We start from the raw sequence: 60,120 nt of genomic DNA, 5'->3' as shown, positions 1-60,120 counted from the left end.
GGAAAATATAGTCAATCAAGAAATTGAGAATAGAATTAAATGGTTGAATCAAAGAAATTTTGAATGGGGTAATAGAACAGGTAAACTCCTCTCGTGGCAACTGAAGAAAAGACAAAATGAAAAAATTATAACATGTGTTAAAAACGAAGGGAGAAATTGGACAAAAAAGGAGGATATAAATAGATGCCTGACAAAACTCTATAAAAGTTTATATGAGAGAGGGCCAGAAGATATAGGGGAGATAAACAAATACTTAGGAAATTACAAAGGGAAAGTTATAAATGAAGTCGAGAGAGAATTCCTAAATAAGAAAATTACAAAACAAGAAATTCAAACAGCAATTGCCAAAATGAAACCAGGAAAATCCCCCGGCACAGATGGGCTGGGAAGCCAACACTATAAAATCTTTCAGTTAGAACTAATTGACATATATTGGAGATTGGTGAATGAAGCATTAACGGAAGGCAATATCCCGCAATCCTGGCAGGAAGCCTATATAACCTTAATACCAAAAGAGAAAAAAGAAGAAATACATGTGGCAAATTTTAGACCTATATCATTATTAAATGTCGATTATAAGATCTACGCAAGTATATTGGCAGAAAGATTGAAAAAGATACTAAATAGAATAATTGACCAGAATCAGCAAGGGTTCCTGCCAGGGAGAAAAATTACAAATAACATACGGATATTCTTAGATTTGATAGAATTCCTGGATTGGAACCCAGGAAAGAAAGCAGCGTTCATCTTTCTCGACGCCGAAAAAGCTTTTGATCGCCTGTCATGGGAGTTCATGAAAGGCGCTATGGAAAAGATAGGCATTGAGGGCAATTTCCTACAAGGCATAAAAGCTATATATAAGAGTCAGTCAGCAAAGTTAATTGTGAATGGGAATATACTAGAAGAGTTTGACATTGGTAAGGGGACAAGGCAAGGTTGTCCACTCTCGCCTCTACTATTTATACTATCGATCGAATATTTGTTAAGCGAGATCAAAGAGGATGAGGGAGTAAAGGGCATTAAAGTAAAACAGCACACAATAAAAATAAAGGCCTACGCGGATGATGTTATAATTATGTTGGAGGACCCAAAAGAGTCAATAATTAAATTAAAGCAGAATTTGGAGAAGTATGGAAGAGTATCAGGATTCAAAGTTAATGCAAAAAAAACCAAAATTATGATTAAAAATTTAAGAGGAAAAGAAATTAAAGATTTGGAAGAATTGGCAGAATGGCAAATTGTAAATAAATTAAAGTATTTAGGTATAGAAGTAACACCAAATAATATTAATCTATTTGAAAACAATTATATAAAATTATGGAAAGAAATAAAGGAGGATCTAGGTAGATGGAATAAATTATTCTTGTCCCTATCTGGAAGGATTGCGGCGATTAAAATGGTGATCCTCCCTAAAATTATTTTCCTCTTCCAGATGCTGCCCATAATAGGAAAAACGGAAGTATTTGATGATTGGAAAAGAATATTAAGTAAATTTATCTGGGCAAATAAAAAACCCAGGATACAATTCAAATTATTGACGGAAGTCAGAGAAAGAGGAGGGTGGGGAGTCCCTGATTTAAAACTTTATTACGCTGCAGCCGGATGGTGCTGGATAAAAGAGTGGCTGACTTTAGAGAATCGAGAACTGTTAGAACTAGAAGGATTCAGACATACAAGAGGGTGGCATGCCTACCTCTTGTTGGATAAGAAAGGAAATCAAAGAGAATTTAAAGACCATGTTATTAAGAAATCCCTATACCAGATCTGGCTCAAATTTAAACAGCTTTTGGAACCATATAGCCCTTGGTGGGCATCACCCACCGAAATGACAGCGATGAGCAGATACCCAATAAAGGAAAGATGGCCAACATATCGAGATCTATTGATACAAGACAAGGACCAACTTAAATTAAAACCATACGAAGAAATTAAAATACATTGCGCTAGTTGGCTACATTATTGCCAGATACAGAGCATTTTCAAGATACATAGGGAAATTGGATTCTCCAAAGAAAAGTCTAAATTACAAGAAATTATTTTAGATAATGGGAAAAAAATATTGGGAAAAGTCTATAGATTCTTATTGGATTGGGAACTAAAAGATGAACTTACGAAAAGTACTATGATAAAATGGGCATCAGATATAGGCAGGCCAATTATGGTGAATCAATGGGATAAATTATGGAAATTTGACGCTAAATTTACAGCTTGTATATCAATCAAAGAGAATATCTTGAAAATGTTCTATAGATGGCATATGACCCCAGATAAGATCGCGAAATATTATAAGACAGGGGAGGGGAAATGTTGGAAATGCCAGGACAAAATTGGGAGCTATTACCATTGCTGGTGGACGTGCCCCAAAGTGGCCGAATTTTGGAACCAATTATATGAAAAGCTAAAAAAACTTTTAAAATGCACATTCAAAAAGACCCCTGAAACCTTTCTTCTGAGTATGACCCCGTTGGATGTACCAAAAGATAGAGCGAATATCCTGATGTATGGATGTGCAGCGGCAAGGGTATTGCTCGCATCAAAATGGAAAGGGGCTAGCCTACCTACGATACAAGAATGGCAGGAGAAGTTAGTCGAATATTTAAAATTGGCAAAATTAACGGCAATAATTAGACAAGTTCCGAGACAAAAGATAATGAAAGAATGGATATATGTTCAAGAATATTTGGAGAGAGAAAATATGGAGACAAATTTAGTGAAGTGCTTAGATTAGAATTTAAAAGGAGAGAGAAAATTAAATTAAATATAAAGTGAAAATGGGTTTTGGACCAGATCAGGAGGATCAGCAGGAAGAAAAGAAGAAACAAAGAAACGCGTGCTGTAAATAACGGGAAGCGATTTTTTTTTTTTTGTTTTGTTTTATTTGTATTTTTCTTTTTTTCTTTTTTTCTTTTTTCCCTTTTCTTCCTTCTTTTTCTTTATTTGTGATAGTATTGTTTGTGTGTGTATATAGTTTGAATATTCTTATTATTTAGTGTATATATATAATTTGAATATTCTTATTATATTTGTTTTGTTTTTTTTGTTTTGTATCTTTCTTTGTCATGTATGTGTCTTTTAAAAATTTGAATAAAGATTATTTTAAAAAAAAAAAAAAAGATAAGACAATGGGGTGTTAGGGTGTTGAGTCTGTATATCCAGAAGCTCTCTCTTTTAGTGTCCAAGGATGGGGTAGGTTTTTTGTTGGATACATTTCTCTCTGTGTGTAAGTGACTACAGTCTAAAAAATTGTTCAGCAAAGTCCTTCACTAAATGCTCCTGAGCAAACAGCATTCATGAGGCAAGGACATGTGGCCTGTTGTGGATCTGAAACTGGTTAAAGAGAGGGAAGACATAATGTTCACAGTTGATGGAAATAAGTAACCCAGAAGCTGCATTTAATTTCTAAATTACCTGAAGCAAGGGATGAATGATGAGGTAACTAAACACCATATTCACTACCAGAAGGCAGGGGCAGGGAAGATGTATTTGCATCGCACCAAAAAGATGTCCACAATGGGGCTAGGCAGACCTCGCCATATCATTGTGTGTGGGTATATATTTATTGTTGAGTCCCACTAGCAAAATATTTTCAAAGGGCACACTAGCCATTTAATAATTACAGTCATACCTCGGTTTAAGTACGCCTCGGTTTGAGTATTTAAGTTCGCTTCAGGTTAAGTACGGACTTCCGGAACCAATTACACTCATACGTCGGGTTAAGTACGCTTCAGGTTGAGTACTCTACGGACCCGTCTGAAATGGATTAATTCACTTTCCATTAATTTCAATGAGAAAGTTTGCTTCAGGTTAAGTACAAACTTCCGGAACCAATTGTGTTTGTAAACCGAGGTACCACTGTAAATTGGGTTTAATTTATAAACTCCTTTGTGCCTCACCTTTCGCTTCTAGTTATTTTGTTTCTATTTTGAGCTGCCTTTTAGGGCATAGTCCTCACAAGTTACATATACTGTAGAAACAAACACAAAAACAGATTCAAAGCAATTATAAAGGAACAGCTTAAATAAAGATGGCAGAAGCATTCCAAAAAATCAGAGTGCTCCCTGCCTGGGCATATTGCAGCCAAGTTTACAGTGAATAGTAGTATATACTCTGCCTAAAGCAGGCATGGCCAAACTTGGCCCTCCAGATGTTTTGGGACTACAACTCCCATCATCCCTAGCTAACAGGACCAGTGGTCAGGGATGATGGGAATTGTAGTCCCAAAACATCTGGAGGGCCAATTTTGGCCTGTACTAGGGAGACATGGCACTCAGCTCAACTGAAACACCAGAAACGTCTCACTCTTCCCAGCCTTCAACTATATTAGTCCATTTTAGCAGGTTGTTTCAGGAACTGTTGCCAACTCAGATTTAGTGCATCCAAGTTTGCCTCCCCCCCTCCTCCCTCCCAGTCCCCCTTTCCTTTTGTATCTTCGTCTTTTTAGAACTGTAAACCGAAGGTCAGAGACTATCTTTGTAAACTGCAAATCTATCTTATTTTCCCCCAGCTGAAGAACAGGCTTAAAAAAACAACAAACCCAACCCTTGGAACAAATGCAATCTAAAGGCTCCCAGATGTTGTTGGACTCTGGCTCCCATCACCCGCTCAAGGGATTAATTAGGCCACTGTAGTGCAAGGATTCCCAGAAATTCCTCACCCTCATGGGCTTCGCTTTATCCTCAACGAGTATTTTTTTCAGATTATTATTATTATTATTATTGCTGTTTTCACTTTCCATATTTTATTTGGTACTTGGTTTTTTTCCCCTTCTTGAGTATTGTACGGCGCTGCGGGGAAATCCCTGCTTCAGAGCTGGAGGCGCGGTTTAGGCACACCCAGAAACGAAGGAAACGGGGGCGGGGGAGGAAAGCACCGGCTGAGGAGAAAAATCCCTTCTCCCACTGAGCATGTGCAGAGAGCGCTTCTCTCACCCTGACCAACCGCCTCCGTGCGGAAGTGGCGGTGGGCGTGGCTTCCCGCAGCCCAGCCCATTCCTGCGGTTGCCGCCATTTTCGAAAACGAACCGTTGCCCGCGGCCAAAGGGGGCGGGGCATGAGGAGCAGAGAGAGAAATTCTGGAGGCCTCTCAGGGAAGCGGCGAGTCCGCCGACGCCTCCCGCCCAGCTCCCCTCAGTCAGGAGGGGCGGGCGAGGCGGGGGGGGGGGCCGCGTAGCGGCGCTGCTCCCGTAAAGCAGCGCGAGGTCCTCGTCACCCTCAGGTGCGCCGACGACGGCCAGCAGCCAGAAGCGGCGTCCTCCCAGGGCGCGTGCGCGTGCCTCTCGTCAGGTAACTAACGGCCGCGCTGAGAGATAGAGCGCGCGCTGCAGCCGAGGCGCCTGGTGGATTCCCGTTTCCATTGCTCTTGCTTCTCCATTACATTCCTTTCCTTTCCTTCTCTTCCTTTCTAGCCCGGGGATACATGAAAGGGGAAAAGCAGGCGGCGGTATTATGTTAACGCGGCCCTCTCGGTTTCTCAGCGGGGATTTATTGCTTGCCGCAGCCGCCGCCTTCATTCGCTTTGGGGTTTCTTCACCGCAACTGCCGCCGCAGCCTCCGCTTTTATACTGTGGAGGTTGAGGAGGGGAAATCCCCCCTCAGTTTAGCGCGAGGATTGTCCTCTCCCCTCCCCCAACACCCTCGCTTCTCCCTTCCCCAAAATAATATGGGGGGGGGCGCTCTTCTCTTTGACCTCCGCCCCAATGGTCACACAAGCAAATCGAGAAAAAGGCGGGGAGGGAGAAATATCTTGTGGTTTCATTCTCTCCCCCCCCCTCCTTCCTTTCCACTCCCCTTTTATATGAAAAAAAAATTGTTGCATGCTGCTATTCCAAAACAAAACCTAAAATATCGCATTGCAGAGGGTTGGACTGGATGACCCTTGGAACCCCTTCTACTCAATTATCCATTTTTTGGGGGGGGGAATCAGGTTTACAACGACCATTTACACACCCACATACAATTTATTGGTTGCTTTTTTAACCAAAGTAGCTTACAATAAACAGGTCCATTGAAACAAGGAAAGAACAAGGATAAATCCGTTTTCAAAAGGCAGGTTTAAATCATTCCACCCATTGGAGGCCGCAGATGATTAAAATCCAAAGGACTTGTGAAACATAAACATGCACATACAGCAAAGGACAAGTTTAAAATTTGAAAAGAACAATTCCAGAAAGGTATTTTCTTAACTGCTTGCCCAAGCCATTGTAGTGGTGTACGGTAGTTAAGCGTGTTGGGCGGCTGGCAGACCAGAGTTCAAATCCCCCACTCAGCCATGAAGCTCATTGGGTTACCTTGGGCAAATCACTGTCTCTTGGGCTTACCTGACAGGGCTGTTGTGAGAATAAAATGGAAGGCGGAAACTGTATGCCACCTAGAGCTCCTCTGGATGAAAGATGGAACATAAATCAAATACACATAAAAATGCATTAGCTTCCAGCTAGGGCAGGGGTTGGGTAGCCTGTGATCCTCCACATCTTGCTAAAATACCTCTATCCCTAAGGTAGTTTAGCAAGTTAGTAGGCTTATTAGGGTTGATGGGAGTTAGTTTCCAACAACAGTCTGAAGGACCACAGGTTCCCCCTCTAGGATTAAAATAAAAAAAGAAAGTAGCCCCTGCTGTTCCATAAGAAGGCTCCAGAAGCCGCAGCCAGGTAATACTTTTAATAGGGCAAACCAAGGTGTCGACAAAACAAGTCACAATACCTACCTTTATGGTTTTGTTGTTGTCGTCTTACTACATTTATATAGCCTGCCTTTCATTCAAGGTAGCATACCAAGACTGGGGAGACCTGGTGTTCAAGTCCCCACCCAGCTGTGAACTTCAATGTGTTTCTTTGAGCCAGTTCCTCCCTCTCAGCTTAACCGTACCTGTGCAGATAAAATGGGAGGAGAGGACCATGTAAACTACCCTGCACCACTTGGAGAACAGAGTATGAATAACAATTTTTTTGAAGTGAATTCCCCCCCCTCCTTCTTTTCCCTTCATTCTGCCCACTTTTGCTTTCATATCCAGTCTGAAGAAAACTTGTGGAGCATTGGAAAGTTTGTTCCTTGTTTTGGGAGGTTCTGATAAAGGTATTGCCTGCCTGAATTTAGGATTAAAACTTCTTTAATGTTTGTTTTCAGTCTGTCTAGTGGTCACCAGTACTTTCAGACTTTGACATATTTTCTTTTTTAAATTATACATAGATGTACAGTATTCTATTTCCTGTGCCGTATTCTATTTCTTCCTGTTTTTAGATGGTTGTTGGAAATATTTTTATTCTGTCAGACATTTTCATGCTAACTCTTTGAGTTTCATTGTGATTTTTTCTTCTTTTATGTGGCTTGCAATCTGTGATTGGAATCACAGATTGGAAGCCCCTCTGGGCTGGGACTTGTACTCATGTGTCATGTGACTATCAATCAGTGAATAACTAATAGTTTTCCTACTCACACTTACATACTGTGAGCTGCTGGGTATGGTGGAATATGAGCTCACATAAATTAGTAGCTACTCGGTTCAAGGTGCCCTGCATGTCTAATAGAAAGGCTGCACAGCTCAGTGGTAGAGCACATGTTTTGCATGCAAAAGGTTACAGGAAGGACTGTAGTTCAGTGGAATAATATCTGCTTTGCATGCAGAAGGTCCCAAGTTCAATCCCATGCATTTCCATGTAGGACTGGAAAAAGACTCCTACCTGAAATCCTGGAGAATGGGTACTAACTTGTCTGAATGCTTAGCTAGATGAACCAATGATCCAACCTGGTGTAAGACACCTTCCTATGACTGCCACTACAACTTTTAAGACCAGGGAGTGCTCTTAAGTGCACTATATAGACACCAAATCAAAGTTTGTAAGGATACACATTAAGGGTATTCTTGGCTACCCCTCAATGTCCAAGGGCCCAAATTTCTTAAATAACGCCTCCTCCCATTCAAACCTGCCTGAGTTTTAAGATCTATAGGGAAAGCTCTGCTGGTGGCTCCCAGGCCTAATGAGATTGGGGGGGGGGGGCTTTCTTTTCAGTGGCCTCTTGCCTTTGAAATGACTTCCCCTCTGAGGTATGTCTCACTAAAACACTGTCATTTCATCAGCAGCTGATGACACCTCTTTGCCTAGCCTTTTGGGATTCAGGTGTATTAGCCATTTGAGTTTCTGTTGCTGCTGCTGGTTTTATTTGTAACTGAATTCTGTGTTTTGTTTTACATTGTTTTATTTTAATTTTTGTTTTTAACAGCATATATTTCTGACATGGGATGTTTGGTAAATGTTGGATTATAAATATTTTAATACAGTAATATAAATAAATAACCTTCAGTGAGTTTCTATGGAAAATAATGCTTTAGTGTATTCTGAAAAGTGTATTTACCTGTATTCTGAAAAACCTTATGAGGATTTAATTTGGTTTTTAGTAGCCAGTGATGGAGTCAATCATATTATTACCCGCCTTAAGACTTTGGAATAGGAAGAACTGTTTCCAATAAATACATATGAAAGTTGCTTAAAATGGTGGGTGTTTGACCCAGTTCTGTTAAGTAGCACCCTGATTTTAGTAACTTGTGGTAAAATTGTTTCCTTGTGAGTGCTCCTGAGGACAATGTAAGTAAGGAGAAATTAAAGAGAGTGATATAAAAGTTTAGAGTGAGAGAGGTGGTTTTGAACAGGCATGAAGTTTTGGTAATCAAATTTGTAGTAAAAATAGTTGGATAGCACTTTGCAGACAGGTACTGTAGTTATGTTTTCTTTCTCCAGGAAATTAGTAAGTGTATTATATCCAGATACACCCCCTCATATGGGAATGTGGCACAGTTAGTCCTATAAGGATAATCCAGGCTCACAGGGCTTTAATAGAGTTCTGATTTGAACAGTAGCAGCTGTGCCTTCTGTCTCTTTGGCAGATAAATGACCTGTCCACAAAAGAGCAACAAACGGCTCTCTGTGCTTTCACTATTTGTGGTACTTTGCTCCAGAGTGGTCTGGGGGTTTGTAACAGACAGCTGGTAAACAAAAAAACCGGCATGCTTTATTCAAATGAAAAGATGTCCTTCTGCTAGCATTCCAGTTGGGTTGGCATCTTGCTGGGCGTTGGTGGTATATTTTTGTCAATAAAGAATCTGATGACAGGTTGCATAAATGCTAGGAAACATATGGTGATGTCTCCAGTACTACTGTATTAGTTATTATTGCCATTGCTGCTGTTAGCAGTAGTGGATTAATTCTGCAAGGAAGACTTGAATACAACATATTTTTGGGCTTTGCCCCATTGAATGAATGAATGAAACTTTATTTGTGTCAGCCGTTGGCCATAGCAACAAAAAAACAACATTGTAATATACACAGAACAAAATAAAAAGTCGATTATAGTAGACCATTGTTGGTCTACTACAATTTTTTGTAATGCTCATCTTTTGCATTGTCTCTCTGGTTTTAGCATGCTTACTGTATGTGGTTCTGAAGTAGAGTTATGGATTTGGTGATATGTGATCCAGGCTAAAAAGGGTAAAGATCTTGGCAGTACAGCATGGAACATGATGGTGCCAGCATGGCATTAAGGAACAGAAAATGAAGTGTGCGCAGAGGTTTGTTGAAACAAGGAAAATTTACCTAGGCAGGCAGGTTTTGAGTGTGCAGTTATGGTAAAGACTCAAAATATTCCATTACTAAGTGAGGCTAGACTGATTTATTTACTGCAAATTTTCTCATATTTATATGTGTTGTTACTTAGTTATCTTTGAAGAAGATGAACATCAACTCTTTCTTCTTAACTAGTCTAAGGGTCATCAGAACTTAAGCAAAAAAATTGCACTGGAAGCCCTTACACACAGGCAACTTAAATATAGATGGTCAAATGTGATAATTGCACAAGTATACTTCCTTGTGTGCTCCTGTGGTGTACACATGCAGAGAAACTACAGCCAAACATAGATTTCCATCATGGTGTACATATAGAAAAATGTGTGTTTATTTAAAAGTGTGACTGTTTATATTGTGGTAACATGCCAATTCCCATCAGAACAAATGTACCGGTATGTGTTTCGCTCTGAGAAATTGATTGGTCATGGATTCTAGGGCTTGTACACAGCATGTTCATCCAGCAAAATGTATTTGTGTGCAATTATATGGTATGTAGATTGTACATTAATGCATTTGGAAACAAGTGCTTTGCACTTAAGAATTACATACTGTTGGAAGTATCCGTGCTATAAAAATGGAATCCTAGCACGTTCCACCTATGAATAACTCTGTGGGGGGAGTGTTGGGGGGCAGTACATGTGAGAGAGCTGCTAATTCTTATTGCAGTGTAAGCTAATTTGAAAATTGAAGGAGCAAAATGTATTTTTCAATTCCAATTTCAATAGTCCATATACGGTAATGGAAGTGTTAATGGGTGGAATGACCCATTCGATTTCTGAATGAGAGTCACACTATGCAATGTCTCTGTGTTGACATCATTTGTTCTTTTGTTTGTGTTGGCCAGTCTTGTGTACTCTCTGATGTGTGCCTTGTCCTTTTTGAAACCTTCAAAAATGGGGTGAGCAGGAGGAGAGAATATTTGTTCTTGAAGCATGCTCAGGGCAGATTATTCCTGTATCTTCACATTGTTAACAAAATCAGGTAGTAGTGAGTTGACAGTGCCATCAATATAAATGGTTGTGTGAAAACATGCTGATTAATTGTGCCCTTCACCCTTGAGATTTAGTTGAAAAAAACTAAATAACAACTTTTTATTCTTTGTAAGATGCACAGCCCAGAGCTGGGTTTCTGATAAAAATGTCTTAATTCCCCTTGTTCCTGCTGCCACCACAGATACTATGTACCTGAATATTTCTTACCTCTAAGATAGCCAGTCAAGAGCCCATGTACTGTAATACAATTTAATAAAACAGAAATGATAAAATGTTTTATGTTCACTTAGTATACAAAAGCATGTGGTTTCAGTTGTGTATTATATTTTGTTACTTTGTCTCATATAAAACCATGGCTAACACTCTCCATCTCCAACTCTTACTTCAACTAACACCCCAAATCCCCTCCTTCCTCCACCGCAGCACCGATGTAGAATACAGTATAGTTTATATTATTCCATCCTTCAGCATGACAGCAAGTATCTCTCATATCAGCTGTTTGAGGAACCTTCTTTTCAGCTTATTTAAGTAAGGGTCTTAAAATGTTATGTTGTGACCAGTATAATAAACTGAGGGCTTGTTGTAACAAGAAAATAGTAAATAACCTTGCTGGAGGAAACCAATTTCCTCCAGCACCATAATTCAAAAGCATCAAGGACCTGAACCCCATAGAGAATCTATGGGGCTTTGCCAAGAGAAAGATGAGAGACATGAGACCGAGCAATGCAGAAGAGATGAAGGCTGCTATTGAAGCATAATGGTCTTCCATAACACCTCAGCAGTGCCACAGGCTGATAGCATCCATGCCACGCCGCAATGAGGCAGCAATTGCTGCAAAAAGGGGCCCAAACCAAGTACTGAGTACATATGCATGCTTCTACTTTTCAGAGGGCCAATATTGTTCTATTTGCAATCCTTGTTTTATTGATTTCATTTAATATTCTAATTATCTGAGGTTGTGAATTTGGGGTTTTCTTCAGCTGTATGCCATAATCATCACAATTACAACAAATAAAGGCTTGACATATCTCGCTTTGCATGTCATGAGTCTCTCTCCTATATTGGTTTCACCTTTTAAGTTGAATTACTGAAATAAATGAACTGAGTTTCACCTGTATATTGCTATATGACAGGGGTCCCCAAACTAGGGCCCGGGGGCGAGATGCGACCCAATCACCTTCTAAATCCGGCCCGCGGATGGTCCGGGAATCAGCATGTTTTTACATGAGTAGAATGTCTCCTTTTATTTAAAATGCATCTCTGGGATATTTGTGGGGCATAGGAATTCGTTCATATATTTTGTTCAAAATATAGTCTGCCCCCCCCCACAAAGTCTGAGGGACAGTGGACTGGCCCCCTGCTGAAAAACTTTGCTGACCCCTGCTATATGACATAGATATGGCACTACTCATAAACTCACTCCTATTATTCTGTTTTCCAAGTTGATTTATTGAAGAACTCATTGAACTGGTTTACTATAATCACCTCATTATCATGTACTACAAAATAATAGATTTAGTAGATTACATGAAAGATATTTTACTTGGTGCTGCCAATCTTTCCCAGAAACCTGCAGCTGTAGGGGAGTATTAGATGTCTACTTCTAATTCACATGTGCTAATGATGATTTGGTGAGGTGAGCCCAACAAACTTGGGTGGCACCCTCTCTGAAATGACTGTGTGGCTAGAGCACAGAGCACACCACAAAGTACTTGGGTTTTTTGGTGGGCTAGCTGACGCTGGAAAGCTTTAAACAACTGCTCCTGGTATTTTTTATATGCCTAATGCTGAGGAGGCATGTGCTATAATCAGGGGAGGGCCAAGCCTCTCTTTAGCCCCTCCTCTGGTGTGCATTGGCTTCACCATCCTGTCAGTTGAGTGCACCAAACCTTGTGCCCTATTTGAGTATTGATTAGTCCTGGGGGGTTCACTAGAGTGCATCCTGCATATTCAAAGAATGTCATGGTTTTATGCAGCCCCAGACAACTGCTTCTGTGTGTCAGGGTTAAGAATGAGCATGAATATTGCCATTGGATGAGCTGCCAGTTTTGGTTTTATCTGTTGAACTGAGGGAGGGAGGCTTTCAGAGAGGCTTCCTTTGACAAGGTTATGGGAACCTTGAGGGAGGGAGGGAAGAGCAAGGGATCACTGTAGCAATAGGGGGGGAGTACTGTCACCCTTTAGATTAGGTATGGCATGCATGTAGGTGAGCAACAGGTGGCAGCAATGAGAGGCAGAGAGTGGGGAGCTGCATACCTAAGCACTGTGAAAGCTGACAATCTCTAAGATGGAGATGAAGGCTCCTGACAGTGCTAGGTGGGATGAATTTTGCCAGATTTCAAAAGCTCTAGCCTTGCATGATGTGGGGCATTTTAATATTTCCTCTAAGGCCAGCTCTTGTTGAGGTAGGAAAAGGTTTTTAAGTTAAGTTGTTCCAAAGAATAAGGAAAATGCTTCTGACATCCAAATTTTGCTTTGCTTATGATGAAAGTGCTAGAGCTGTCAGATAATTTACATAGGTAAAGGTTTTTTCTCCCTCATAAGAACATTGTTTAGCATTTGAATAACGACACTTGCCTCCTTGCAATTATTTTTATTACAAGTATCAATTTTGCTAGCACAGGTTTAATGGAGTTCTTGCTCATAGGTCTCCAGAGTGTATTTTTAAAAAGCAGGGAAGAGCCTGATCCCGCCCCCTCCCTGCCTTCCTTTTGCTAAATAGAAGCATGTTGTGGAAACAGAACATTGCAGGTTGCCTAGGAAAACAAAAGCATGTTGGGGGGTGGGAATCTTCTGTGCAGTATTGCTAAAGAGCTGATTAAAGGTGAGAATGAAAGTGCCATGGAAACCTGTAACTATAAATAAAACACTGGGGAAAGGTTTTCAGTATGTACATCCTTGAAGGAAATTAAGTGGTTAAATATTGTGGGCTGGCTGAAGTAGCTTTGTCCAATAAATTCAAAGTGTGCCTCTGAGTGACAATGGAAGCTTTAAGAGGCTGGATTAGATTCGTCTGATCCTTCAGGCTTTGTTGACGCTGGGAAGCCATTTTGGGATTCTGCAGTGTGGAACAGAAAGAATGCGCTGTCAACTCTCAAACTTCTTTTGAGTTATTGGGCAGGAGATCGCCCCATCCTGGAACACAATGCTGAATTAAAGCGTTCTTCCTTCTTTCTCTGTGGGATGAATGATGCTGCATTTTGAAAAGATCCAGGTTTGAATGTGTACCTCTGCTGCTGTTTTCTGATCTGTTGTGTCGGTCTGATATTAGATCTGGAGTGTAACTTGGCAACTTGAGTTTGTTTTTAGCTGTGCCAAAGCACCAAGTTGCTAGCTTGTTCTGCTTTAGTGAACCTTGGTTTGCAATTTGTTTCTTAGAAATTTGGGATCTGAGTTATTGTATAGAACAATAGTTGAGTTGGATTTTTCAATCATTGCTGTTTTTCAGGGTTACTAGCTTGTAAAGTGAAAACACTCCTGTTATCTGAAGCATGTAGAAAATGCTCAGTATTTTTATAAATTCCATGTTCTGTTAACTGCAATTTAGCTATGAATGTTCCTCTTAAGTTCAGAATAATTCTTTGAAAAATATTTACAGTGGTGTAATACGTGCTCCCCTTTGACAGCCACAGTCTAAGTAATATTACAGTCAAAGCTTGCACCAAATGCAATATAATATATTATAGATGATCAGATTTGTATGTCAAAATACCTGTGTCTTTTTAACATGTGATTGATACATCTTTCTGAAACACTGTCTTTTGCCCTAAATCTTGTATTTACTTTTGCTTGAAACTCTTTGCTTTTCAGCCTGTTCTTTTTAAATTTAAATGTGGGGAGGTACGTGAAAGAGGCTGCAAAATGTTAGATATTCCCTGTAAGATAACTCAGATTTTTGGAAACGATCTTTCAGTGACTAAAATGAAATACTATAGTTAGATTAGCTTGTAAACGGTTGAGACAGCAGCAGCAAAGTTCTTAAAATTTGAAGGTGCAAGCTATTTGTTATTGCCTACATTAACCATAATTTAATGTACTGCACTGAAAAGAGAGTTCATAGCTCAGTTTGTTTTGAGGAGGCATTTGGAATACACATAGTTAGCATATTATAGCTCATAAGTAACCATATTGTTTTTAAAATGCTTTAGAATAGCAGGTCTTGGTTTTTAAACTAGCACTATGGATGTTTGTTTATTGTTTGATCAGTAATATCCTTTTAATTCTAAAATGAAGGCCCATTTTATTTACAATTATTGCCTTATGTATTATTGCTGCTAGTGTATTCTTATAAGAGATATGTTCCAGTAGTTCTAAAAGATGCCTGTTTTATGTGAACATCTAATATCCTACTCCTTCAATCCCTTTTCTATCAAAAGTGAAACTAGAGTGGAATGTATTCATATTCTTTATCACAACCTGTGAATTGAGCAGCAAAAGGAAACTGATGTCCATGGTTCTGAATTTGTTAAAAAGAATAATAGCAACTTTGAAATGTAGCACGTGAGTTGCATCAACAACTTACTTAAACAGAACACATCAGGTCAGGTACCACTTTTTGTACTTCTGATTACTACCATCCCACCATCCAGGCCTGTTAAGAAGAATAAGAGTGGAGATCCCCGCCCCCCCCCCCAAAAGTCTTATGTTTGAACCTTATTCAAAAACAAAAGTGAAAGTTTGAAGCCTGTTGCAATTTGTATAGTTTTCTCCTGAGCCATGGACTTCTGTCAATAAGATTGTTGAGTACAGAGAGACACACTGGAATCATTGTGATCAGCAGAACACCCCCCCCCCCAATTTTTAAAATGTGGCTATTTTTACTTGAGTGATGAAGCTATTGCTCTATACAGTAGTCATGTTCTCATCCATTTCATCCTCACAACAATCCTGTGAGGTACATTAAGCTAGGCGATAGTAACTGGTCCAAGGTCACCACCCAGTGATCTTCATGGCTGAGTGGGGATTCAAACTATGGTCTCCCAGGTCAGAGGCCAGCACTCTAACCATTATGCCACACTGGCTTTCATTGTTTTGTCTCCTCTCTATACATTGAGTAAATGTGGTACTGGAGGCACGAACAGGACCTCTGTCTCCTATGCAATAATGTAGGAGTAGGCCACATTTTTTTGAGATGTTTCTTGGATCATTTGAATTTATAATATTTTTCTCTGCACTCTGCGGAGTGTCACAGGACAGCAGAGCAAGCTGGGCTGGCTTAAGCCCTTCTCTGGTCCAAGGCAGGGACAGCAATTTTGATATCCCTTCTGTGCAGGAGGTTCCTGTGCTTATTCAGTTTTTCTACAGAGATGTGGGTTTGGAGGCCTCCTTGCTCATTTCTTCAGACATTTCAGCCTATCTTCCCTCTGACAGAAAGGGAGGGAAGAGTGCAGCACCTCACACATCACTCTTAAGGCTTCTATAACTTCATAGCCTCGTACTCCACACCTGTTTGACCACAGGCTCAGAAAAGGGAGGACAAGATGCTGCGGCTTCCAAACCTATCACAAAACGTCTTATCCTCTTCCATAGAAGTAATGGATAGGTGCACTGTCCTCTCAGTGGGTGGCCTTGTGGCTGCATTAATGCCCATGCCAGCGATTCCCCAGAAAAAGCAGAATCCAAGATGAATCCCTGATAGGAAGAATGGTGCTGGCTTATGATAGATTTGATCCAGATGCTTACATAGAATCATAGAATTGTAGAGTTGGAAGGGATCCCAAGGGTCATCTAGTCCAACCCCAGCAATGCAAGAATCTCAACTAAAGCAACCAGGACAGATGACCATCCAACCTCTGCTTTAAAACCTCCAAGGAAAGAGAGTCCGCAACCTCCTAAGGGAGACCATTCCACTTCCATTAAAGCCACCACTGCCAATTATTTCGGCGTGAGCTCCCATTCTTGGACCCAGGCTCTACACTTAGAAGTTATTTTGAGTGGATCAGCTATTTTGGGCTGGGCAGCTGAAATTTATGGTGGACTCATCTATGAATTTATTTTGGTTTCAGCAAGGACTGTATCATCTAGAACTCATTAAATAACTTTTAATTTGGCCTTTTAATTGTCAATATATTATTCATGTCCAAAGGAACCCCAAAATGGCACGCTGTTTCTCCAAATTCCAAGAATAGGGATATTAAGTGGTAGATTCACTTTTCCTACAGTGGCTACTAGGCCTCCTATATACCTTTCTGTCTCTCTACCTTTAGGGAAGGTCCTATGCAAGACACAGTTCTTCCACATGGAAATCTGAAATATTCTGCATGGCTGACCAAGATTCGCAGACTTAATAGAATGTGAGATTCTGGGCCCTTAACCCTTCCTGATCTCACTGAGTCTTCTCTCACAGAGTCCAATCTACCATCCCTTTGAGATCAGTCCTGCTTTTATGCTTCAAAACTGAACAGCAATGTTGTCAAGATTGGGATTGTGAGGAAAACAATTAACACTATTCTGACCTCCTACAGATTCTCTGCTTCTCAGACTTATGAAATAACATGGAAAGCCATCCACAGATCCCAAGAGAGAAACACTCCATTCCATTTCTGCCTCTGGTCAGGACATCTTAGCCTTTCTCCAACAGGCTGACCAAGAGCTCAGCAATCATTACTCTTAAGAGACAGATGGCAATGCTTCATAATATTTTTGGGTAGCTTCTGAACAAAATGTATATACTATTAAAATCTCCAAACAGTTTATAAGAAATATTAAAATTTAAATAATAAAAACAGTTTAAAAACAGTTTAAAAATAATTACAGTCATACCTCTTGTTACGAATGCTGCGGGTTGCGTACGACATGGGATACGTATGTGCCAAACCCAAAAGTACCGGAACGGGTTACTTCCGGGTTCGGCGGTTCGCGCATGTGCAGACGCGGCGAATGACATCATGCACAGAAGCGACGCTTCATGTTGCATACTGCTCATGTTGCGTACGGAGTCCCGAACGGATCCCGTACGCAACATGAGGTACCACTGTACAGTTAACAGCATAAGAGATTAAAACAGCCAACACCTACATTTCATTCTTATCCCACCATCTCACATAAAAAAATAATTAAGGGGTAAGTCCATTATCTAATCTCTCTCTATTCACAGGTGCCACACTTGCAACCATTCCTTAGTCCTGAAAGCTCTTACTGGCCCTCCTTCTGAACCTAGTTGAGTGCTTACCTGGAAAATTGCTTATTTGCCCCATGAATTGGGGGGTCACAAGAGCATTGTTGGTCATAGAAAATGAGTGTATTTATTTTCAAGAAGACAAGGTTGTGCTCCATACTAACTCATCCTTCATAGCTAACATTTATTTGACTTTCCATATGAATTTGTTGGGCTTTCCATGTAAAAAAAAATGTTGTCCCACTCATTTTGCCCGAATCCACTTCTCCCAAAGAGAAACTTTGGCAATAACCAAGTTCTTTGTGTTGACATATTTGTAGATCTTCAAATGTCCTTTCTCTTGTTTATGAGTCTGAGGGTCATTCTGCTCCTCCAAGGATCAGTGCCTGCTTTTTCTAGAAACCTGACCTTTCCGCAGAAGTATTAATTAACTAGATTGCATTTTCAATTAACTAGATTGCATTTTCAGGGTATGCACTTGTGTTTTTTGCAACAGAAGGCTGAAGACAATACTAGCTGTAAGTGGGAGTTTCCAATAACCTTGCTGTTAGTTCTCGCTGTGATTGTAGCTATGCAGAATAGTCTGAAGAAGGAGCAAAATATATTTAGTTTTAGTTCTTGGAAAGTTGCCAAATGCCTTGTGTAGGAAAGGAATCTTAATGATTAAACAGCTCATCTCCAACTTGAGTAAAGGGGGATGTATGCAAATAATAGCTATGTGTCCAGTTCCTGTAGTACACAAGTCACAGCTCACTTGTAGCTTGTGTTTGTGCCTGTTAAAGATCTTCCCCTGGCAATCTAAGGTTTCATATGTGGGGTTTCAGGAGGGTGACGACAGCTGTTTGAGCAGCCAGGTCAAAATTAGATTTGTTGATGCAATGCTGCTTGCTAAATAACAGTGTCTCTTAGTCTGTGTTTGGACCCAGGGGGAACTGTAGGCAGCCAGGTTTCTCAATTGTTTCCAGTATCTAGTTGGGTACCCTGCTTTGCAGTTCTATACAAATAATTACACTGGTCCAGTTCAGACAGTGCATCGCCCAGTTGCCAAGCCAGTCAGGCAATTGGGAGCATCCCATTCTCTTACACACCCCTCCCTTATTATTCCCTCTTCTTTTCCCTGAAACTGTTGTTTCACATTGCATCTGAGCCAGCATTGCAATAGGTACCTCTAACCTTAGACACCCCTCAAACCTATGGTTGAAACCCGAATTATAACCTGATTTCAACTTATAATTATCTTGCAAATTAAACTTAATAGTAACTGTGCTAATTTAGTGATTATTAGACATTATTTATTTATTTATGAATAGTTTCCTATGAGCCATCTCAAAATGATTTCACATTACAGAAAAAACATATATAAAACAGTTGGATGTATAAAATAGAGCACACACCTGTAGTTTTAGAAATTGCATGTATAAATGCAGTACACTCATGGTCTGGGATAAAACTCTTTTCTGAGACTGTGTACATATTCCTGTTTACTCCAGCTCCAGTGCACTCCCTCTGCTGATATTTGAAGCTGTGTACATACGATGTTAGCTGCAATCCATATGCATCCTGTAGTTTCCTGGGAGATACTGCTGTTTGATGCATTATCTCTCAAACCAGCTTCCATCTGATTTGTAAATGTCAGCTGCAGTTAAGCAGAGATGTGTAGATCTGAGATCTCTGTTGTGCATGTGAGATGACAACTTCATTGAATAGGAGTTTTGTGGGGTGGGTGCAAGTAAATAAATCAGGTAATGCACATAGGGTGAAAACATCACTGTGCCCTCTCTGGTGGGTACAGAACAGCACTGTAAAAACATGAAGAAAGTATATCTTGATAAAGCAAATGCACTGCCCTCAGTTCATATATTGGAACACACAACCTTTTTGCTCTAAAACATCCAAATTTCTGCAGAAGTAGGAAAGACCATAATCAGGTAAATGTGGGACTTTTTCTTTTAAGAATGATGGTCATCACACAGGATGTGAGGATTGCACAAATGTTAAAATTAGCTGCAAGGTCATTAACTTTCTGTACTTTGTCATAGACCTTTTATAAATGAGTTCCCCAACCTACGTACTCTGTGTTCTCTGTTGGTCAGGTGTTTGGAGTGTTTCTGAGCATCAACATCCTCCTCTGGGTTTTGAAGCAAATTACAGCTAATTAATTTTGTCGTCAAGGCATTGCAATCCGGACACATTCACGTGTACTGCATGTGTTCTGAATGTGCTTGTCTGGTAGAACCGCCTTACCATTCCAGCTCCACACTACTGAGCTGTGGATGTGTTAATGCTAATTCTGGACTGAAGCCTTTTCCCTTCCTGTGTTTGGCCACAGCCTGTCTTGTCTCCCTCAGAACAGCAAGTACAGAGGTGCATATATGAGGTGCTCACTTCACAAGTGGAGTGAACATTTCCTAATAAACCCCTTTGTCTTCAAGGCCAAATTATAGCCCTAATAATAATAATAATAATAATAATAATAATAATAATAATAATAATAATATTTATTTATACCTTGCCCATCTGGCTGGGTTTCCCCACCCACTCTATGCAAAATAATATTCTTTTTAAAAAATATAGGCAAATCCCTCTTTGCACAGGGCTTGTGTGTTGGGTCATTGTGCTTGTGTGAAATCAGAAAACCCATTGAAAAAGCCTGCAAACACCCTCCCCCCCCCCCCCGGTTTAGTGATGTTTCAGTGACATCCTTATGATGTTTTCACGTTGCTTCCAGGTTTGGCACTGTGCGTGACCATGCACATAACGGTAGTTGGCTGTTTTAGCACATTGGTACAGGACAGATCAAAACTGTTCTGAGAACCTGACCCTGCATGAGTAACTTGTCTTACTATTATATTAAAAGCAAGCACTGGATTTCATCTAGTTTTAATAACCGGAATCTTGTGTTGACTAGTGTCCTCCTTTTGTTCAAAGCAGCATTTTGTCATTCTTAAGTCTTAGTCACTATAAGTTTTAGCCGAATACTTCATACTCAACATTGACCTTTTTAAGTGAATGGGACTATGTTAGTCATGCTCGTGAATTTCTGAGGGTCTGCTCTTGGTAGGACTAGCATTGGATACAACCCTTTGAGGGCAGCACCTCACTTCCTCTGAAGGCTCATCATGGAAGAGGTGGGTTGGCTTTGGTTCTTGTATGTTCTTCCTCCCCCTCCCCCTAGTCCTGTACTGAGGATGATTGCTGACACTTAGCATGACGTGGGGTCAGCAAACCTTTTCAGCAGCAAACTTTTCCACTGTCCCTCAGACCTTGGGGGGGGCTGGACTATATTTTGGAAAAAAAAATATGAATTCCTATGCCCCACAAATAACCCAGAGATGCATTTTAAATAAAAGGACACATTCTACTCATGTAAAAACATGATGATTCCCGGCCCGTCCGCGGGCCGGATTTAGAAGGCGATTGGGCCGCATCCGGCCCCTGGGCCTTAGTTTGGGGACCCTGACGTAAACACTCTGAATAGAATCCCTGGTTTGTGTCTAACATGCACATAACACAGATGAACAGTGTTTGTGTGCCTGATGTGATCTTAAAACAGGGTAAATTAGTTTATATCAACTTTGAAGGCATCTTTTTGTCCAGTAAGTCTAAAAATATCAGCCTTTACAGCTAATATTGCTCAATGTTTTGTGTTGTGTTCTTATGAAAGAACATTTCTTCATGCTTCTGTTACTTGAACTGCTCCATAAATCTAGGCATTTTGCAACCTTAAATTGTGGTTTTGTTTAAAATTTTAGTGTTTGCTTCAGTTTCAGTCTAGTAGCCCTTCAGCTAATATCTATTCAGTTTTTATACTCATTGTAAAAGACTGAAAACTCAAAAATCCTGCTTTTAGGCTGCAGCAGAATTAAAGAAGGGAAGCAGGGCTGTTCCATCGGCTCTGCTGAGAGACCGGTTGCTTTTGGCTCTTCATCATCATCACCTGTCACTTAGCAAGGGTCATTATAATAATTTTAATAATAATTTATTATTTATACCTTGCCCATCTGGCTGGGTTTCCCCATTTCATCATTCCTCATTCCATCATTCCTCCTTCCATTATTCCATCAGGCCACTGTTGGACTGTTTCCACCCCAACTGGCCTCTATAAAAATTGTAACTTTAAGAAATTGTCCCTGAGTTAGCTTCCCCCCTCCTCCCTACCCATTTCTTTTTCCTTTAGTCTTTTACACTATAACACTGAAGGCAAGGCTGGAGTTTTTCTTTCCTTTTTTAGTTGATCTGGAAACTACCGGTACTCTGAAAACATTTTCTGCTGAAGCATGGGATTAAGAATGCTTTGAATAAGACTGGAATCCAAAGAGCTACTGCAGGCCCATCCAAGACCTTCAATGTGCTGTGTGGGATTTTTTTCTGCACTCCAAACCATACAAAAATACTTTGCTAATGCTTAGTTTTAAAAGTAGCTTGCATTTAGGACTGCTTCTTGAAAAACACATACCCAAAGGCCCTTTGGATGAGCAAAAGTAGCTGTGTGGCTCTTTAGATCACAGTCTAAACATTTCAAAGTGACTTAAAATGCCTGAGCTAAAACAAGTTCTGGGAATACAGATCTAGCACTAGATTTGTGATTGCATTTTGGATCAGCCTTTAGGGTGTGTACATAAGCGCCTTTGCTCTCTTCGGCGATTAGTTGAATCAATCTCAGCTAAACAGGGTTGTCTCTTTCAAAGCACAAGCCGAGCCAGACTCCCTCTTTCCATTCCAGTGGCACAAATGAAATGTTAAAAGAAAAATGTGTTGTTACATGAAACACATCACTTTTTGTTCACTTAACTGTTTTGATTGGTGCAGTTCTCAATACCTAGAAAACCTTTAGTTTAGTATCAATGGAAAAAAAATACTATTTCAGATATTGTAAACTCTTGGCTTTTTTCAGCAAAGTGCAGTTTAATAGTACATATACTAAGTATATTACAGTAGTATAATAGTACTGTATATTCAAGTAGGCCTATACTAAGCAGCACTGTAGGTATGGACAGGGTTTAGCTTTTTATTACACCATTTGTAAACAGAACAGAGCATGCCTACGACTTTTGAAAAAGCTGTCCAGAAGAGGAAGTGCTTAGGGTTCATGTGACTTTTGATAAGGGATATCTAACATTAGCAGCCACATTCAAAACGCACACTACTTCTGATACAAGTGGCTTTTTTTCCTCCTCTGCCAAAGCATTATTTGCAGTATTCTAAAGTACCGGCTGAACCAAGCAAGAGCTCTTTTTTTCTGTCTTTTAAACTGTTATATAGCACTGTGTTTTCAACTTTTTGCAGTATGATTTGAAACAGTGACCATGGATTTTTCACGTCTTCACACGTATACCCCTCCCCAATGTGTGCCAGAGAACACTGGCTATACTTATGCACTCAGGTGAGAATCTTTTTCCTTATAGAGAAGCTGCCTTCTATAGAACCTGGTTTCTTTGTATGTTGTGGTTTCGTGGCAAAATTTAAATAAAGGGAAGAAACCTGGCATTTGATCATAAATCTCACTGACTTTCCTGTTTATAGATGCATGTAGCAGTTTGGTTTTAGGTTTTTACAGTGGATTCTAATCCAGCACCACTGGTGACTAAGACAGTGACTCAGGATTTGGCGGTAGCTGTAAATAAAGTATTTGGGAACCACACCCAAATACCATTGTTTTAGCTTGCAAATGCAGGGTGGGGGGTATTACATGGCAGGGTGTGTGTGTGTGTGTGTGTGTGGATAACTTAATATAGTTCCATACTGCAATGAGGAATCCTTGTCAGTTTTGCAAAGTAAGTACAAAGGTATAAATTCACTATTACTTGTAATTTTTGTACAAAGGTATAACTTCACTATTACTTGTAATTTTTTTGCTAAGTTTTGCAATAAACTTTTAACTTTTAATGTTACATGTTTCTGATCCTGCAGTATTAATATGGGCAGGGGTAACTGTTAGGAAGATAGTATTGTCAGAGATTTGTCAGGTTGCCTAGACCTAGATGAAAAAGGGAAATACTGTAGTAGATCAAGCTTGAGTATTACTGAATAATGGATATGCCCCGAATAAGTCACAATGAAAAATATGTGGAGCTTATAAACTGGTGTATTCTGTAGCTCTTTTTCTCATACTAGCCTTGTAAATAGCTACCGTACTTGTTTGGTTACCTCCAGGCTACCAGGTAAGAAGTTTGCTTTACCTGGAAAGGGGTTGTATCCTTCCCCATTTCTAACCTTCACTGTGCCACCAACATAGCATTTGTGAGAAGTAGATGGGGCTTGCTACTTTTGCGGACTTATTGCCATCTCTGAAATGTACAACTGACAGTTGTTTTTCTTGCACTGTTAATGTTTGAGCAGTTTTCTTGTTTGTAGGACACCATTTATGCTGTTACTAGAGTAATAAGACCTGAAAAACAATCTGCATTTGTGAGCAGCGCTCACAAATATGCTATTAAACAAATATGTGTGTTTGCCAAGTGAAAACAAATTGGGGCTAGTGGAAGCTGTCTGTAGCGCCTGGTACTTCATTTGAATAGTGTGCCTGTAGTCCATCACTTGCAGAAGTAGAATAAAAACAGCTGTTAAATAACAAGTGTGAATAGTAGCTTGTGGGGAATGTTTAATTAGACTATTGCCTTCACTCCTTTAAAAAGCAAAATTGTGAGCTGCCAGGTACTAAATGAAGTTGCAGCAGCAACAAGGAATCTTTTTCAGCCCAAAAACCATATTCCATTTTGGGCAACCTTCTGAGGGCCACATGCCTGTGATGGGTGAGGCCAGAGGCAAAAGTGGGAGGAAGAATGAATATAAATGTTATTGGTTCAAGAAAAATAGATATAAAAAGAAGAGAATTCCTGGATGCCAAGATTCAAATTTGGGTCAAGTACTCTGGTGAGAGAACACCAGCAGATATAAATTCACAAAATATGAGGCAAATAAAGTGTGAAAATGTAGGATGTAAAACTATTCTGGGTGAGTTCCAAAACTGTCCCATTTAAAAGTTCCTTCCGAAGTTTCCCAGCATAGAACACACATTTGGTAAGTTAAAATGGTTTACTTACAAACTCACCAAAGGTCTCAAGAACCTGCCCTGAGATCTATGGGTAATAATAAATGTGTTCTTCCATACGTCAGTTAGGAAAGTTGCAGAGGCAGTAAAAAGTAGCTTAGTTACGAAGCGGTAAAACATTACTAAACTGCTGTATATTCCTGCATATAAGACTACTTTTTAACCCAGGAAAATCTTCTCAAAAGTCGAGGATCGTCTTATATGCCAGGTCGTATTTCTTATACGGTGAGTAAATCCCAGACTTTATACCGTATTTTAACTGGAAAAGTTGGGGGTCTTATATGCCCAGTCGTCTTATACGCCGGAATATACGGTATTTGTATAGGAACACTAGAGGTTGGTGAGAGTAGTGCAGCCGAGCTGGAGGAACCAGCTCAGACCTCCTCATATGCTGAGTTCTCAAGTAGACTGGGAAGCAGGGAACAAAGGGTTGTTTACCTATTTCTGCCCAAGGTAAGGGGAAGTGACATAGCTAAGCTTGGCAGGACAGCTTACTCTATAGCAGGGGTCAGCAATCTTTTTCAGCCGTGGGCCGGTCCACCATCCCTCAGACCATGTGGTGGGCTGGACTATTTTTTTGGGGGGGGGATGAATTCCTATGCCCCACAAATAACCCAGAGATGCATTTTAAATAAAAGGGCACATTCTACACATGTAAAAACATGCTGATTCCCAGACTGTTCGCAGGCCAGATTGAGAAGGCGATTAGGCCGCATCCGGCCCATGGGCCTTAGGTTGCCTACCCCTGCTCTATGGTATTAAACCCTTCATGCATTAATTAGACTAAAGCATGCTGGTTATATGAGGCTGGTTATCCTGTAAATTTTACATGCATCCATCTCTGTCCTTTATTCAGACAAGCAAGAGGCATGACCAGAGTTCAAGGACCCATTCAAAGAACACTCAGGCTTGGAAGCAGGGCCTGGGGAGAGTTTCAAGGGCCAGCTAGAGACCTGGAGGGCTGATTTTGGCCCCTAGGCTTGAACTTCCCCATCTGTCAGTTATCGTAGAACATGCTTTTAATACATCTTAAGCAACCCTGGTCCAGCTATCTGAGGCCCAATACGATTTGGGCTGCTGTGCATGGCCTAGTTCTCTCTCAGACAGCAAACCTGTGTCTGGGCTGTCCCACTTCAGACAGTGGGTGGGGGTAGGGACTCGACACACATGATTGAATGTGGCACTCCACACTCAATCCCTGCAGACCCCTGATTATTTCTAGACAAGCTGGAGATAATTCTTCTTTGTGGTGGTTAATCTTAAAATGATTAGCAAATAATTTAGACTCTCCTCTGTCCATGTGCTGGAATGTTGCCATGCCAGTGGAAGGGAAGACTATTATGCAGTTTTTTCCTATGTGTGAAACTGCAGAATTAATGGAGAAATATGTTCATATATGCAATTAAAAGACCAGAGTATAAATCTTGTAACCTGGGAAGCTGCTTTATACCAAGCTAGGTGGACCAATGGTCTAACTCAGTAATACACATTGATTGGCAGCAGCTCTCTAGGGTTTCAGACAAGGGTCTTTCTCAGCCCTACCTGGACATACATACGTATTAGGATTGAAACATTTTGTTTGCAAAGCACATGTTCTGCTGCTGAGCTACCCCATTGTTCCCCATAAATGATTTAACCCAATCTCCTGTTATGATTGCAGTCTCCTGGCATTCCTGCTTTTAAAACTGAAGCTGTGCATATTTTTGTCTCTGAATTTTATTGGCGTAACTCAGAAGATACTTGCAACAGTTTCAGTTTAATAACTTTTAGCCATGAGATTCTCAACAGAATTCTGTTTTTTCCTCCCTCTATCACTAACCACACAACGCTCAAGGCTGCTTTCTCTTCAGTGTTAGTTCCACTTCACTGACATTGGGTTTAATGTGGCATTACATTTTTTCTCCATAAAAAGGGAGTCTCTTCAGATCACTGTTTTGCTTTTAAAAATGTAATTCTAGATTAGTTTCCCCTAAAATAACTTACATTTTCATGGGTGCATTTAACAACTTTGTTTTTGCTACAACAGACTAACATAGCTCCCTGGATATAAGGACCGACCACTTGTTACTGCAGGCACGGTCCTGGCCCTTGAAAAATGTATCACCATTTTAAAATTATTATTATTTTTAGTTCACAACATTGCTTGATTGTAATAATAAAATCTCTAAGTGGTTTACCAAAAAAGCATTAGAATTAACAAATGAAAGCAGGTATTTTAAAACAATCAAAAATAATTAAACAAAAGGCGGGTGCTGAGTACAGCAAAGATGCCTGTCTGATATCAATAGGTGGTGCTGCCACACTAAAAGATCAGATTCTTACAAGTGTGGAACAAGTATTGTATGGCACCTGTAACTGTGCCAGTTCTGTAGATTGGAGTGAATGGATACTTATGGGGTAAGGCAATCCACAATTAAACTGGTCCCAAGCTGTTATGGACTTGAAATACTAACAGTAATACCAATTGAACAAATTGGGTGCCCATGTAGATATCTGAGCAGAGGCGTTATATGCTGACGAGGTCTCACTTCTGTCAGTGACTGCTGCAGCATTTTGCACTAATTGCAGTTTCCAGAGCAAGTACTGTAGAGGCTCCACCTAGAGTGCACTGCAATCATGGGGAGAGTCACCATGTCAGTCACCCCCACTCTTTCATTATGATGACTTCAATGTATCCTGCCACTTGATAGTGGTAGTAGTGGTGCTGGGCAGGGAAACACATGGGATGATGTTTTACATGCAAAAGTGAAGCTGTGTGGTGCAGGAAGAAAGTAACATAGGGAGGACCAATAGGTGATCCTTTGTGGAGAGCACCTGCCTCGTCTACTTCAAAGTTTGAATCACAGTCCTGCTTGTAAACTTAGTTTCTGGTGAATGGGTGACCATGTTTAATAAGCTACTACGCCTTTTAGGCTTCAAGATAGGACATATTTGAAAGCAAGTGAAACTACCCAAACTGAGCCCTCAGACAAATTCAGACTTTAACAGTGATGATAAAAACACAAAAACTTTTTGGAACCTGCGGGCCACATTTTCTTCTGGGCAGCATTCCAGGAAGTGCATACCAATGGTGGGCAGCGCCAGAAACAAAAGTGGCAGAACGAGATGTGAGCCTTTCCTTTGTGTAGGAAGTTACAGTCCACCCATGCAAAAACTAGAGGTTTATATAAACATACATACCTCTGTTCTCCCAGGCAAGCAAGAAGCATCATCACAGTTTCAAGGACACATTCCAGCAAAGCAAAAGCACTCAATGAAGTTATGGTCTGTGGGAGAAGTTACAACCCTGGGGAGAGTCACGAGGGCCAAATAGAGAGGCCTGAGATTCCCCACCTTTACTCTAGGCTTCAGAACTAATTTTCCTGAAGCACTGGAATATTTATTCATTCATTTAAAATATTTAAAACCTTTTGAGGCTACTATGAGAAATTAAAGTGATAAAAAGATACACGCCCACTCCATAGCAATAAGTAAATAATTGTATATTATTTTGTTTAATGCTCAATCCTGTAGAACAACAGGTGATTAAAATGGATTATTTTATTGCAACAGCTCACATCCTGAATGTCTTCATAAGCAAGCGGGCCTCACATTTCCCCCTTGAGATTAAGAAAGAGGTAGATTTCAAAGCCTTGAAAAGGATGGTGTTCCTTTCCGATGTTCTGATCTCTCTGCATGATGGGAAGTAGCATTGAACCCAATGATATTCAATAAAATGGTGGGTTTGCACAAGGAGAAACGGGGACTCTCTCAGATGAGCAAGGCCCAAAGAGATTCAAAGATTTGAGTGCCTTGATTTTTACTTGGAAGCATTAACAGCAATCAGTATGGATTGCTCAACAGCAGTTAATTATACTCCTGTCTCCTCATCTCTGTTGAGAAGCTGCCTGCTGCCTTCAGCAGATATACAAAAATCTTTTTCTGTCTTTCCTTTATAGTTCAAGCTACTCATCAACTGCTCTAGATTTTGAGACTGAACACAAACTGGACCCTGTGTTTGACTCCCCAAGAATGTCAAGGCGCAGCTTACGTTTGTCTGCTGTAACATATAACACACCTGAGGATACACACAATGAAGGCATCTTTGGTGTTGGCAGCGGCTCCTATGGCGGGAAAAAGGCATTTGCAGACCAGTCAACTAAGTAAGCATTTCTTTTAATAGGTACTTCATGTAAGTTACCTTCTTACTGCTTCCATTCTATTAAACTTTAAGGGGTTCAACTGCATGCTGTGATTTTTGATTTGCATTTCTGTATTGCATTAGGAATCATGATAGTTGCTAGTTTTTCTTTAAAAGGTTTGCGTGAAACTTTGACTCTCCCTTGGGTTTTCAGTGGGCAAAAAGAGGAGTACTGCTCCTCCCAAAGTTTAGGCATCTTCTCCTGGAGAACTGAAGATGATGCTTCAGTTTTGCAAATACCTCTGTTGTACTGTAGAATTTCTTTAAAAGAATGTTTGTTAAAAAAAATGGTACTCGTTACTATTGTAGCCTCCAGTTGAGTTAGGTTTTCTTCCCTAACCTTTTAGCACATGCTTTTGTGACTCTTGAGTCCAACTAAAGTAGCAGCAGCAAATGGAGAATGTGGTTTGTATGAGAAACTCAAAGTACTGGCTAGTTGAGAATGGAGCTTCTTCTATACTTTTAATAGTTGCATAATCTTAAGAGTGGGGCAGCTTTTCTCACATCTTTAAAAAGCTGCGCTTGCCAAACTTCTCCCCTCTGTGCAAGATCCTCCTTTGTAGCTGGTCATTCTGTGCAGCATTAATGTAAGCTCAGTGTTCTGTGTCCCCAGCTAAAATAAAAGAGGCAAGTAGATCTTCAAGACAAGCTATATATGTAGTCCACATGGCTGCATTATTTTCAGACCTGTCAACCACAGGAGATGCTTCTCTGGTGACCAGTGACTGGTTACATTTCTGGACTGTTTAAATGGATTGATTAACTCTGTAACTGGAAATTCTAGTAATCATTTTGTCTTGTTTTGCATTGTGCACTCAGTGTGGTTAACACTGCATTTTTGGGGGGATGGGGGGAGTTTCTCATTGGAGGTTCTCAGAGAAAGCTATGCAGTATCATTCAGGTTATTCTAATCTTGTTCCTTTTTCAGGCATTAGCTGGAATATCTTTTGTGTACCCCTCCCTTACTGTGGACCATGATTTAAATCATTTATTCTATCAGTGATTCTGGCAGATCACAAATATGATCATGCTAGATACTAGATGGAAGGAGGTAATATTCACAAGAAAAACATTTTAGGATTATGGATAATCTTGGCTTCTTAAGAAAACTCAAAAGCTGCAAATGGCATGTAATACAGTTCCTTCTGACCTCAGTGGGACTTAAGGAAGAACCATTTCACACTTCCACATTGCCTGCATAGCCACCCTATCCCCCGTAGAAAATGTATGAACTGTTCATTGGGTTAATCCCAAAGAAATGGTTTGTGAGTGGCACTCTTTAAACCCTGTTACTGCATCTTTATTTTAAAGTAGTCCCTTCTGAGTTGCTTCCAAGTAGGACAACATAAGTCACATGTAACTCAGTGGGGCTTCCTACAAGAAACCCCACTATTAATCTGCATTCCAAAGGATGCTTATTTAATCATAAGTTCATGGACCTTGTTTCTTGGAAATACCATTAAAGTAACAGAGGATTCAGAATGTATATGTGCATATTGTTTTGTTTATGATGTGACCATTTCTAGTGCTAAAAATAAAATAAAATTGGCATAGTCAGTCAAAAAATTAAAAGTACAATTGATTTAAAATGGGAGACATGCAGACTTTTACTTCATGCATTAAAAGTGGGACTTTTAAAGGGTTAACTTTGCCTAGATTATACTCCTTTATTTAGAAGCTACAGCTATTTAATTTTAATTGGACTTGTTTCTAAGTTTAGGATCAGTGGTTTAAAAAAGGACTTCTGCATATTTTTCGGCATAGTCTATAGAACAGGGCTGGCTTGAACAGAGATCCACAAATTTGGAACAGCTTTGGTATGCAACCATTATGTATAGTTGTGACCCTTCTCTCTCCCCCCCCCCCCGAGTCCTTTGGAAAAAAGAATGTGATGTCACACCAGATACCAGAGTTGAAGAGAAGCAGAAGCAGTGTTTGTCACTGCTTGTGATTATTCTGCAAAGTCAGAGACTGGCCTCCTCCTCTCATGGGTCATCTAGAACTCTGGGAAGGGCTGGCTTGATATTTTCACAATGAATATGCTTTCAAAGATGCTTGGAAGCAGAATGAAAGTGTTTTTCTGTGTATGCCACAAAATTTGTGACAAGAGGGATCTTCTTTACTCATGGCCACCTATAAGTTAGCAGTTCTCAGGAAGAAGAAGAGTTTGGATTTGATATCCCACTTTATCACTACCCGAAGGAGTCTCAAAGCGGCTAACAATCTCCTTTCCCCTCCTCTCTCACAACAGACACCCTGTGAGGTGAGTGGGGCTGAGAGACTTCAGAGAAGTGTGACTAGCCCAAGGTCACCAGCAGCTGCATGTGGAGGAGCGGAGACGCGAACCCAGTTCCCCAGATTACGACTCTACCACTCTTAACCACTACACCATACTGTTATCATAAAGTACCCTGGAAGTTCAGTTTTCACACATTGACACAGTTCAGACACCTTGTGAAGCCATGATTGTGGTGTCCTAATTTCTCTGTTATTTCAACTAAGCCAGGAATTCTTAACAGAAAGAAAACAAAAAAACCAGCAAGCAACTCTGAAATAAACCCTACATTACCTCATTGTGTAGATTACAATCTGGGTTTCCACATTGTATAGACCCTGTGGTTAGCATAGACCGTAGACTGGTGTATTTGAATTGACCCACTATCTGCTCTATGACTGTTTTAACGTTGGAGTAATGTTTCCCAACCACAGAATTATTACTTATACCCCACCCATCTGGCTGGGTTGCCCCAGCCAATCCGGGTAGCTTCCGACGCATATAAAAACATAATAAAAGTCAAACGTTAAAAACTTCCTGATACAGAGCTCCCTTCAGATATCTTCCTAGTTTAAGAGGAAAGGAAAACGGCTTCCTTTTTTGTTGCTATAGCCAAACTGATATGGCTTCAGAAGACCTGCTAGATTATTATGCCCCTTTCTTTTGCCTTGTGTTACAGATTCTTAATATGCCTGAACTGTTGGTGAATGTTGCACATTTATGCTTTGACATTTCTTTTTCTTTAAGGTTTGTAAAGCAACGTAAAAGTGTGGTGAAACAGTCTGGCTCTGTAAGACATACCCCAAGAAAAAGTGTGCCCAGCTCTTCCAGTTTTAGCCACAGTAGTTTCAGTAGCCACGCAAGTGATGGATCTTTAATGTCAACCATATTGGATGAGTCTTCAATACGGGAGCAGACAGCTGTTGACCATTTCTGGGGTAGGTAATAATGTACTACATACATATACTGTATATTTAGCATGTATACTGTTATCTGTGGTGTCAGTTCTTGTTCAAATGGCAAGCTGCATTATACTCAATAAGGCAGAGTAAGAAAGAAATGGTTACACATCTAGGCCATTACTACGTTCTGTTAGGTGGCACAACTAGGATCCTTGATGCCCAAGGAGGATTTGGATTCTGTCTTTTAAATAGCAGCAGTTGTACTACATTTCAAAACTTTATGTATATAGGAAGAATTCCAGAAACAGTTTTGTGATTAAAGCAGAGGGAGAGGCCATAGCTCAACAACACACATGCATTGTTGTTTGCAAAAAGTCAAGGTTCAGTCCCTGGCACCTCCAGGCAAGGCTGCAAAAGATTGGTCATAAATCCTGGAGGCCTACTATAAATCATTGTAGAGACAATACTGAGCAAGATGGACCACTAATTCAACTTAATAGGGCAGTTTCCTATGTGGATCTATGGTTCTAAATCCTGCTGACCAAATGCAAGTGAATTTGTACTTAAAGGATCTCTCTGGGTCCAACTTAGTATTTTGAGAATGCGCTTTCACAGAGCGTGGAGCATGAAGGCTTACTATCACCTTCAGAGTTGTGAATACAGTCGTACCTCGGGTTCCGACCACCTCGGTTTGCGAACAGTTCGGGTTACGAACTGCGCAACCCCGGAAGTGTTTTCGCCCCGCGCGCGCGATCTGCGCATGCGCAAAGCACGAAAATTGCGAAAATCGTGCTTTGCGCATGCGCAAAATGGCGGCGCCCATCGCGTTCGGTTTACGAACTATTCAGGTTACGAACTGCGATCTGGAACGGATCGCGTTCGTAACCCGAGGTATTACTGTATGTCTACAACAAAACCCACATGATTAAACAAGGAATTGTGGATTCTGTATTGAAAAGTAAACTTGTTCCTATAAAGTGTGTGTGTTTCAAATATAAACCCTGTCATTGATTTCCCTTGTGAAAAGTTGCACTCAGGTGGCACTCCTTTTGATGGGAGGGTGGAGGAGGCAATGCCTGCTAATCTATACTTATTCCTGCAGTCCCCCAGTGCCAATGCCCCATGTTACGATTTGAATTTTGGACATACATGAAACCAGTTTGGTTACTGATATGATTTCGTTCAAGATGACTTCATCATTCTTACAGTGTTGGATTTGCTTCCATCTGTAAATTGTTCAGGGATTTTGTAAATTTAAAAAAACCTTTGAGATGGAAGTATTTTTATAGCAGTACATTTCAAAATACATAGAATATGCATTGCAGACCGGCTGCTTTCTACTTGAAATAGCAAGGTAAACAGAGGGTCTGAATGTAAAACACTAGGAGAGTTGTGGAAGCTCCACTGATGTCTTTTTTAATGTCCAGGTGCCTGAGAAACTAGAGAAAGGGGAAACAGAGGGACAGACGACTCTTTTAAAGCAGCTTATATCCTGTTTCCTCTCAAGGAGGCATGCTGTGTGGGGATTGCTAGAATTGTAGAGCAGTTTCCAAGTGGAGTAAGGTGCAGCTTTGTCACTGTAAATTGACTTCAAGGAGACAAAAGCCTTAGTCCACCTTGAGAAATTATTTTTATTTGGAAAGTCTGTATATAAGAGCATCTGTGGGGCTACTGTACCTGGGGAGACAGATGAGGAACATAATCTGTATAAAACTTTCCGCCCTCCTTCCTAATAATCCTTTCTGACTTGAGGTCTGACCTTGTTCAGGCCAATTTCCCACTTACTCTGGTGTAAGGAGTGCAGGACTTGGCGCCAAATGAGCAGTGCTACTGTCAGAGAACATCTTGATCCTGTGTGAGCAGAGAAAGGTGCCGTCGTAGTTGTAGGCCATATGCTACTTAACTAGCCTAGTTGTAGGCCTCCACTTACCTCAGGTTGAAGAAACCTGTGTTAACTACTAGTAGCGCATTTTTTAGTGTTAATTTTGGCATTAACCACCTTGTTTTACTACTATGTGGTGAGCTACAGCTAGAGCAAATGGTAACCAAGCAACAGAAACATTGTGTGCTTCCAATTATCTAGCCTCCCCAGTAGCAACATGGGTAATAAAAGACAGGTTTTTGTTGCTTTACATTTCCGCCTGGAAATGTAACCCTGTTGGTAGATAACATAAATGGTTGTTCTAAATAAAAAAAGATATTCCCTTGTACATAGTAAAGTTTCCACTATGCTTCTTGTTTATTGTTCTAGAATTAGCAGGAGAATTTCTTTTGGTATAGCAGTTAACTTTGACTTAGAAATAGTGCACCTCCTTGAATTTAAACAAAGCATCCCTTTACTTTTCAGGTCTTGATGATGATGGTGATCTCAAAGGTAACCAGGCAGTGTTTTTCATTATAATTTCTTCTCTCCCCAATTCACTGAATTTGGATTGTTAGATTATTTATTGCCATTCAACAGGTGGAGATACTACAGTGATTCAGGGCAATGGTGACTTAGCAACAGTTGAGAACCAGACAACACTGAGCAATGGGTATACCTGCAGTGACTGCAGCATGCTTTCTGAGCGGAAGGAGGTCCTCACAGCATACTCGGCTGCTCGCATGCCATCCTCAAGAATTTACTCCAGGGATCGAAGCCAAAAACACAAGTCTAGTAAGTAATGTTGGTGTTCATTCTGTTGGTTTGCCACTGTTGAGAAATGGTGCATGAATGAAATCTTACTGTGTGGAAAATGTGTTGAGTTCCATTGGTTTAGGAGTCTAGTCCTAAAGGTTGAGGAATTTTTGATTTAATAGAACGTTCCCATGGCAATCTATCTGTGACTGCTTCTGGCACAATGGAAGTTCTTTTCGAAGATCGTGACATTCTTTCTAATTGAAAACAGAGAAACCCAAGCATTTTCTAGCATAGAAACAACAGCATGGTAGGAATTGGTTGCTTCATCTGAACTTGGTAGGCTCTCTTGATGAACAGGTTTATCCAACCCTCATGGGTATGGTAATCTCACATTACATATCTTCATTGTGAGGAAGGCATCTGATCACATTTTTGTTCAGAAAAACTCCATAAGCTGTGCAAATAGGCATCTGAAGTAGAAGGCACTAGAGCATGGTTACATTCTTAAATGAGGAAGAATTAAAAGGAGGAAACTTTTGGTTTCTCACTTTCAAGTGCACAATTTCCAGAACTACTTTCCCAGAGCAACTGTAACACATCATTCTTTACTTCTGTCTTATTTTCCAGAATGATCCATCATCTCATTGGGGTTTCTTTACTTAGTGACAGCCTCTATGAAACTATAGGATTACATCTCTCAGTAGTATTGATAGTTTTTGCTTCTGAGAAGTTCTGCATTCTGCTTGTCTGAATGTATCCCATAGAAATTAGTGTTGAGAGCGGTTCATTCTTTCCGTGCCATTTTTTGAATGCTGAAGTTTTGCTCATCTGCCAACTTAAGCGTTTTGGTTAGTAAATTTGCAAAGCAAGAAATGCAGGAAACATTGTGCTACATATTTTTCTGAAGTTGTTAGTTACATGGACTGGTACTTAACAGAGTTTTTTGGTAACTTGGTTGTTGCCTTTTAACTCCACTTATTCTCCATGTGCTTGAATGAATGAATGAAAGATAAAAATGACTGTTGCCATGGGGTGACTTCTCATATTTTGGCAAGTAAGAAACAACCACACTGCACCTACGTGGGTTAGCTTTGTATTTTCACTGTGTCAGTCAGTAGATAAATGGAAGCAACTAACATGCTACTGATGCTCTTTTAATAGGGGGCCTCCCTTTCTACACAAATCAGATTCTGCGAGCAGCCAAGTATACCACAACATCTTTTTCATCACTCATAGTGCAGTTATTTCAAATGATCTTGCTGAAGCTGGGCTATGACTGTAAAGGTATTTTGTTTTTTAGCTTATCTTTTTCTTTGTCCATCCGTGCCACACACTTAAAAAACAAATTCTGAACCCCTCTGCTGCCTTAGTGTGTGTATGCTTCTTTATGTCTTTCACTCTGCAGCTTTATTATGTCCTCTTTGGTGACCTGACTGGCTTCTTTCTTGCTTTCAATTGCCTGCCTTATATATTCTCTTAGAAGCATCGGTATGCAGGCACAAGGCATTGGTGCAGGTTCTCCTTTTTTCTTCCTTTCTTGAAAAGGCATGAATAGTGGGCTTTGAATGAAAGCTTAACCTTGATTATGAAAGTAGATTATTTAAATTGCATTACATTGTAGATAAAAATCACACTGTCCCAGTCTTTAAGTGCTGGGGTTTTTCTTCTTTCTTTAGTGTTTATATACAGTGTATTTAACAATAAACACGCTTGCTTTGGTCAGGTGTATTGTATATTCCACCATAGAAGTGTAACTCCTGACTCTCATTGGCCAACTACTGCTTCTCATTTGCATTTTTAAGATAACCCCATTAAACATTTTTACATGAATGCCCAGAAATGTAATGTGTGGATGCGACAAGTGTGTTTTCATTTACATATATCGTACCAGTCTGTGCCCAAGGGAGCTGGGATGGTCTGCAGCTTCTGTAGCAAACCCACACTTCCATTGCATAATACTGTGCTTGCAATATTGGCCCTGGATACAAAGAACCATGCATCTAATGGCCAAGAGTGCTTTGGAATTATGTTTCTCAAGCACCATAGCAAACCTGTTTTTGGTACTGTGTGACATGATATTCTGATCTGCAAATTCCACTATATGGGGCTGAGCCCTTGGTGACCTCTTTGGATCCCAGTGTCGTCCAGTAATGGCCTTTCTCATCAAGATGTACTTGGTTTCTCTTTCACAATTTGTTTCCTGCAGGAAATCAAAGCATATTAAAGTATTTTAAAATATTTTTCTGGTGTCCTTTGGTCTCCAGAAGTGAAAAGAGAGTGTGTTTAAAATGTCAGAAACAGCAGGCCTGGTCTTCTAAGCAGGACAATATTAGCAAGCAACTATCACCCAGGAATATAAATACAGTAGCTTTAGAAATGCAGACTAGCAGAATTCATGAGCAGCACCACCACCCCCGGCAAAGAAACTAAGATGGAACATAGCTCATCCTAGCTAGTTCAACTTAAACATCCTTCTGGGTTGAGTTTCTTAGGACCTCAACTACCTTTTAACAAAAGAGAATAATTTACTTGCTGTCAGCTATGTTCAAACTGGGGTACTGTATATATGGGTACAATCCAAAGAACAGCTGGCCTTAAAATAGGCACACCCTGAGGGTCTTTATGTTTGTATTTCTTCACCACACTACTCCAAAGATACTTGTGCTGTCCCCTTTTTCTCCTTTCTGAGTGTGGGGTGGTGAGCTGCTTTCGTAAATAAGGTGACTTTCCATGTCACGTTGCAGTTTATCTGTGAAAGATGCTGTGCAAAGAAATCAAAAGATTGCAGTGGACACATTGTGCCTGCTGTTGGACCTTTCTGGGCTGTATTTTCTGTTTTTGTAGCCTGTGAAAATCTTTGTTCTTCTAAATTATTTGTTTTTCTTGTGCTGCAGCTCACTCTAGCTACTGTGGAAGCATGAATGTAAAAGAATTTCTCAGGGAAGATGGCCACCTAGGTATGAATGGAGAATCAATGTGTAAGTATTATTTTATTTATTGTTGCATTTAAATCCCACCTTTCCTTAAAGGAGATGAAGGTAGCATACATGGTGGCATTCCCATTTTGTCATAACAACCCTGTTAAACTGACTTTTGCAGGGATATTCCGTATTTTTGTGGAAGCTGGAAAAGCAATGTATCTTGGCCATGATTAATCCTGCACTTGCAGGAAGTTCCAGTTGTTTGCTCTGTTACCTCTCTAAGCTTTATTATCAATTGCTTTTTAACAGTTGTCTTTATATATGCAACTGTCTATTGGATTCAATTTTATTTGTCTGGGTGGCGAATCTGCAGCATGAATGTGTCAAGTGATACAGACCACAGAGGTTTGTGGCATGCCTGCCTCTCCCCCACTGCATTGCTGCCTGCTCCTATTTCTATAGACAAAAGGCAAAAACACACCAAGATTCTGGGGGAGGAATCTGGGGGGAAATAAATTTCTGTGACATATCTGGCACACCACTGTCTTCTTGAATGTGTTATATTAATTGATTGTTACCACAACCAACAGGTGATGACTGTAAGGGGAAGAAACACCTTGAAACACACACAACAGCCCACATGCAATCCTCAAGGTCTAAAAGAGTAGCAAGGACCATTTGGCACATCTTTTCTTACCCAGGTTGACTTGCACCATTTTGTTTTCGTATTTTGATTTCTTTCGCTCTCATCATCACAATCTCTTCATTGTTAATTGCTCTCGCTGTTGTTGTTTTTAGAGCTTTCTTGCAAAGTAGATTAGAGTGACTTGCTTGTGTCAGCCAACACCTCTTATCACCTCTTGCTATGAGTTTAGGTTGACCCCTGTCATGAAGGAAGCTTGGAACAGATAATCCTCATTCTACATATGTTGCAGAACTGTTAGGAAGGCAGAATAAAATAGCTTGTGCTATTGTGCTAAAATGGAATGTTACAGATGCGGAACAATAATCTTAGAGAAGAGAGTTTCTGGGGGGCCCCCCAAAAATCTTCTAGCTAAAATAGATCTACACCTAATAAATGCAGTCTTTTAATAACAAATGATATCAGAAAGAGGCAGGTGGAAGTGCGTTGCTTTGCCATGTTTTGGCATGCTGCTTAGCAGTATGACTCAGTGAAGTAGTATTCTCTCTCAAAACCATTCTTGTTTATTAAAAAAAGCATGGTAGTAAACCCATGGAAAGTAGAGCCTGTTGAATTATCAAATCCAGTGTTTCTTTATAATGTTAGTTCCAGTTTTTCTCTGCTGTAATGCTAATAAAATATTTTTTATGTGGATATAAAACAACAACAACAATCCCAGAGTGTTTTAAAATGGTAGTGTTTTTAATTGAAGATGCTCCCCATTTTCTGTGTTCATATTCATCTGTGTTATATTAGGTTACTTCTTGCTACATATGTTACAAAGAATGGGAACAGCAGGATGCTTTGTGTCCAGGAAGATTTTGTCACTCCTTTGGCTAGCCGTTGTGTCTCCAGGTTACTATTGATTTTGTGTGTGTATGTTTATGCTTTTGCATGAGTATTCTGCCTTTTAAAGCATACTGGCATCTTATAGTAGATGTGATCAGCTGATTTAACCTGGATTTGTGATCCTTAGGGCAGCTTCAAATGCTACACAGAAACATTTCCTACACAAAAAGCACTTCCTGTAAGTGCCATGGGGCTTGTTTGCACCATCAGTACACCTGATGAGGCATGGGCTTTGGAAAGAAGGCTTTCAATAGGCAGAAATCTCTGTATAGAACTACCTACCTAAACAGTCCCGAGATCAGGAGGAACCAACCACTTTCTGTTTCCTGCAGGCACTAGCCCTGCTATGAACAAAAGGTCACAAGTGTTCTCCATTGTCCTATACACCTCCGCCTTCTTAGTTCCTGAATGTCCAGCATTTTTATTTGGAAAGGAGGATGAAACTTGTGTGTAGACTCAGTGGCGTAGCTAGACCCTCGGGTGCCGGGGGCAGTCCGCACGTCATGCAGCCGGGGGCGGCGCGAGCTGCCTATTGGGGGCAGGGCGTGCTGCATGGAGCCTCTCTGCCGCCTCCCCCTCAGCTGTAGGGTGGCTGAGGGAGAGGCGGTGGGCAGGCGCAAGACCCACGCTGCCGTTTTAGGCAGCGTGGAACTTGCAGGCACCCAAGCCATCACATCACTCCCAGGAGAGACGTATGGCTGGCACACGCTGCAGGCACCGCAGTAAATTCCGGCCCCCACAGTGTGGCGCCCAGTGCCACTCGCGTTTCGTTAGGTTTGTTGACGGAACTAAAAAGTTTTGTGAGCCCAGGTTGTTGTTGTTTTATTTAAAAAACACCCTCATATTTTTGTGACCCTCCTCAGTGATGACACCCGAGTGGCCCGCACCCCCCCTTCCTCCGCCACTGTGTAGACTGGCTTCGTTTTCACATTGTTGCCTATGTTGAAGTGCTTTTCATGTAGGAAATGAACTTGTTTCAAGCATCCTTTTGGTTTTTCCATCATTGTTTGCTTAATGCTAACATCTGTAGCGTGGTTGTGTTCACAGCTTATTAATAACCCGGCATACCTGATACAGTGTGCCTGCTTCCAGTATTGCAAGGCAGAATTAGCTAGTTGCGAAAACAGAGGGCTGCTCTCAGAAATAGAGAAACTGACCCCTGGGCATCTTACTTCATCTCATTCCCCAAGGGGTTTCATTGACACACTAAGTACATATTAAGAATGCAGCTTCAGCATGCACAATCTTTTGTAAATTGTCAGACTTAAGTTGCTACTCCCTGCTGCATGACTTTGTGCGTGTGTGTGTGACATTTCAGGTTACAAATATAGGTTGTAATATGATGTGTTATGGACTGATTTTAATGTTGCATGTGTGTGGTCATTTGCCAATACTCATTTACTCCCAAAATCTGCATGTCATATAATATTCTTCTACAGCACTCCCCTGTTGCTTCTGCTCGTCCTCCTAAGGCAGTGGTTTTCAAACTGTGTTTCAGGGAAGCTTAGATCTCCTCAATGAAAAGATGCGTAATGGTGGACAAACTTTCCCAAGAGGCCACTCACCCAACATTACAGAGCATCCCCTGCAGTGTGAAGCTACAGGGCCATGTTGGCTATCTTCTTGGGTGCATCTTGGTTCATGGATGATAGTGGCCAAGCTCTGCAGGCCTAGCCAGTGTCTGTGTGAACGGAGGATGTGGCATAGAATATTTCCTTACAGGGATTCCCTGCAGACATGTTGATTTGGAAAAGTTTCCCTGAAGACCCAAACGTTTGAAAACTATTGTCTTCGGTGATTATCTTACATTCCCAATTCAGCCAGCGTTGTTTGTTCTCATCTAGGGAAGGCAGCTGCAGGAGTGTTCTGGTGGCTTGGGACTGGATGGTATCAACTTGTTACTCTGATTTCTTTGCTGAATGTATTCCTTCTTACAAGGTTTGTAAGCTTTTCTTAACAGAATTTGATCACCATGTGTTTAGAAGAGCCATGATTGTAGATCAGTTTTCTTCATCACAATTTCATCACAGGAAACAATTGGATTAAAGATGATACAGTCTCATTTTTCAGCTGGTTCATACATTATGGCAAACCACTAGATTATTACAAAGCGCAGGGAGTCTTGGACACAAATGTTCTCCCTCCAATCCATGATGTGCTTGCAAGCAGATTGGAAACTTTCACTTTCGTTTTAAATCAACCACAGTTTGTCAAGGACAAACGGTGATTAATTTTAATATTTAATCCTATTGCTGTTGGTTGAAATAAGTCAGCTTCAAACCACTGATTATAAAAATGACATGTTTCAACAAGCCATAGTTAACCACCGATTAGGTTACAGATGTAATGCTATACTGATGGTAGCTGAAAATGGAAATGAAAGTGTCCTGCCTTCACAGCTATGTTGTGGGTGCCAGGGTGCACACAGGCTGAGGCTTGCTGCTGCTTGTTCCTGTTATGACGAACCATGTGAATTGGAAAGCACTCAATTTGCTGAGCTTGCTTGGTGGTTATTAAATTCTGCAAGCTAGGCTAAGAAGTTGCCTCCTAGTTTCAATACTGCGCTTCTTAAGACAAAGTGGTAGATTTTCTTTGAAAGAACAACGCTACCCTGAGCAGATTGGGATCCAATTTAGGATAGATAGATAGATAGATAGAGATTTATTATTTTATTTTAGTAACCAAAACTAAAAAAGTATGCCATGTTAATTTCCCTTGCTGTATAAATTGTTGGGATATTTGTACACCGAACTGCTCAAGCAGTGAGGAATGGTATGGATTGTGTGTCTGACTTTCCTGTGGGAAAGGAAGCTGTGTTTATCTTCCTTTCTTCCCACATGATGTTTTTGTGTCTTCTTTCTTTCACTTCTGGTTCTAGATGTGACTGGAAGCAAGATGCCGAGCTCTGTCTTTATACTCTCAGCAGCAGAGTTTTATTCTGTATATGGCCCTAAATAAAGTAGCAGCAAATATACTTTATGGCTCTCTTTATCTGTGTGTGCTATTCTTCATGGACACGGAGGACAGTCGCATATTACACCGGCGTGCCTGGGGGCAGACTCACCGTTAGCCCCTGCCCGGCAATGCCAACATAAATATCTTGGAAGTTTCCCCCCAAAAGTATTTGAATTAAAATATCTTATTTTAAATGAATAAAATAAAATAAAGCATAGTTAATGTACATAAAAACAAATTCAAATCAAACAAATTCTTTGTTTGGAAACTTCAGTTTATTGTAATATTTGTAAGTATTTACAAAGATGGCAAATCTTTTTAAAGAAAGAAAATGTTAGCAATGAAACTGGTTAAATTAATTTGGCCATGCTCTAAGAGCTTCCTGTCTCCATTCCAGTTGCTCAGTTTCACTTGTATTAATTCATTATATTTTTTTAAAAAATGTATGTACAGTGGTACCTCGGGTTACGAACGTGATCCGTTCCGGATCGCAGTTCGTAACCCAAAAAGTTCGTAACCCGAAAACGGCGTTTTGCGCATGCGCAAAGCGCTATTTTCGCGCTTTGTGCATGCGCAAATGCGTGCACGCTTCTGCGCACACACACGCGCCGAAAATACTTCCAGGTTTGCGCAGTTCGTAACCCGGGTTGTTCGTAACCCGAGGTGTTCGCAACCCGAGGTACGACTGTAGTAATGTATTTCACAAATGGAAACTTTTCCATGGATGAATATAGCAGTGGAAAAAATTCCATCCCACATCACTTCTCTAAATTTATTTTTTAAATTGACTTTATAACACAGAGGAGAGATAATGGCCACAATCCTAAAATCCATGCAATTTATTTTCTGCGACCATCAGGACTGGAACACAAGCTTCTGTTGAGAACATCAGTGAGTTCCAGAGGCAGTTTGCAGTACATCACGCCAAGTCACTGTTCAAGAGAGAAAAGTCCTCCTAGGCACCTTTTAAGCTTATGGGCAAATCTAAACTGTTCTAGATTGTGGCCTGTAATCTAATATGTGCTGCTGTTTTTTCTCTGAATGAGTTACAAAACTATCTTCATAATGTGGGCATTGTTATAGATAATGGTCATAAAGAGCTTAAGTAATGGAATTGAAATTTTCGGTTATACGTTACATGTTCCGGCAACTAATGGCAGTGAGCTAATTGCAGTGAAATTCCTTTATCTATTTTCCAGATGCCTTCCAAAGATATTCAGACTGCTGTTGTTTCTCCTCCCGCTATTGCTGTTGCTAGGTAGGCGGAAATGTATCAGTAGAATGAGCCTGAAATCTTACTAATCTAGGTTACCTATTTATAGGGTTGTGTGTATTCAGCCTACATGTGTGGCCCACTCAGACTGAATGCAGCCAACCAGCCACATAACACTGGTTCATCTAGAACAGGGATGTCCAACTTCCAAGAGACTGTGATCTACTTCCACTATAAAAACACTGGCAGTGATCTACCCATTGGATTGACCAAAGTTGTTGGGCTTTTTGGGGGGGAGCCTTCACCAAAGTTGTTGTGGTTTTTTGGGGTGTGTGTGTCGCTCAATCAGAATCACACGATCGACCAGGAACGCCCCACGATCAACTGGCCGATTGCGATCAACTGGTTGGACATCCCAGATCTAGAATAATTCCCAAGCTTGGATCTCAAGCTGTTTTTGGACTACAACTCCCATCATCCCCAGCTAGCAGGACCAGTGGTCAGAGATGATGGGAACTGTAGTCCAAAAACAACTGGAGGCCCAAGTTTGGGAAACACTTATCTAAAAGCTTGAACAGCCTTTTTTCCTGCTTGCCTAGGTCTGGAAGTGTGTGTGTGTACACATACCTAGTACCTGGTGAGCCACAATTATAAATAATTCATTGCAGAGCCCAGCATCCAATCCATGTAGGTGTGGTCCACTCGCACCACAGCTGGAAGGTTAAGAGTGTGCCCAGCTACACATATGGTGAATCTTTGTAGCAATAGAAGAGTCTAAGTACAATAATGATGTAGAATAGCACTTCATATAGAGGGATGACTGGAAGGTTTTAAGTTTAAGTAGCAGAATTGGTAGAAATCATTAATTTATTGGAGGGCATGGGCCCTGGGATTTATTGGGAACATTGGAAGCTCCTTTATTCTAAGTCAGGCTATTGGTCCACATCACTCTCTACGTCTGCACTGACTGGCAGTGATTCTCTATGATCTCAGACAGGGGGCTTTTCCAGCCCTATCAGGAGATGCTGGAGATCGTAACTGAGGCCTTCCGCGTGCAACACATATGCTTTCCAAGTGAGTCAGGGCACTTCCCTGTTGCTCTTGAGTTCCCATAGTTTTCATATCTGCATTGAGAAATGATATAGACCATGGGTAGGCAAACTAAGGCCTGGGGGCCAGATCGGACCAATCGCCTTCTAAATCTGGCCCGCGGACGGTCCGGGAATCAGCGTGTTTTTACATGAGTAGAATGTGTCCTTTTATTTAAAATGTGTATCTGGGTTATTTGTGGGGCCTGCCTGGTGTTTTTATATGAGTAGAATGTGTGCTTTTATTTCAAATGCATCTCTGGGTTATTTGTGGGGCATAGGAATTCGTTCATTCCCCCCCCCCCAAAAAAAAATATAGTCCGGCCCCCCACAAGGTCTGAGGGACAGTGGCCTGCCCCCTGCTGAAAAAGTTTGGTGACTCCAGATATAGACTGTGGTCAAAGATATTAATTTAATGATTAATGCCAAATTAAAGTTGGATTATTTTGTCGAACTTACTTTAGAAAAAAATATGAGGATTTCCTGTTATCAAGATCTTTATCTTTACCCCCTTTTTGCCTTTCTTTTAGGATTATGGCACTGGGGTACCGAAGGTTTCCTTTCATTATTGCCAGCTTTGAATTGGACGGGCATACACAGAATACACAGCTGGGAAGATTCTGCAAATATTATTGAGCCTCAGCCCGATGCCTCTTATACTCTTCCATACCCTGATGTAAGTGCTTTTAAAAAACATGTGTCTTAAGGCTTTTTGTTTCGCAAGTGAATGCTAAGGGGCTCCAGATGTTGCTCACTTTCCTATTAGATGATGGCCTTTGGTCTATCCATCTGCAAATGAATACCTGCCAATATTGTGGAGGGTTGGGAGTGATACAACCAAGCGCTCTGGCCATATTATTTTGTTCCTGTTGTGCAGGCCTGTCTTGACTTTCCAGATGTCTGACAGACTCTCTCTTTTTGAAACCCCAGAGCACGAGGCTGGCTTGATGCTTCACAAGTTGTGTTGGTTTGATAGATAGCTCATCAATATGCATAGTGCATTGTTTTGTTTTGTTTTGTTTTGTTTTGTTTTTTAAAAAGCTCCTTCCCCAATGGATGACCTTTGGACTCCTCCCCGTGTGCAGTGTATCCTTTAAATCCATGTCTTAAATTATATTTTATCACTTGTTGCTTTGAGGATAATGAGAATTAATCCCAAAATCTGGAATAAACTCCCAAGAGAGGTATGCCATTCTTATCACTGCCTGTTTTTAGGCAAAACAGTGTAGACAATTTTATTTCATTGGATCTTTTCTGAATGGTCTTATTATTCAGGATTAACTGCAGCTGCTACTTTAGTCTGCTGCTCTAGCTTGTTTTAAGGGTTTTTTTTTTACAGCTTTAATTTGTTGCAGTTGTGAGCTATTGTTATTGTAAACCACTATGAATCTTTTAGAACAGAGCTGGAGTATAAATGAATAAATACCCTTAAACATTTTATAGGAAACTATGAAGGTATTTGATGCAGATCGTGTGATAGAGCTGGAAAAGAAAATGGCCTTTATGTCTAAGAGATGGCATCATCGGGATGAAGAATATAGTAAAATGCTACTTCTCCTGCAAAGCCTTCAAGATCAAATTACCCAGATGAATGACAAAAGTGAAATGCTGACACTCATAAAAAATGTGGTGGGCCAGCATATTAAAGAAATGAAACCTGATGAAACGCCACACCCAGAGGTAATTTGTTTGGAACTGTTTCTTAAAACTTGGGAGTTTTAATGTGATCATTACAAACTTGTCATTCAAATACTCAATAACGCTTCTGTTGTAGGAGGCTGTTTAGAACTGACATGGGAAATGAGAGCTTGTGTGGGTGGGATACAAGTGTTTTCAGCTTGCACATGATAATAGTTTAGCAGATTGCATTATCGTCATTCTCACTGGAAGCATTTCATTATAATTCCATTTAGCCAAATGTATATGCTTAACCAGAAGATGTGTTTCACAACTGAGATTTTAAATGTGAGTTGTGGTAACATTAAAAATGCATTATTTGATATAAAGCCCAACATGCAGTACATTTAACACACGTTCCTATGATTAGCTTAAGAGTTGAATCACTGTCTTTTAAAGGAAGAAAATAACGCTTTTCATGAATGGATTTTAAAATGATACCATTTTGCTTCTTTACCTTTTCAAACTGCATTAAATAGCTCTCATATGGTCATTGTACTTGTTCGGGATGAACAGATATTATTTTGGGTTGTGTGGTTAAAATCCATACAATAATTAAATATGGGAGGGATCTTGTGAGAAATAAGCTTCAAAATTACTATTCTCTTTTATCTTTAAAGCGTGACTTTCTGACCTTGCACCAAGAACATGAATGGCGCATTGTAGCTTTAGAAGATCTCCTTGCAAAACTCTCTGAAAAATCGGAGGTAATGAAAAGAATGAAAGACTTGCTTTAAGAGTTTCTTTCAGTAGCAAAGGCTGTAATTTTAAGAATACTTGATTGGAAGTAAGTCCCAGTGAAATCTACAGGTTGCTTCCAAGCAAATATGCTTAGGGAAGGGGAAGAAGAAAAAGAGAAATCTGTTACATCTTAAGTGTGGAACCTCAGGCCTCTCTATTTTTGGAGATGCTGTTGCAAACCCTTCTCTAATTGGTCACCTGGCCAGAATGTCTCCTTGAACTTTGGTAATGCCTCTTGCTTGCCTAGATGGGAAGAGGTGTATTTGGGCACAAAGTGGTAGTTTAATGGCTATTATACTGGGCTTATCACTGGGGGTACCCTTTGGCATTTTATAATCTCTCAATCATACTAGCTTCTCAGGATGGTTGTGAGGATAAATACCATGAGATGCTCATAAGGCCAAAAGTGTGCCAAATGTATAATTTGTTGTGAGAACCAGAATTTTCAAATTTGGAAGGCAGATCTATTTTCCAGCATTAAGAAACATTTTTTAAAAAATTGCAGTTAGCACTCTTAACCATTTCTCAAAAGCATGAAAAAATAAGATATGTGCTGAGATAATGGGAGACAGTTGGTTTGACCAAACAAGATTTATGCTGGATAAGCATCAGACAGAAAGAGGAAAGGATTTTTCACTTGCAAAGAGGCCCTAGTTAAAATACGATTAGTAACCTCAAGTTGCAGTCTTGGGATCCAGAGTGTTATGTGGATCTCCATATGTCAGGTAATGTTTCTTCTTCTTCTCTGGAAGAAGGATTATGCCTTCCTTTCTTGTAATGCACTCCCTTCCCCCATAGCCATATGTTGAGTTAATGGATAAGAGCTGGATTACAATAACCACCACCACCGAGTAGTTTAAGAGCAATTTTCTTCCCCAAGTCACATGCAGTCCCAATTGGAGTCCAGTGCCTCTGCCACTTTCTCTCACCTGCCCCCATTCCACCATGGCATGAATATGTCAAAATTGCTATCAGAAATTTTGAATGGAGTTTAGAAAGTATGCAAATTGGTTCCTCATCATCTACTTTTTCCAAGTCCAAGTTTCTGTTGTATGGGAATCTTTTCTTCACAGCATCTCTTCTGTAGTTCAGAATAAGGAGGTTCCATGTGAATTTAATCATTTTATTATTTTTCAGGGCATTCAAAAGGAACTTGAGCTAACCAACGCACAAAGAGTGAGGTATGGCTGCAGCTAGTTCCTTGAACTGAGTACTCTGCCACTAAGCAGTTAAAACTAGCCTGTAAACAGATGATAGCTGTTCTTCTTTTAACACCTCTGAACTAAAGGTGGGTGGGTGGCTCTATAAGGGAGGTGGATTTAGCTACTGAATCTTTGATCTTCGTTGTCACTATACTGCATCTTGAAATTACATTCTAAAACTTGCTATAAGTCTGGAATATCATTCCATCATTCTACTGACTCAGAATTTATTTTCTTTCTGGTGACTTATTTTAATTCTATACTTGTTTTACACCAGCTTAAACCATATGCTCAGAAAATTGATTTTAAAGTTTCAAAATTCAGTTTGTTTGCTGATTACCTTACAGCTGCTTTGTGCTGAAACTATGCAGTTAGGGAATTCAGCATTTTCTCCCCACCATGCTACTTTAAAACAACAATTGAAATTTAATGTCTTGTTTCATGCCTACATATAGTAGCAAATTCAACAAAATGCTGTGAATTGTATAGAAATTTCCAAAGAATCATATGAACTTTGGGTGGCTTTGAACATTTCCCCAGATGAATAATAAGCAAAGTGTGAATGGTTCATACCTTCATCTCCATTACTGCTTTTTTATCTTGTTCATAGTGGAGTAGAGGGAACATGTTTATCACATCAAATATGCTCTTGCATACATAGAAAACACATCTCTCTGCCAAAAACTTGCTCATTTTGTTTTACTTCAGCGTACTGTTTTTTTTACTGTTACTAGGGGCGCGGGTGGCACGGTGGTCAAAACCACTGAGCCTCTTGGGATTGCCGATCAGAAGGTTGGCTGTTTGAATCCCCTCAACGGGTGAGCTCCCGTTGCTCAGTCCCAGCTCCTGTCAACCTAGCAGTTCAAAAGCACGCCAAAAAGTGCAAATACAGTGGTACCTCAGTTTAAGTACACAGTTGGTTCCGGAAGTCTGTACTGAAGCGTACTTAACCTGAAGCAAACTTTCCCATTGAAAGTAATGGAAAGTGGATTAATCCTTTCCAGACGGGTCCGCGGAGTACTTAAACTGAAAGTACTCAAACCGAAGCATACTTAAACCAAGGTATGACTGTAGATAAATAGATACTGCTCTGGCAGGAAGGTATACAGCGTTTCCATGCGCTGCTCTGGTTTCTGTGTTCCGTTGCGCCAGAAACGGCTTAGTCATGCTGGCCACATGACCTGGAAAAACTGCGGACAAACGCCAGCTCCCTCGGCCTGTAAAGCGAGATGAGCGCCACAACCCCAGAGTCGTCCGCGACTGGACTTAACTGTCAGGGGTCCTTTACCTTTACCTTTAGATCTGTTACTAATAGTTCTGATGTTTGAATTTTGTCTTTTATTATCTTTTTGTGCTATCAGTGACACTGATGAACAAAACAAGCATCTGTTATCCAAGATTAAACACCTAGAACTTGAGTTGGCTCACATGAAATCAGAACTGCTAAGTTCACAGGGTTTGAAAACTTGCTGCGACAGAATGGATACCCTTCATGAAAAGGTAAGTTCAAAAGGAGACTTCCCTGATTGAAGTTTAATACGTTGTATTTGTACACCCAGTTCTGAGAAAGCATTTTGTGTCCAAGGTATGATTCCTGGAGGGATTGATTTGCCGAGTAGCATATGATTGTGTCTGTTTAGCTTACTCAAAATACAACACCATAAGATGCAATTGGTTTCACGACTTTACAGGACTGTCTACAAGCAGGAGACTGGCCTACTCAATTTCTGTGGGCAGGCACTGGCGTATAGTTATTTAGAATTTTCTTTTGGCTCTCTCTGTCATTCCATTTGAAGATCATGGTAAATGGGATTAAAGGCTGTAGATCTGGGATCCAAAGGGCAGATTAGGCCCACAGAAGGGGTTTACAGAAGCCCAGTGGAATTTCTGACTTGTTTCTTTTGAATAGTTAACACGAATGACTATGACAGAGGGGAATTGTTTGTTGCCTAACTTAGTGTATTAAAACATAATGTTGAAGCACCTCAACTTTTATGTTTCAGCAGTCTGATTGTTGGGAATAGCAGGAAACTAAAATAAGTATGGGTGTTAAGAGAACATTATTCTAATTGGAAAGTGATGCAAAGCCAGTGATATAACTTGCCATATGATATGTTTCTAGGTAGATGCCCAAGTTAAAGAATCAGTCAATACGCTTTTTGGCAACCAACAAGGAGACTTGCCAGAATCGTTGCTTCAGTGGCTAACATCCAAATTTGTGAGCAAGAGTGACTTGCAAAATTTGTTACAAGATCTGGAGTTGCACATCCTCAAGAACATAACTCTCCACATGTCTGTCGCAAATACAAAGTCAACTTCAGAGGTTGTAACTAGCATTGTGAATGAGGCTGGGATTTCAGGCATCACAGAAGCGGTAAGTAAGACGAAAAATATTGCACACTTCCACTAAAACTCTAGATTGCACTTTTATGCATTTCATTTTTAAGACAGTGCCATTCATCTTTAACTAGAAATGTTTTGCAGGAGAAAGATAAGAGCAAATATTTTAGATAAATGATAAAAAGATGGAGATGGAGACAGTCCATGTTTTTGTCTATTAACATAAATTTAATTTAGTGTGGTATGATTTTGTATTGTTTTTTTTTTTACTTTGGCCCTAAGGACTCTTACTTTGAATGTCAGTTTTTTAAATAATGCAGCGTCCCATACCTTTGCATACGAATAATCCAGATTACAATTGCAAAATTCTGAATCATGCTGCAGTAATAGAGTGTCCAACTAATTCCTTGCTGTACATTGTAGTGTCTTTAAGGAGTGCCAGTTGTGGAGAAGGTGTATCCTGGCATTTTATAGTAGTTCCAGTTTCATAGAGTACTGCATCCCCAAAGCATTTAACTTTTGGGCAATCCCACCATACCGTAAATGCAAGCACATCTCAACATTTTGGCGAGGAACCAGTACTCATGTAAAATAGTCTATGTGGTGTTAAGTACAGTTTGTGAATTGACTTTAATGTGAGTTCTTTGTTCCTCACTTTGTCAGAACGAAATGTTAGTCCTGCTCCAGTATTTGAAATTATAATTATAATTTCATCAATGTCATTAGATGATGATACCTTGGATCCAAAGTTACTCTTCAATGAATGGAAGAGTCTATGAACTTGTGGAAGCTCACATTGGCAGAAGTGAAGGAGGCAATTTTTCAGTGATTCCTCTTTCTCTCTGTGCCGCACCTCATTCTGTTCTGAAGGATCCTGCAAGGAGTGCTGCAGGAGAAAGGGAGAATCAACAAAATCGCCTCTCTATCCCCATGCCATTGCTCCCAACTTTCAACCACTAGAAACATCCCATGAACAAAGATCCACTTCCAATAACATGGGATCCAAGTCACTGACTGTGATGTCGTGTTGGGAACGAACTTTGCAGCTGGCTTGTAGAAACGAATGCTTTGCTACCAATACCAGTCCTAATTTTGTAGACCTCTGCCCATGTTAATAATGTCTGGCCTTTGCAGAAGTTGGTCTTTCTCTTCTTTCTTCTTCTTTTTTAAAGCTTTCCTTATCTAGTCATTTGCAGATAATTATTACCCAACACAAATTCCTAGGCTAGTGTCTATGTACAATTCTGAGAAGGTGATGTCTTGAGGGCTTGCTGGGTTATAAAGCTGGAAAGAAAAAATAAAAGGCATATAAAATAAATCCTGATGAAGGATTTATTTGAAATTTATATATCACGTTTTCTGCCAATAAGAGCGGCACTCAAGGTAGATATGCAATATAATTAAATAATGTAATCAAGGTAATGTAACAAACACAAACATGATTTAAAAATCTAATTATCAGATTAGAATGCTTAAAAATTAAAAATGCAGCTAGAGAAACATCAATAAAATTCCAGCCATAAAAAGGAAAACCAGCCCCATTCATTCTGAATGGGATTTCATAAAGAGGACAGCACCTCCATATTGACTGTATTGGTTACTGCTCAGGAGTACAATTTGTACTATTGAACACTAATGCAATTCATAGTTCTGGCATTGATGGTTAAAACTTAATCGCCTGAGGCTTTGTCACATCAAAGACCAGATTTGCCCATATGTTGCTTCAAAGACTAGTTTGCCCAAGCCTTAAAGTTAAGATTGGCCTTGAAGGCCCTCTTTGTCCCACCCTCTACTGGGAATACAGTTGGTAGGCATTAGGAACAGGTGGTGTCACAGGCACCCTCTGTTTACATTCTTATACTGGTTGCATGAACTTTTTCTTAATTCAGAGAGACATTTTTTGGGGAATATATATATATATAGAGAGAGAGAGAGAGAGAGAGAGAGAGAGAGAGAGAGAGAGAGAGAGAGAGAGAGAGAGAGAATGCTGTATAAAATAATTCTATGGCAAAAGCACTTGACATCAGTGTGTCAGAATGCTGAAATACAGTGCTTACTCTCAATTTCTCATATTCTTCTTACTATATTTGCAGCAAGCACGCATTATTGTCAATAATGCACTGAAGCTCTTTTCACAAGACAAGACTGGCATGGTTGACTTTGCCTTGGAATCTGGAGGTAAGTTCTGAGGGGATATTGCCTGTCTTAAACCAGAGGTGTTGAGCAACCATTTAAATAATTTAAATTTTTTGCGCTGATCTTCATTACAGATAGTAAGTTTTGCTGGCTCTTGGAGTCTTTCCTGTTGTGGCCCCCAAACCATTTAACTTTTTCCCTGAGTGTATTTGACTACCACCTAAAATAGCAGAGAGGAACCTTGGGCCTGGGGGGGCCAAATGCAGTATTCCAGGCTTCTCTTTCTGGCCCTTGGAGCTCTCACCAGCAGGGCACAACCCCTCCTTACCCTCTACCATCTCTCCCCCAGGCCACAGGCCACACTTCTCACTCAGCTTCACACCCTCCTTGAGTACTACAGAATTATACTAATTATAACTTGCTACTTCTTTTGTTTCATTTTGTAGTTTTCAGTGCCAGTTTTGCTTGATTTTAAATGGATTTGTTTTGTAAGATGCCTTCAGGGCACTTGTCAAAAGGCTGGAGTATAAATCACCAAAATAAATTAATAAATAAATAAATAAATATAGAATACTTCATCCCATAACAGGCTTTAGCTCAGAGACTAATAGAGTTTGTGTGTAAGAAGCTCAGACATAAGAAAAGTGGGTGGAGACAGCTTGGGAAATATGGCCTGGGCACACTTGGAGATTAACGGCTAGTTGCATTGAGGAAAGAAGAATTCACTCTTGATTCTGCAGTTATGGGAATCTAAAAATGTTCTTTAAATCAATCACTAGGAAAGCTAAAATTCTCCAACTGAAAACCTCTTTCTACCTGGTTTAGAAAGGAAACGTGGTCAGTTGAGTCATGGTTGAGATTAGCACTCCTCTTGTTAGCTGAACTTATTTCCTTTAAAAATCTATCTTGTGTAGACAGATACCTGTTTGGACATCTGGGTGGCTTATAGCAATATATGTATATGGTTAATTTAAGAAGGATATACGGATGATTATTGTATCCTAAATGTGAGCCAACAGTGGGTTTTGTTTTCCCTAACTTTTTCCCTTTGTTTTTCTTTTTCTTTGTAAATTTGCTTTTAAGAATTATTTTTTAAAAATAGGATATTTTTGCCTAGTGTTCAGGTGGGGGGGAATGTAAATAATTCACTGCCAAGAAGGGGAGAGGTGGGAGAAGGGGGAGCACATGTTTGAAAAGCTAGTTCCTAATTGCTCAACCACAGTTAAGAGCGGAAAAGCCAGCTCTGTCTGTACCACCAGCCCTTGGACTCTAGATTATTAGAGCAAGGAAGGTGAGGCTGTGCTGCTTTATAAAGGAGAAAACAGACTGTTGTCCAGCAGCTAGAGTTTGTGCTGGCTGCCCTGTCTGTAGTCCACCAAAGCATAGTTGGCTGCCAAGGGTTGAAAATGAAGAGGCACACGCAGAGTAAGTGTGCACTGTCTTATTAACAAACCTGAATAGTTTCCTTGTTTCTTCAAGGTGGCAGTATTTTGAGTACTCGCTGTTCAGAGACGTACGAAACCAAAACAGCTCTAATTAGTCTCTTTGGAATTCCTTTGTGGTACTTCTCTCAATCTCCTCGTGTAGTGATCCAGGTAATTAAAAGGCTAGTGATATTTAAAACACTTGGGAAACATATTTTCCCTGTTAAAGGCACAAGTTGCTCAAGGCTTTTGTCCAGAAGGGTTTCTCTGTCAACAGGAAAGGTAATTTCTGCTTTGTGCAGCAGTATCTTGGCTTCCTCACATCTTGTTGGCATCCTGGCATCAGCTTCTTTCTGTCTGTGCTCATGGAATAAGAATGAATTTTGTGCCAATATTGGATGAGCTAACCTTGGTGTCACTTAGTTTCCATCTCTTGTTAGCTTTTCTTCCAGAATCTCTGGCAAGAATTCCATGAAGGTGCATTTGTATGTTGACTGTTGCTCAGTTCCTTACCACTGAGATGCTTTGCAGCTAAATTTGTGCACTCTTCAGAACCCAAGCCATTTAAATGTTGATTTGCTTTCTGAAACAATGTTACAGTCATGAGTTCTGACATCTAGTATGTCCCGTGTGTGCACATTCTTGAAGTATAGCTGTTCCATAGGAATATATACCCTTATACAGCCAGGACAGTTGTCATTGCCCCAACACTGAGCTGCTTTTGTTAGCTATTTCATAAATTTTTATGCACTAGATTGTAAAAAACACCAGTAGTTTTCAAACTGTGCACACAGGAAGACTGTGACTTCTCAGGGTGCTCAATGAGAAGATTAGTAAAACTGCTTGCCCACCAATATGCATATTCTGCAGTGTTCATGTACAGGGGTATTGAGCATGCAGCAGGTCTGGATAAAAGGCAGAACATGGCTTGTTGGCTCCTGAGGTGGTGGTGGTTTTTTTCAAGAATGCTGGACTAGAAGCCTGATCCAGTCCTTAAAAAAGAGAGTACATTTAGGGTGACAATGCAGATCAGTCATACCTCTTGCTTTTTAACTATAAAATCTACAAGTAGACTGTGGGGATTCTAGCTTAAAAACAAAACAAGGAGACAGATCACACCAAACTAAGGCCAGCCGATAATTATTTTAGGAGACACAGTTAGTTTAGAGAAGATGATGGTGAAACCCAACAGGCCTCAAACATGGCACACAAATCCCTTTCAATAGGTAGATTGCCCAAAACAGACAATACAGTGTAGAAAGTTTTAAAACCACTGAATTATGCAACAAAGTTATATCTCAGGTTTCTTAAAGGAAGCTATTTCAGATTATAATTGCTTCACATTTTTTATGATGATGCCACGCGGCGTTATTATGTTGCTGAACTTCCGTTATCATAATTTTGTGCTGCTGAGATACATGACTTAAAAGATATGCACCATCTAAGGAAATTATGCAATTTCTCAGTATAAGCTTTGTTCACGTTATAATGTCAGATCTTATTAATGGAACTGCAACTTTTTTTATTTCTTCCCTTAAGCCTGACATGTATCCTGGAAACTGCTGGGCTTTCAAAGGATCACAGGGATATCTGGTTGTCAGGCTTTCCATGATGATCTACCCTACAGCCTTCACCCTGGAACACATACCAAAAACACTTTCACCAACAGGCAATATTACCAGTGCTCCAAAGGATTTCTCAGTATATGTAAGATTTATACCTCTGTGTCTTGATTTATCACCTACCCTGTCCCTGATGTGCCTGCTTCAGAACTTTTCCCTTGGGAACTGTATTTGACATATGTACAAGCAGCTGTAAGAGCAGACTGTTCTAATTAGCTTTTCAGTGTACCCAGATATATAACATAAAAGACTTTTCAGTAAAACAAAGAAATGAAAAGAACAGGAGATCACACTTTCAACCTAATACATTTTGTGTTAAAATTAAAGTAGAAAGTCAAGATGTGCGGTTTATAAAGGTTACTCTTGCATACAGACCACATTTCAGCCATTTCTAGTATTTTACATTGCAATTATCCTGAGACTTCGTGGTGGTCTTTGTGGAAATCAAAGTAGAAAATTCATATTTTTCTTATCCTAAAAATATTCATGGTGTATGTGGGATATGTTGTGTGTCCTACTTGCTTTTATTGTGATCTTGTCTTTTAGTAGGGACTGAGAGAGATTGAAATTAAAACTGAATCTTATAGTTACCTTCTCTGGTGAGAATTCAGAATAATATTAAACATTTGTGTTGGCAGGGTCTTGAAAGTGAGTATGAACAAGAGGGCGTACTTCTTGGGCAATATATTTATGATCAAGATGGAGAGCCATTACAGATGTTTCAAGTAACGGTATGTCAATATTAGTACAAAGCCTATCTGCCTTTAGGCTTCTTTATTTTACACTCTTGGAGGCATTGACATGTAATTGTGGAATGCAAATAGTACCGGTATTACTTTGGATTTGCTCCTGTAAAGCAAAGAAGCTACATCATGCATGTGACAAATAAAATGTGAAAGTCTGGTTTGCTCCAGTCTTGCATATAAGCCCAAAGAGAGTTTTACTAGCATACTTACTGCTCATTCACAGAAATCTTAAAGTAGCACAAGGCTTTCCAAACTGGAGGAAATTTGCATTTCAATTCCCCTAACTGCAAATTCTCCCCTCCTCTAATATCACATAAATTGATCTGTGGAGAATTGTTGGCCCCGCCTTTTTGCATGGGCTTGATGGATTTTTGACCTATTTTGACTGCAATAGTGCATGTAAAGTTGAATGCAAAGGAAGTTGTAGCAACAGTTATTGATACAACATTGTAATCCTGCTTCTTTTAAGGACAAAATACTGAAAAGCTAATGGTTGTGTCCAATACTGGTCCTGCTCAAAGTAAACCCATTGAAGTTAATGAACATGACTAAGGGTTGCTAGGTCCTGCTGAGAAGAGACCCACTGAAATTAAGAATCCTAAGTTATTCACATCCACTGACTTCAGCAGGTCTACTCTGTGTAGGACTAGCACTGGATACCACCCTAACTTATGTCCATTAATTTCATTGAATGCTGTGAGTAGGTTTTGGGTACAACCATAAGCACCCTTTTAGTCCAATTTATTGCAATAAGAAATAACTGGCGTGAGTTATGTGGTTAACAAGGGCTGGACTGAATTCATAGCATTTAACATAACAATAGAATTTATTCTACAGATAAATTACTTTTAAAATAAGTTAAAATAAGTTATCTGCTAAGTTCTAACTTCTTCCTCATCCTTTATTTTTTTAGGAGACAACTGAAAAACCATTCCAGATAGTGGAGCTAAGAATTTTTTCTAACTGGGGCCATACAGAGTACACTTGCCTCTATCGGTTTAGAGTGCACGGGAGACCTGCTGAATGAATCCTATGTACCCTTTCCAACTTCTTGATGTATATTTTTTTCTGTTTATATGTATATAAAGGGAAAGCCTGGAACACTGGAATTCTTAAAAGATACACGATGGGCTGCAGGTTCCAAGTTCTTGGCTAAGTATAGAAGACTGCCAACAGAATTGTATATCAAACCAAACGGTTATTTGCTCAGATGCTCAGCTTGTACCTTCCAGACAGCTTTATATTTTTATCGTGTTCATTCTAAGAAAAATACTGCATGCCAACCGCTCTCATTTGCAAAACTCAGTTAACAAGCTAGTAAATATCTATTTTATTACTTTGCAATATAAGCTTTTTAAAAACTTCTTTTTTGGCAGCTAGGAATCTGTTTTCATTGTGGGGGCTCACCTTCCCCACTTATACGATTTTAAAAACAACAACCGTGGATGCAGTTTACCATATTCTGCAGTTAAATAGTTTCCAGTCACTTTGACGGGGTTTGCATGTGGTTCCAGCACAAGCCTTCTTTAAGGGATGGAGACTTGTGTGGCACCAGTAGTTGCTGCATTGCCTTTTGGCCACAACCTCCCAGACCTGGTGCCACTTCACATACTTTAAATTCTCAGCAGGATTTGACACCAGTGTTGTGCTTTTGAGGGAAAGGTTTTGATTTCATCTGAAATTTTCTAAGAAGATCTTGCTAAAAGACACATTTGGTAAGAATATATTATGTTTTAATGTTACAGATAGGAAAGGAATAGAGCCAGAAGTCTATTCGGACTGGTAACTAAACTGGAAAAACAAGAGAGAAAAGCATCATTAACAGGTGTTTTAAACATAAATGGCTTTAAATTTTGATTTTTAAAAAAACTTTCCTTTTAAGCAAGTTGATGGTTACAGTAGCTAATAGTAGTTGAATGAATTAGAAGGTTTCCGTGAGTGTTAAGTACAAATTTGGCCAAGCGTTACAGCGTAATATCAACAGAAGTAGATGCTGAATAAAGGAGAAAGAGGTCTCATCAATAAGAAATGGCCTGAACAGGATGGAATTAGTATGGCTTACAAGAGTAGATGCTGAGCGATGGGAAATAATAAGGAAGTGGAAGTGGAACCAGAATTAAAAGGATGATGCCAGAAATGCTAAACCTCAGATGAGGCAACAGGCAACCATGTTTCATCCCTGGGGCTTATTCACACATTCTCTTTTGTGCAGTTTAATATCCCAAGCCTCATTGGGTATTCTGGGGTTGCTGCTAATCTCTGGAAAGCCAGAGGAAACTTCACAAGATTGAATGTTGTTGAAACCTCAGGGGCAAAGTTTTGACACCACTTCTCCCAAAACAACTGTTTATTTAAAAAAACACCCACACAGTAACATGGTTATGAACTTCAGGACAGAAACGGAAGTTTTCCTAGAGCTCTTGTTACACATGGAACTTGTTGCATGCCCCAACAACTTGACATCTTTTAAATTGGAATTATTATTAGAAACCTTCCTTAGGAAAAAGATTCCTGAAAGTGGTGGTGTGTGAAATTCTTAACTTGCGTTTCACTTTTTTTGGAAAGTTTATAATAATTGTTCTTTTGGGAACGACAAGATGGAGAGTTAATGTATGTTGCACAAAGAGTCCTCAAATATTTATAGAGAGTTTTATTTCCAGAAGACCATTTGCTCGCCTAAGTTCAGCTAGAAACAGAACCAATGGCCTATTGAGAATAGTTTGTTAAAACCTGTACAGCTGTTTCATAAACTGTAGGTTAAATATATAAATCAGAATTATCCTGTATAAATCCAAATGGGGGAAGTTGACGGGGTGGGGAATATTTTGCATAACACTAACTTATTTTTTAAAGACGTGAGATAGGACTTTGTGCAATGTATTTTTGTAAATGCTTTTTTCAAAATATTTGTCTCTGGTATCCTTTGCTGCCTCCAAACTGACAAGAAGCTATTGAAAATGTTTTAAGAGTTTAACTTTTGGAAAGTGCATGTAATATTTGGAACTAAGTAATAAAAGTTTTCTTTTTTTCCCCTTTTGGTATTTATGCTGAAAGCCTCTTGTAATAACTTGGTAATTTTTAAAGTCGCTAAAGGCAGCTGGCAGTCATCTTATTTAAGTGCAAAGTGACTTGTTTCAGGACAATCTGGTCTATGATTGTTGCCCAGCACACAGCACAGTTATGTAAGTTAATAGAAAAGCAATGTGCCACACCACTTAAGCTACTACATAAATAGTCTTGGAAAGGATTCAGCAAACTTGGAGAGGATGGAACTTTCGATGGTTATTAGCCTTGATAGTTAAAGGTAACCCCCATCTGCAAAGGCCCACTCCCTCTGATGACCAGACTTTCAGGTACAAATAGGACAGCTGTCACTCATTCCGCACCTCTGACCTTTCCAGAGCAATCTGGTTGACAACAACTACCAGACTCAGAACGCTAAACTAGAGGGTCTTGGGTCCAATTCAGTATGGCATTTTCTTCTTCTGGTTCTCTTTGCCTATCTCTGCACCAAATGCTCTGCCTTCCTCCCCAAAATTATGCAGAAAGTATATTATGGATGTACTTTTGTTCACGTTTTATAGATCCAAGGGCATGTAGAATTTGCTGTGTGTCTTGTGTGAAGGAAACACACAACCATGCAAGAATTAAATCAGGGGTCCCCAGACTTACCGGGCTTCAGGCCGGTGCCTGCTGCGCCGACCGCGCGGAGGGCAGGGGAGTGCGCGCGCAGCGGGCCGGAGGCGGGGGAGTGCGCGCCCGTGCGCATGCGCA

General features: G+C 40.1%; 1 protein-coding gene across 8 annotated transcripts; it reads left to right on the top strand.

The window, feature by feature from the left end:
• Positions 1–5,050: 5,050 nt before the first annotated feature.
• SUN1 (Sad1 and UNC84 domain containing 1) lies at positions 5,051–59,376 on the top strand. 8 transcript variants are annotated; one of them, XM_035132245.2, is made up of 23 exons: positions 13,398–13,819; positions 23,009–23,105; positions 28,712–28,915; positions 31,976–32,166; positions 34,478–34,504; positions 34,592–34,786; positions 35,912–36,034; positions 37,645–37,728; positions 38,262–38,372; positions 39,110–39,208; positions 41,047–41,140; positions 43,357–43,415; positions 44,989–45,134; positions 45,902–46,138; positions 46,756–46,842; positions 48,014–48,057; positions 49,440–49,578; positions 50,201–50,452; positions 52,512–52,596; positions 54,034–54,149; positions 55,518–55,685; positions 56,239–56,331; positions 57,260–59,376. In XM_035132245.2, the coding sequence occupies exons 2-23, from the start codon at positions 23,029–23,031 to the stop codon at positions 57,371–57,373; spliced, it is 2,745 nt and encodes a 914-aa protein (XP_034988136.2). In that variant the 5' UTR covers positions 13,398–13,819; positions 23,009–23,028; the 3' UTR covers positions 57,374–59,376. The 8 variants fall into 8 exon arrangements, with proteins under 8 accessions (XP_034988139.2, XP_060138479.1, XP_034988137.2 ...); XM_035132248.2 differs by lacking the exons at positions 13,398–13,819; positions 23,009–23,105 and adding an exon at positions 5,051–5,282; XM_060282496.1 differs by lacking the exon at positions 34,478–34,504 and having other exon boundaries at positions 13,396–13,819.
• The last annotated feature ends 744 nt before the right edge of the window (positions 59,377–60,120 follow it).

This window comes from Zootoca vivipara, chromosome 14 (assembly GCF_963506605.1).
Source record: "Zootoca vivipara chromosome 14, rZooViv1.1, whole genome shotgun sequence".
NCBI lineage: Eukaryota > Metazoa > Chordata > Lepidosauria > Squamata > Lacertidae > Zootoca > Zootoca vivipara.
Note: the sequence above shows the minus strand (reverse complement) of the source record. Positions and strands in the feature narration are given on the sequence as shown.

Excerpts from the sequence above, each read along its gene's own strand:
- SUN1 (XM_035132245.2), top strand. The coding sequence starts at position 23,029 with ATGGATTTTTCACGTCTTCACACGTATACCCCTCCCCAATGTGTGCCA. Across the intron at positions 43,416-44,988 it reads CCCGCTATTGCTGTTGCTAG|GATTATGGCACTGGGGTACC; the intron begins GTAGGCGGAAAT and ends CCTTTCTTTTAG. Across the intron at positions 52,597-54,033 it reads CTTTGCCTTGGAATCTGGAG|GTGGCAGTATTTTGAGTACT; the intron begins GTAAGTTCTGAG and ends TGTTTCTTCAAG.